The 60,480-nt window shown below is 39.6% G+C and overlaps 1 protein-coding gene across 1 annotated transcript; it reads left to right on the top strand.

Annotated features, from left to right (window-relative positions):
• Positions 1-2,255: 2,255 nt before the first annotated feature.
• LOC119852970 (triadin-like) lies at positions 2,256-57,600 on the top strand. The gene is made up of 17 exons (XM_043511475.1): positions 2,256-2,334; positions 3,166-3,204; positions 6,921-6,980; positions 9,942-9,968; positions 11,961-11,987; positions 12,290-12,337; positions 20,891-20,935; positions 21,948-21,965; positions 24,730-24,777; positions 26,380-26,400; positions 32,078-32,104; positions 33,165-33,203; positions 33,434-33,475; positions 34,521-34,568; positions 40,172-40,201; positions 53,809-53,847; positions 55,105-57,600. The coding sequence occupies exons 1-17, from the start codon at positions 2,256-2,258 to the stop codon at positions 55,248-55,250; spliced, it is 783 nt and encodes a 260-aa protein (XP_043367410.1). The 3' UTR covers positions 55,251-57,600.
• The last annotated feature ends 2,880 nt before the right edge of the window (positions 57,601-60,480 follow it).

The following is a 60,480-nucleotide window of genomic DNA, read 5'->3' as shown; positions in this document are numbered from 1 at the left end:
ATAAGACAGAAAATATCATATTGTCTCTATATAAATCCATGGTATGCCCACATCTTGAATACTGTGTGCAGATGTGGTTCCCCATCTCAAAAAAGATATATTGACCTTGGAAAAGGTTCAGAAACGGGCAACAAAAATGATTAGGGGTAAGGAATGGCTGCCATATGAGGAGAAATTAATACAATTGGGATTTTTCATCTTGGAAAAGAGACGACTAAGGAGGGATATGATTGAGGTCTATAAAATCATGACTGGTGTGGAGAAAGTAAATAAGGAAGTCCTTACTCCTTCTCATAACACAAGAATTAGGGGTCACCAAATGAAATTAATAGGCAGAAGGTTTAAAACAAACAAAGGGAAATATTTTTTCACACAACACACAGTCAACCTCTGGAATTCCTTGCCAGAGGATTTTGTGAAGGCCAAGACTATAACAGTATTCAAAAAAGATCTAAATAAATTCATGGAGGATAGGTTCATCAATGGCTATTAGTCAGGATGAACAGGGATGGTGTCCCTAGCCTCTTTTTACCAGAAGCAGGGAATGGGCAACAGGGAATGGATCACTTGATGATTTCCTGTTCTGTTCATTCCCTCTGTCATTAGCCACTGTTGGAAGATAGGATACTGGGCTAGATGGATCTTTGATCTGACCTAGTATGGCTGTTCTTAAGTTTTTATGTTCTCATCACCAGTGGCCGTCATTCTGGCACCTCCCAAGGACTCCATCTCCTACTGCTCCTAGGCTGGGATGCCATTTTTATAATACGTTACACTGATGCCACCATGTTTGATGCCTATTCAGTAGGGGACTTGCCCCTTTTCTTTATTTGTATTCCTCACCTTATTAATGTTGAAGTGTCTTTCTTCTATAGGTTAGTATCTCAATGATCTCAACTTACTATCATATGCATTGATTCGTTACCATGGCCCTCTTGTGGTTAGGTAGCTGATGTACCTGTTATATACGTCAACTCATTGCCATGACATTCTTGTGGTTGGATCACATACCTGTCATCAGAACTTCCTCTTAAACACTCTATTTTTGGCTCCCCAATACTTGTTTCCATTTGCCGTTTATCTGTCAAAGTTTGTCTGTTCAAAAGTCATAGGCCTCAAGCCTTACTCTAACTTGCTGAAATAATGTCTTACAGGATACAGGTTTGTAGGTTCCTTGCATTATTGCTGAATATAATGCAAAGTAGAAAATGTAATAAAGGCCAGTTAGACCACTGGGCTACAAAATGGAATACCTAAATCGACTACTGAGACATGTATTACACATACTTGTGAGAGAAAACATGTATTCTTTTAATCATCAAATTAAACTTTCTGGGATTCCTCTCTTAAAATATAGGCAGCATATTACTTCTTTAAATACAAAAAATAAACAACAGGCATTAAATTAGCCACCAGATGAAACTCATATGGTTACTTGAACTGAAGGTTAAGGTAGTCATTCTAGCTAAGTCAGAGAAAAAGCATAGTAATTCTGTCTGTACTATAAGAGGACATTTTCTGGGAAATCTAGGCCATTGGCAAGGAAATTCCAGTTACCGGAACAGGATTGTTTTTGCTTTTGTACAAATCTACTCATGCCAAAATAGTTATTTCATTTAATAGGTGGCTTTTCTTATGTACTCAGAAAGTGCAAAAATCAATGCTTTTCCATGCTGAAAGATCAAAACATAGCTGTTTTCAAGAGATATTGTTCTTGGGAAGCAGTCTAGGCCCTCACACCACACTGACTCAGGCAGTTACCTAGGAATTCACAGAGCTGGGTGAGCCAGCTACCTGGGTTCTGCACCCTGTAGCCTGGTTGGCCACATGATCTTGACCCTCATTGACTGGTGACCATATATAAACTTCCTGCTTCCTTTCTAGTCTTGTTTGAGTAATAAGCCATTGCCTTCTAGTTGCTACTCAGACCCAGTCTCCCTGATCCTGCCAGCTACCTCACTGTATGTTTCCCTTGGATTGGATCTTCTGGTTATTGGACTGCTTGCACGAACTCTGACCACTGATTTGGACTGTCCTTTGACCTGCCTAATCCCTGGGCATTACAGTCTAAAAGTTTCTGAGAAAAGCTTTTCACCAGGAAGTGCCAGTTCATTGAAACTGAAACTTTTCTTGCAAAAGGGTTAGTTTCTACCAAATTTTCAGAGTGACCTGAGAAACACAGATTCAAGCTGTCAGAATCCCAGATGGTCAGCTGACTCAGGAAGAGATGCAGGCTGGACCAGCGGCTGGTCAGCATGGAAACAGGCATGGGCTCGAGCAGCAGCAAGAGCAGTCTGTTGGAACTACTGGCAATAGGGGAGAGTTCCCAGCCAGGTAGTGACTGTGAGTAGAGTGGAGAAACTGCTTCCCTTAGAAGCCTAGATACCTGCTGTGGATCACCTGGGTGGGGCCTTGCCTGCAGATTGGCTGACCCCTGGCAGAATGGTGTGTGGCTTATCACAAGACTTGCAGGTAATTGCCTGTGATGACTCCTCACACTCTGGTTTAGGAATGACTGATCAGGCTTAAGCAGGCGAAAGCTCAAAGGTAACTCCGGTTTAGGCAGGTTCTAAGGTAACTCATCTCGTTCTGCTCTGTGTGATTCTCCCAGGAGAGTGGCTATTCTGTGGGAAGGTTTCTCCCTGGATTTTTTTGTTGACAGGTTTCAATTTCATCCCAGTGCGGAACTGGAAAACTTTCATAATAGCAAAAACAATTTTGCAGGACAGAAAAACCATTTCCTGCCTAGTTCTAGTTGTATATATGTAGAATTTGCAATGAATATGGGAAAATTACTGAATACTCTATAGCCCTCAGTAGCAAGTTCTAATTAATTTTTGTGTACTTTACTCTATCTGTAATATGGGTACAAATAAATACCCATTTTACCGAATTGTGAGAGACTTAATGAATTAATAACTGTCAAGCACCTTTGATATCCTCAGATAAGTCAATTGTTATGTACATAAAATTATTACAATAGAGTATGTATTACTATTAATTATCTTACTCAAAGAACTGCAGGACTGTCAGTTATAACAGACTTTTTTAGCTGAGAGATGTATAAAAACTGAGTAACAAGGATAGGACACAAATTGAAATGAAGGAATTTTTTTTTGTAATTTTAACTTCTAAAAATCTTTTTTTTCTTAATATTTTTCTCAGAACCTGAAGTCAAAAAAGAAGAAAAGCCAGCAAAACCAGGTAATAGTTTATAGACTTCAATGGGTGATACATACAGAATATCTGCTCTCACCAGATCCTAAATTAGGGACCAAAGCCAAAATTTTCATCCTCTGTGGCTAAAGTTAGGTTCCTAAATCCATATTTAAGCATCTAGGGTGAATGTTCAAACCTGCCTTTGGGATTGAGGAGTACAGGACCCACTTTCAATGGGCCTTATGTTTTTAAGTTACTTAGGAGCTTTTGAAATTTTCACCCAAAATGACTTAGCCCAAACCTTGCCACTGGTTACGTTTTTGTAACCCCACTCAAATGAAAATTGAGGGCATATTTTTAAATTAAAGAAAACATATATTTATTTAGTAACACCAGTTTAAAATAGTTTACATCTATTTTACATGTATATCATTTTAGTTACTATATTATTATAATATGTTAAGCACTTTTTGCTCTTATTAAAATACAACAATAATTTAGTCAGTCCTAGTTACAGACACAGTTAAGCTTGTGTTTTAAGGATGATGCAATAGCTGTGATTGCTAAAATAAGAGGCCACCAATTATATAGAACTATATGTTTTACTGTTTGCTAGGTGTAATATATGTGCACTGGCACAATGTCAGCATTTTCATCATTATTCTGCTTAACTGTCAATCAGCACAACATATTGAAAGATTTTGATGTGCTTACAACACGTAGTTAATTAGCCAAACAAATTCCCCCACTGGGGAAACTATTACCATATTCCAACATGCAGAAAATACTGCAAGTAAATGGTTTGAGGAGGACTGAATATTGAAATACCATTCCAAAATTAATAAGTCTTGGATTTGACACTTTAAAAAATTCCCTACTTTAACTGTGTGATCATAATTTTCTGAAATGTGCTTTTTGAAAGCTTGTAACTAATGCTGAAAAAATTAGTCAGTGGAGTTACTGACCAGTCATTATCCCTGTATCTTACCTCACAATTAATTTGGCTAGCACTATGGAAAAAAATCCCAGGAGCATTGTCAAAAGTTAATTAAATGTCAGTGTTTCAAATAATATCATATGCACATATTTTTCCCCTGAAGTCCATCAGTATGTTCTTACTTTCCATAAATGTATGCATTCTCCACATTTTAAAAGCCTCTGTTCCACATTAATTATATTGCCTATTGAAGCATATGCACAAACGTGGGGTTTTTTATACTTAATTGAAATTAGTCAGTAATAGAGAAGGGTCAGAACAGTGAAGTTCAGAACCAGATCTAAACTTTTTCCACGGGGCTTGGGTGTCAGATTTTGATTTGGTGCATTATATAGATAACTGTCAGCTGTGAAATATGCCTTGAAATATATATTTCATTTTGGGGGTTTGGTCTGAGCTCATCTCTAAACAATAACAAAGCTTTCACAGATGCATGGGCACCCTGTAGAAGAATGATGCCTTTGACCCCAATGATTTACCATGATTTCCCTAAAAACTGTTTTTAATATACTTTAGGCATGTTCTATATGGGTTGTATGTTTCCTGTTATATAACATCAGGAAAATTGCATCTAAAGGTCAGACTTTAATAATTGTATTGAAAGAGTGTTCTTCAGGCATTTCAACACATGTGCCTAAGTACCGAATACAATGCACAAAAAAATCAGCCTTTAGCTGTAATTTCATTCTCTCCAGTTCCCTCTATGGAAGATTTGTCCTCCTGGGAGTTTGAGACTTACAGTACTTTAAAGCCATTAACTTTTAATACCTTTGTATGAAATTACTCTGTTTCAACAAGATCTGCATTTCCCAGTGCACTTCTGTTGTTCATCTGACAAACTTGAGTGTAGGAAATGAGGGAAGATTTGGACCATTATTTCTGTTCTCCACAGGCATGCAGCTCAGATTCAAGCTGAAGCATAAAACATCTCTAAGAAGCCTATACCTCTTCTCTACCCCTATTGTTACACTCATACCAAGAAGTAGCAGAAAGTTTTTGTTTTCCTTCCTTCCTGTGTTACATAGTGCTCCTGAGCTAAAACTTGAGAATACAGCTTAACCCTCACCAAAAAACTAAGGTTTGCAGTGTATATATAAGGCAATCCAAATGGAGATGGCACAGAAACAGAAATTATATGTAGTCAGATATATCAGAATTGGCTTTGCTGCTCCCCTACTCTATCTGTAGGATAGAAAAAACTATGGCTTTCATTTGAGCACTCTGTTTTTTGTTGGAGAGCTACAGTATAAGGATTGGTTTACTGTAGTTTAATGCCCTGTAGAACCTAATAGCATTGGCCAGTGATTAATTATAATGGTAAAGCAGAGCTTCTTTAAGGAGATTTGCTTTCATCACGTCACCACGTCATCGTGGTTAATCAGAAGAACAGTGGTGAAATTCTCCTCCATGAAGCTTTCTAGCTGTGCACAGGCCTACCAGAATAAACAGGAAGTAAGAGGAGGGATGGCCTCATGGTTACAAGGCTAGCCAGGGACTTGGGTGACCTATGCTAATTTCCTGCTTCACCACTGACTCTGCGTGACTTTAGGCATGTTCCTGCATTCCCCATTTTAATACAAGATAAATATTTTCTTCACTCACAGGGATGCTGTGAAGATAATTACCTTGAAAACTGTGAAGTGTTGAGATACTGTATTGATGGGAACCATATTAGTACCTAAGATAGATAGGAGTTGTAAGGAAGGTTGAAAGGCTATTTTATGTTAAGGAGAGCCGATTTAGTAGGTAATCTTGCTTTTTTAAATTCCGTCCACAGGTTTTCTTTTGTCTAGAATACCAACCACCAATCTCTTTCCCTCTTACCTGTATCCCTTCAGTTGAGTTACTATTGTCCAAGGGCTATTGGAGCAATCTTAACTTGTACAGTGAAGAGCAGGGCAAGGAAGGCACAACTTCTTCTCTTTCTAATCAACCCGCTGCTTTTGATCTACTTTGTGGGTTATAATTTCTGCAGAATCAGTGTTCCTGCTGCTTAACTGGCATCTACTTTCCTAAGGCCTGCCAGGGCTCAGAAGAGAACAATTTATTTTGATAGATCAGGTCCATTAATGTTGAAAACAGAGGGAAAATGGCACATTGTGCTGCCCCCCTTGAATCAGGAGGCAATAACTTTACAAAAGTGGGTAAACTGGTCTAGGATAAGGTGATAAATCCTGATGAGTTCCATTCTAAAGCTTTTTTTCAAATCTGTTTAGTCTGAGATATATTGAAACTGTCCAAATATAATTAATCTAATTTTCCTGCCAGTTTGTTGATAACACATGTATTTCACAATCTGAAGCACCTTGTACCAACAAGGATAAACTGTTTCATTGAACCTTGAATTAAAACTGTACTGAAGATTAAGTAGAATCATATGATACATGTACTCATACCGCTCCCTGAAGTATGTTCCTTGGAAATTTTAAAAGGAACAAATCACATTCATATGGGAGAGAAGCTTTAATACCCTAATTCAAGAAAGCACTTAAGTAGGTTCTTAAATTCCTTTCAAGGCACTTAGACTTGATCACATGATTAACTTTAGGCATGTGCTCATGTGCTTTTGTGGAGAGGGATGGATTTGAGCAAATGCTTAAATGTTTTTCTAATAGGGAAATCAGAGAGAGAAAGGCATTAAAAACTCTACATCTTTTTACTTTTCTCACTTTGTTTTGGGATTCTGCATAGTCTCAAACATCACATTTTATTTGGAGAGGGATTTTTTTTGTGTTGCATCTTGAAATTTTTTATTCATTTACAGTGATTTTAGAAGTCAAAAAGGTGAAAGATGCTAAAGTAGTCCTTCATCCTGATGCTGAAAGTATGTCTTCATTTCTTGTTTTAAAGTTTCGGTCACATTTTAAAGAGAAAAGGAGTACTTGTGGTACCTTAGAGACTAACAAATTTATTAGAGCATAAGCTTTCGTGAGCTACAGCTCACTTCATCAGATGCATCCGATGAAGTGAGCTTTAGCTCACGAAAGCTTATGCTCTAATAAATTTGTTAGTCTCTAAGGTGCCACAAGTACTCCTTTTCTTTTTGCGAATACAGACTAACACGGCTGCTACTCTGAAACCTGTCATTTTAAAGAGAAAATCTATTTAAACACTTGAGGATGCTTCTGACATTCTTACTCATGCTGTATAGTACTTTACTCTCTAAGTAGCCTCACTGAAGTCAACAGGACTTCTTGTGTAGTAAGTGCTATATAACATGTGTAAGGGGCTCAGAATTTAGTCCTTTTTTGCATTGAGGTATGAAGTGCAAATTCTAGGGAACAAGTTCTGCCTTTGGATGTCACAAAGAGACTTCCGTTGATCTTAGTTTCCCTTTTGGCCCTTTACTTGTAATGTAGTTACAGATAAATGTCAGGGTAGTGTGAGTTTAGGGTCCAATCCAAATCCCAGTAAAGTCAGCAGGAGTCTTTGTTCGGTAACTTCTTTGTTTATAACGTGCATTTAACTGTGCAGTCAAAGAATAAATTTCTCTAGCTATAAAACATCAGTATTATTTTGTTATCACTTAGTACAATAAATGGTTTTAGAATTACATCCATTTCACTTACCTAATGAATTCTTTTTTATAGTGCATGTTCACATTCTCACTCGGTCACACACAAACACAAAAATATGTTCGCTATCTGAATAGTAAACATGTCAAGTTTTCCATCTAGATGACAATAATCAGTAAGCATGTTCTGCTTTCAGCCTTACCAATTTATGGTTCAATAAACTGAAGGATTTTTCTTCTCAATCCTTATCTGAAGCTAATTTACAGGAATATGCCGTATATAATTAATACCCTCCTGGCATGCAGAAGAGCAGGCAAGATTCAAACATAATTTGAATTCAATGTAAAAATAGTAACAGGTGAAACTACAAGTCTGGTACCAAGATTAATTTTGTGGTCTGCAGAAGCATACTGACTTTTTGTTTGGACTGATTTAACTTCATTCTGCAAAGGTCAGATGGCCTGAACAACACAGTTGGAGGGTTGTGGCCTAGACTCTGAGACTCAGAGCCCTGCCTTTCCCTAAGGGGTGACTAGAGAGATATAATCTGCCGCAATCCAAAATCAGGAGGAAAAGTCAAAATATAAATGTTTTTATGGAATGGAAAATTCTGAAAATTTTCAATTCAGAGATGTCAAAATGCTTCATTTCAGTTTGGTTTGACATTAATCAGTGACCACCTGAGCTGCTGAAGTGCATCATGAGCATAGTACAGTTGCTTCATTGCCCCCAGGCCTCGCTGTAGGTCAGGTTGCACAGTTGGACTACATCTCCCATGATGCACCTTGGCCATTAGACTCCTATGATGCACAATGTCAGTTTAGCCGGAGGAAAAACTACAGTGCATCATGGGAGGTATAGTCTGGCCAAAGAGAATGGCCTATAAAGGAGAATATTGGTGTGAGGCATCTGAATTACAACTTCCTTGAGACACCATGGCAGCTTTGGCAGAGACAGGCTAATGTCCAGCTGACCCATGTCATTTTGATTAGGTTTGACAAACCAAATTGTTTTGAGTCAGGTAAACTTGACCCAAAACTGAATATTTTGTTTTGATTTTTCCCAACAGAAAATTGAAAAATCAGCAAAATCAGAATTTTCTTGTGTAAAATATCAATTTTGCAGAAACTGCATTTTCTGTCAAATAACATTCAGATGGAAAATTCCTGACCAATCTAATTATTATTTGGTGTATTTGATTAGAGAAAGGCATGATCCAAAGGTTAAAGCATAAGTCTGGGAATCAGGAATTTAAAAATTCAACTTCCATTCTGACACTGGCTCCCTCTGGTTTTGCATAAGTGTCATTGCCTTTTTCCATCAGTCAAATGTGGAAAAGGACACAGTTACCTACCTCACTCAGGAGACACAAGTTCTATTCGTGATCATGACATGCAAGTCCTATATGAATTAAGGCAAGTCACTTAACCTCTCTGTGTCTCAGTTTTTCCACATAGAATCATAGAAGATTAGGGTTGGAAGAGACCTCAGGAGGTCATCTAGTCCAACCCGCTGCTCAAAGCAGGACCAACACCAACTAAATCATCCCAGCCAGGGCTTTGTCAAGCCAGGCCTTAAAAACCTCTAATGATGGAGATTCCACAACCTCCCTAGGTAACCAATTCTAGGGCTTCACCACCCTCCTAAGAAATAGTTTTTCCTAATATCCAACCAAGACCTCCCTCACTGCAATTGAAACCATTGCTGCTTGTTCTGTCATCTTTCACCACTGAGCACAGCCTAGCTCCATCATGTAAAATGGAATAATATTTTCTTCACAGGACTGTTAAGGCTGAATTCTTAATGTCTGAAGATAATTTGAGAAACTTGGATAGACTATGGGGAGTGCTATAATAAACCATTATTATTGAGATTATAGACATGGTCAAATAATGTCCATCAAATTATTTGATGAATTTCAAGAGTTCTTAAATCAGTATTTGTGTTTTATTTGCCTAGCTGTAACAATTTATTATTATTTGTTAATTATAGTACTTCGTGTTATAAATGCTATCTTGTTATGGTTGCACCAGTCATTATTTCAGCTCCATAAATTAATATTCTAAACTGACACTTGCTCTGAATTTAATTTGCTCAGTTAAAATTCATAGCTGAAAAGGAATTTTGTTTTTTGTTAGTTTAGGGTTTTTTGCATCATACAGTCTGAATTCCACCTTCAGAGTTCAAATGTGTCATCTATAATCTTGTAATACAGCAAAATTTATTGAAAGGTTATTTTGTACTGAAAATGGATTTTTTTGTATTTTTAGGCAAAAAAGTCGAGGCCAAACTACCAAGTATGTTGCTAATGTACATAACAGAATAAGACAGGGGTTCTCAAACAGGGGGTTGGGACCCCTGAAGGGGTTGCAAGGTTATTACATGGCTGGGTCATGAGCTGTCAGGCTCCACCTCAAACCCAGCTTTGCCTCCAGCATTTATCATGGTGTTAAATATATTAAAAAGTGTTTTTAATGTATGGGGGGCGTCACACTCAGAGTCTTGCTGTGTGAAAGGGGTCACCAGTACAAAAGTCTGAGAACCACTGGAATAATAGATGTGCAGCAAGCATCTTCAAAGATTGTTGTAAAAAGACTGTAGCTTAACACTGCGGGGGCCAAATGTTTTGGTATGTGAATTCCACAGCCATGACAAATGAGGCCGTAGGAGTACTGATATCTTCTGTCACCATGTTAAGTTCCTTCACATTGCTGATTCCGTGCTTGCCACCACTTAGAGTGCTTATCCTACGTTCCCTCTTAGCACAAAATGCTCCATTATTTCTGTTGTGATCTAAGTATTGGCTCCTGTTGCTGTCTCTTTTAATCCAGGGTAACAACAGCAGGCACAAGTGGGGAATGGGTAATTGTAGCATAGCTGCTCTGTGAAGGAAGACACATTTTTGCTTCACTGTGAAATAAGCCCAGCAATCTTGGATTTCTTTTAGTATTTCACTCTGAGAGTGAAAAAGAACTGCAGAGAATTATTCACACTGAAAAAAAGTATTTCTTCCCCCATGTGGAAAAACTATGCTGAATGTTGCCTGGTATCCTGCCAATCATAAGGGGCCAAGTCCTCAGTTGATGTAAATTGAAGTCGCTCCATTTACACCAGCTAAGATCACATGTTACATTTGACTCCTGGTTAGGACTTGCTCTGCAGCTTGCTTTGCTGGCCTACTTAAGAGGAGCACTGTTTTCCCCCTGCCTACTTGTTGCTGGGCATTGCAGCATATAGCCTAACTAGCGGGGAAGCTAAAACCTTACATCGTAGACTATGTCCCCATTAGGATGTGATGTGTGGACCAATGTATTCACCAGCAACCTTTCCAAGTGCTCTCTTGAACCATATGCAGAAATCTGATAACCTTATGACTTTGTTCTCCAATGAACTGGAGCAATACAGCACTTAGGGAAACATTTTGGCAGTTTAGTGATGTGGAGTGAACCCAAGGAGGCAGAATGAAGCCACTGCTACACCCCTTTGTGGAATGAAATTTACTCCCCCACCCCACCCCTCAATAGCTAGTCAGCAGTGTAATTGGCATAGAGCTGGGTGAATAATGGATTTTTGGATTCTTTGGCAATTCCGGAAAAAAAAGAAGTTTTTGAGTTGAATCAAAAACAAGTGATTTTGAAATGTATGGCAAATCAAAGAGTTGAAATTTTTTTGTTTAGATTTTGACCACTTTAAAATGTTTTTGGCTGGTTTTTTTTTTAACCAAATGAAAGGACATTTCAAAATGAAAAGTCATTTCAAAATTTTAAAAACTCTGAAATTATCCATTTTGAAAATCCTGAGTCAAAATATTTTGATTTTTTTCAGAATTTTGTTTTTGTTTTTGTTCAACTGAAACAATCAGGCAAAATTGATGTGAATTCATGAAATGTTTTGGTTTTGACAAATCTGCATTTCCTCTTCCCTTTCCCCCAAAGAAAGGTTTGTGCGAAAATTTTTGCCCAGTTCTAAATTGCCACCAATTTAGAATTGTTCATGAGCTGCTAGAGTGGATATAATTAGTTCTAAGGGAATTTTACAGGAGCCTAATTTAGACTGTCTGACACATCACTTCATATTTGGCCTAAAATGAGTTGTCAGGAGCTATTCGGTTATGACAGTGCTCTCCTTTTCTGATTTTGCAAATGTACATGGTATTTGTACGCAGTATGCTGGCTATTTTATACATTATCAAAGCTCTGTGTTATTGATCCAAATAAAACAAACTCACTAAAACTTACGCTGTAGTGACATACATATTAAAAATATACTTTTCTTTTTCTTTTTTCTAGTGACAGTAGTGAAACCTCATGAACACAGTAAGTATTATATTGATGGAGAAAGTTACATTTGAATGAGGAAGGCATCTTCACATGATCCTTGTCAGAGAAGGGTTATAAGTGTAGGAAATGAGTGAGATGGAAGCCTAAGGAGTTCTTCTAGATTTATACTGGTGTAACTGAGGTCAGAATCTAGCATGGCAATTATGGCACCAATAGTTACACATTTTCATCTGATTTTGGACTGGTATGTTCATGGAAGGAGCATTTCAGTTTTAAATTGAAATACCATAATCTAAGGTAACATGTAATCTCTATCCTATGGTTCTTCTTATTTGCAGAGGATGAATCTATTAAACAAGAAAAAGCTGTTTCCCATGCCAAACCAGGTAGTCTTTTGTGTTCAGTTTCAAGGTTCATGTAAGGGCCCTGTTCTAATAGGTTTTATGTGCTATACAGAATTGGGGGGGGGGAGGGTTTCTGCTGGTTCAGGGAAGGGGTTTGTTTTGCTTCAGAGGAGCGGAAAATTTATTTCCCACGGGGCCAGACTGTGAATATCTTTTTAATGATGGTGAGCTGTTGTTCACACAAGTAGTCCCATTGGCTTCAGTGGAACAATTTATGGGACTCTCCTCACCAGTGGGAGTAAAGGGTTTATAACCTGGCCCTCAATGAGCCAAGGTAAATATTTGGAATTCCCCCATCTAAGCTTTTCCCTAACACAATCATTTGTTACCTAAAATGAGAGAGCAAAAGAGAGAGCACCAGCATACAGTCTATGAATCACTTACCGACAAGGAGTTCAGCGCTTAGTAGGCCTTGTGTTGATCCTGTGCACTGGGGTGGTTTGTGAATTTCACCCATTGTGAGGACTATCGTGGGCCAGATTGGGAATCCCTTTCCTCTCACTGGGCTGCAATTACTGGCATTAATATTCCCATTGAGACAGCAAGGGGATTCACAGTCTGACCCAATAGGAGAAACCCTTGGTAAGATGATTGTTTGATAGAAAACTCAGCTATTTGGGGCTCAGTTTAAGCTGCTGCTGAATAACCTTACTGTATGCAATAGGCACTGAAACAGCAGATATTTGAGTGTCATTGATCTTGTTTGACAGCACTGCTGTTATCATGGGGACTAGCTTTGCATAAAAACAAACTCTTCTTGAATCTGCTCACTAATATACTTCTTACAAACATGCGTTCCTTCAGCATCAGGCAGACAGGTCTTTCTTTCTCACCTATTTGTCTAAACAAACATTTTGGTTGTGGTTTTGACAGTTTCACTGGGAATCCTCATTCTTTGTATGTTACTTTCCCCATCTCCCTTGTATAACAGTGAAGTGTGCTAGTAGATGTAGAATATCATAGATATGCGTAGGATCTCCCTGCAAGATTCTACTGCATAGAGCAACTGGTGATATTTAGAGATCTTCTATTGCTGTCTTCTTGAGGGGAGGGGCCAGCAGGCAATGTTCCTCATCTCAGTCTTTGAACATCCAGAATCTGTTTTTTACCTCATTTTCCATTATTTGTTTACTGATACTGGAGACTATGGGCCACATTTAGTGAAGCTGGTTGAAGGAGGTATAAAATACCTTTTTCTCATCAGTCTGGTCCTGAATCCTATGGGAGGATTTATCCCAAGAGAGGGTATGCAATGGTACCACCATCCTCTCATGGATGGGCAGCTTTAAGATTTTCTCTTTGACTTAACCAGCCACCCACTTGGTAAGTAGTTCTGACCCCTGCAGGCCTCCTAACAGTGAGGTGTTTGCTGCCACATTCCACTGTTGCAACCTTCCCCTTTGACAGAATTTTCACCTTTATGGGCCTCCATCGGGGTCTATATGGTTGGACTCCAGCATAGATCCTGAGCTGAGTCAAACCTACGAAGACAGGAGCAGCTCATGGGATAGTTGAATTAGCATGTCAGCATAAGTGGCCTCTGCTGAGGCAGTCTCCTGCCCTTGGCAATGAAAACCATCCAGTTCCAGTCCACCGCACACTGATGGAGGGTGGGAGGCTTTTTCTTGGCTGCTCAGTTGCATGTAACACATCCAGTCAGCACGAATACTTATCCTGTGAGCTCAGTGAATCAGCACTGACTTAATGGTTAGCCATATCTCCTCCAGATGTCAGTATATAGTTCAATTTCTGAACGCGATGGTTCTTAAATATCACACAGCCAATACAACCATCTAGTTGCAAAGTTTTGTTGGGGTGGTCAGAAGCTTGCACAACTACAAACTAGACTAGAGCCCCTGGAATTTAAACCCTTAATGAGAAAAATGGATTGTTGAATTTGTTTTTGTATAAGAGATCTTTTCTCGGGTGATGCATGGTTGCTTTGGAGAAGTATGGCAGTTTGTTTGTTGGTGACGGGAAGTACTTATTTGAAAACATCAGTTATTCTTCTTCCTGCTGTGTGCCACTCAGGCCCAATGACAACAATTCCATGCCCCAGGGTCATCCCTAGGGGGCTGCAGGGCCCAAGGCAGAAGTGATGAATCTGTCACTTCCAGGACCGACCACGCTGGCCAATTGTGCCAGCCCATGAGGCCCGGAGCTGTCTCCACCCCACACACACACCTAGGAGCCCTGTGGCCTGCCCGGGCTATTTAAAAGGGGCTGGGGCTCCTGCTGGCGGCGGCCAGGGGCCCCCGGACCCCTTTAAATAGCCCAGGGCCTGGGCAATTACTCCCATTGCCCCCCCATCAGCAGACCTGGTGCCAGTGAGTGCTCTTGCAGACTGAATGATAAGAAACCCCTCAAGGGGAGTGGCCTTTTTTTTCACTTTGATTTACAGCAGCTTCATAATGTAATTCTTATCATTCATGCCACCAAATTCCGAGGTATTACAAGACTGAGAAATCAACAGATATACAAAAACATGTTGACCCAAAAAGGGAAAATTTAAATTCAGATATAGTTGTGACCAGCCAAAGCAAGAGAACCAAATTCATCCCTGGCGTAATGCTGTTGAAATCAGGGGAAACATACAGGAATCAATTTGTAACTTTGTTTTCGCATTTAAAAAATGGGGGAAAAATTAATTTCAAAATGAAAAATCAAAATGTTTCATTCCAAAAATGTTAAAACGGGGCACTTTGGAATTCAGAACTATTTCCCCAAAATGGAATTTTTACTAACTCAGCATGACTTCGTGAAGTGTTTTGATTTCAATGGTATTAGATAGACAGAAAATGGTTCCATCAGAGTTTTTCCAACCATCTCTACTTAAAAGTTTGGGGATGTATTGGGCTCACGGAAGCACCCAGATATTCAAAGACTTCCCTAAACCAATCCCTCTATCTTCCTACCTGGTTTCACTCAATGCTTAGAGATGCAGGTAAAAAGGTTAGCCAGCCACCTTTTGAAGATATGACTGGATGTGAGAAGGAGGGCTGCATCCATAATAGGGAGGTCTGCCACCAGGAGTATGAGCAGATCCATAAGCTGAGGAAGACTAGATTAAGGGCATCTGGTAGGTGGGTGACTATAGGAGAGGGGTCCTCACTCTTAACAAATCATGTTCAAACCTACATAAATATTTGTCTGTTGTCTCTTTGTTTGCTTGTTTATCTATGTCGGTTGTCTCTTGTCTTATACTTAGAGTGTAAACTATTTGGAGCAAGGACTGTTCTTTTGTTCTGTTTGTACAGTGCCTAGCACAATGGGGTCCTTGTGAATGACTGGGTCTCCTAGGCACTACAGTAATACAAATAATAATCGTTTGATTTCTGGGTACTCAATTGTTTTTACGAGAATAGTTTAAGGTTTTATTTCACTTGACTGTCTTAATTCAGTGACTGTCTAAATGAACACTTAATTCAGCTGAACTATTTGATGTCAATATGTCATACAGGGTTCAGACATGGTGTTCTGCTCTACTGTATCAGGAGAGAAAGCTGGAAATTTGTGTATTTGTGCCCTTTGCCTTAAATTGACTTCATTGCACATCTTGCAAAAGCACTTGAATACATAGCACTGTCACAGCCATAGTCTTACTATAATCGAATGCTGCGCTAACCTCAGAATATCTCAATGTACAAATGTATTAAAAGAGCTGTATTCTTTATCCCTGTATTCTTACTTTAAGAGGCAGTATATAGTGAAAGATTCATGGAGAAAATGTTCTCGTGAGACTTCCATCATAACTAGGGAAAGCAAAAATTATTCAGTTTAACATTCACATAAGCATTGAGACTTTGGTGCTTATCCAAAGCAAATGGAAACTCCAAACCTTCTGAGGTTCACCCATCACTAATCCATTTGGATGGTATAGTCCAACTTTAAAGTCATCTAGACCTTTCCCTACTGTAATGGTATATGAAACTGTTAATATACAAACCCTAGATGAATGGAAATGCATTGGAGTTAAAATGTTCACATTTTAAAATTTAGCTGAGATGTTAAAAAGAGCTGCTTTATCTAAAATAGCTGCTGCTTCACTGTGCCCAAATGGTCCTGTCAGTTTCAAAGGTAGCTGTGAGATGGAGCTGAGTCAGTTTCAGTGCACAGCACTCATATTCACCTGACAATCACATTGCAAAGGAAGAAAATATAGTTCAGTAATAAAAACTAAATTGCATCTAAATTGCATAGAAATTACCAACTACTTTGTTTCAGAGTAGCAGCCGTGTTAGTCTGTATTCGCAAAAAGAAAAGGAGTACTTGTGGCACCTTAGAGACTAACAAATTTATTAGAGCATAAGCTTTCGTGAGCTACAGCTCACTTCATCGGATGCATTTGGTGGAAAAAACAGAGGAGAGATTTATATACACACACACAGAGAACATGAAACAATGGGTTTATCATACACACTGGAAAGAGAGTGATCACTTAAGATAAGCCATCACCAGCAGCAGGGGGGGAAAGGAGGAAAACCTTTCATGGTGACAAGCAAGGTAGGCTAATTCCAGCAGTTAACAAGAATATCAGAGGAACAGTGGGGGGTGGGGTGGGAGGGAGAAATACCATGGGGATGAAGTGAGCTGTAGCTCACGAAAGCTTATGCTCTAATAAATTTGTTAGTCTCTAAGGTGCCACAAGTACTCCTTTTCTTCATGGGGAAATAGTTTTACTTTGTGTAATGACTCATCCATTCCCAGTCTCTATTCAAGCCTAAGTTAATTGTATCCAGTTTGCAAATTAATTCCAATTCAGCAGTCTCTCGTTGGAGTCTGTTTTTGAAGCTTTTTTGTTGAAGTATAGCCACTCTTAGGTCTGTGATTGAGTGACCAGAGAGATTGAAGTGTTCTCCAACTGGTTTTTGAATGTTATAATTCTTGACGTCTGATTTGTGTCCATTCATTCTTTTACGTAGGGACTGTCCAGTTTGGCCAATGTACATGGCAGAGGGGCATTGCTGGCACATGATGGCATATATCACATTGGTAGATGCGCAGGTGAAGGAGCCTCTGATAGTGTGGCTGATGTGATTAGGCCCTATGATGGTATCCCCTGAATAGATATGTGGACAGAGTTGGCAACGGGCTTTGTTGCAAGGATAGGTTCCTGGGTTAGTGGTTCTGTTGTGTGGTGTGTAGTTGCTGGTGAGTATTTGCTTCAGATTGGGGGGCTGTCTGTAAGCAAGGACTGGTCTGTCTCCCAAGATCTGTGAGAGTGATGGGTCGTCCTTCAGGATAGGTTGTAGATCCTTGAGGATGCGTTGGAGAGGTTTTAATTGGGGGCTGAAGGTGATGGCTAGTGGCGTTCTGTTGTTTTCTTTGTTGGGCCTGTCCTGTAGTAGGTGACTTCTGGGTACTCTTCTGGCTCTGTCAATCTGTTTCTTCACTTCAGTAGGTGGGTATTGTAGTTGTAGGAATGCATGATAGAGGTCTTGTAGGTGTTTGTCTCTGTCTGAGGGGTTGGAGCAAATGCGGTTATATCGTAGCGCTTGGCTGTAGACAATGGATCGAGTGGTATGATCTGGATGAAAGCTAGAGGCGTGTAGGTAGGAATAGCAGTCAGTAGGTTTCCGATATAGGGTGGTGTTTATGTGACCATCGCTTATTAGCACCGTAGTGTCCAGGAAGTGGATCTCTTGTGTGGACTGGTCCAGGCTGAGGTTGATGGTGGGATGGAAATTGTTGAAATCATGGTGGAATTCCTCAAGAGCTTCTTTTCCATGGGTCCAGATGACGAAGATGTCATCAATGTAGCGCAACTAGAGTAGGGGCATTAGGGGACGAGAGCTGAGGAAGCGTTGTTCTAAATCAGCCATAAAAATCTTGGCATACTGTGGGGCCATGCGGGTACCCATTGCAGTGCCGCTGATTTGAAGGTATACATGTGAAATAGTTATGGGTGAGGACAAAGTCACAAAGTTCAGCCACCAGGTTAGCCGTGACAGTATCGGGGATACTGTTCCTGATGGCTTGTAGTCCATCTTTGTGTGGAATGTTGGTGTAGAGGGCTTCTACATCCATAGTGGCTAGGATGGTGTTTTTAGGAAGATCACCAATGGACTGTAGTTTCCTCAGGAAGTCAGTGGTGTCTCGAAGATAGCTGGGAGTGCTGGTAACGAAGGGCCTGAGGAGGGAGTCTACATAGCCAGACAATCCTGCTGTCAGGGTGCCAATGCCTGAGATGATGGGGCGTCCAGGATTTCCAGGTTTATGGATCTTGGGTAGCAGATAGAATACCCCAGGTCGGGGCTCCAGGGGTCAGTCTGTGCGGATTTGTTCTTGTGCTTTTTCAGGGAGTTTCTTGAGCAATACTGTCACGGCTAACCTGGTGGCTGAACTTTGTGACTTTGTCCTGACCCATAACTATTTCACATTTGGTGACAATGTATACCTTCAAATCAGCGGCACTGCGATGGGTACCCGCATGGCCCCACAGTATGCCAAGATTTTTATGGCTGACTTAGAACAACGCTTCCTCAGCTCTCGTCCCCTAATGCCCCTACTCTACTTGCGCTACATTGATGACATCTTCGTCATCTGGACCCATGGAAAAGAAGCTCTTGAGGAATTCCACCATGATTTCAACAATTTCCATCCCACCATCAACCTCAGCCTGGACCAGTCCACACAAGAGATCCACTTCCTGGACACTACGGTGCTAATAAGCGATGGTCACATAAACACCACCCTATATCAGAAACCTACTGACTGCTATTCCTACCTACACGCCTCTAGCTTTCATCCAGATCATACCACTCGATCCATTGTCTACAGCCAAGCGCTACTATATAACCGCATTTGCTCCAACCCCTCAGACAGAGACAAACACCTACAAGATCTCTATCATGCATTCCTACAACTTCACTACCCACCTGCTGAAGTGAAGAAACAGATTGACAGAGCCAGAAGAGTACCCAGAAGTCACCTACTACAGGACAGGCCCAACAAAGAAAACAACAGAACGCCACTAGCCATCACCTTCAGCCCCCAACTAAAACCTCTCCAACGCATCCTCAAGGATCTACAACCTATCCTGAAGGACGACCCATCACTCTCACAGATCTTGGGAGACAGACCAGTCCTTGCTTACAGACAGCCCCCCAATCTGAAGCAAATACTCACCAGCAACTACACACCACAAAACAGAACCACTAACCCAGGAACCTGTCCTTGCAACAAAGCCCGTTGCCAACTCTGTCCACATATCTATTCAGGGGATACCATCATAGGGCCTAATCACATCAGCCACACTATCAGAGGCTCCTTCCCCTGCGCATCTACCAATGTGATATATGCCATCATGTGCCAGCAATGCCCCTCTGCCATGTACATTGGCCAAACTGGACAGTCTCTACGTAAAAGAATGAATGGACACAAATCAGACGTCAAGAATTATAACATTCAAAAACCAGTTGGAGAACACTTCAATCTCTCTGGTCACTCAATCACAGACCTAAGAGTGGCTATACTTCAACAAAAAAGCTTCAAAAACAGACTCCAACGAGAGACTGCTGAATTGGAATTAATTTGCAAACTGGATACAATTTGCAAACTGGATACAATTTCCCCATGGTATTTCTCCCTCCCACCCCACCCCCCACTGTTCCTCTGATATTCTTGTTAACTGCTGGAATTAGCCTACCTTGCTTGTCACCATGAAAGGTTTTCCTCCTTTCCCCCCCCCTGCTGCTGGTGATGGCTTATCTTAAGTGATCACTCTCCTTCCAGTGTGTATGATAAACCCATTGTTTCATGTTCTCTGTGTGTGTGTATATAAATCTCTCCTCTGTTTTTTCCACCAAATGCATCCGATGAAGTGAGCTGTAGCTCACGAAACTTATGCTCTAATAAATTTGTTAGTCTCTAAGGTGCCACAGGTACTCCTTTTCTTTTTGCAACTACTTTGTGACAGCTGAAAAGTTTCACCATTCACTTCTGTATCTTCTTTGTTTTCAGTATACAATAAAGGTATTTTTCATAGCTAGATTTTATTCCATCAGTGTTAATTCCCTTTGAAATAAGCCAGTTATTTTATTGTATACATTTAGGGGCAAATCTCACTCACTTCTTTGTGGCCTTTAAGGGCTATCCAAAAAGAAATTGATGCAACGAAGAGGATTTGGCAAGCCAATGCTAGGGATGAATATGCCCAGAGCACTGAGAATTTAGTTCTTTGGAAGCAAATGCTCAGCACAGATTTGGGAGTGGGGTTCCCAAAATTGCTATCACTGGCTAAGTGGAAAAACAATTTCATTTTGAGTGCTAATTGGAAGACACTATCAAGAGTGTTATTGTTTTCCCATTGCTAAAGCTTGGGGCCTAATAATTTGTCCTGCCATGAAATATCTCACCAGGCAGTCAGAATACATATTTTACAGTTCTACAATAAAAGTGATGCAAAAAGAATGTGTTTATTTTGTCACGGTGGCTTATGTAAAATATGCTGAATTTATAAATATATTGCTATTTATATCCCTGTGCTAACATAACATGAATATCTATCTTTTATACTTTTTTTTCTTAATACAGAGGAAAAAATCAAACAAGAAAAGACAGTTCCCACTGAAAAATCTGGTAAGGGAGGTTTCCTCCTTTCTAGATTTATGCTTTTTTCAATCCTGTTCAGAATTCACACTTATGTACTAAATTTACATTGCAGTTATTAGTCAGAATAATTTTGAAATCTGTAACTGGTGGCATTTAGATCCAGACAGTCCCCATGAGCATACTTCTTTAGGAAGATGCTATGTACCTCAGAGTTGATCAAGTATATCAGTAATTTAGATTATAAGCTCTTTAGGGTCCTTGTCCATGATTGGGGCTTCTAGGTGGTACAGCAAAACAAATAATAGTAATAATAATAAATTATCAAACATAAAGTCTTTTGTGGATATTTTTATTGCATAATTCCTGTGTGTTATTTTGAATGTGCTTCTTATTTGGTGCATGACCTATCTTGCAAATTAGATACCCATTGATATGGTGCATATTTGAAAAGAGTTCCTTTCTTTAAATAATAATTGTTAATTATATTGTTTGTCTTTATGTTGCACTGTTTAGGAATTTGCACAACAATGGTATTTTAACACAAAGTGATGATACATAGGTCTGCACATCTAGTAAAAATATTGTTTTGATATTCAGTATACAAATATACTACTGCAGATTTCCACAGTAAAGTCCAAAACAGTTTAACTTTTATATCAATGTATTAATAGCTTTGGGGAAAATACAAAATACAGTATTGCGGTATTTTTATATGGAATATTCGGACCCTCATATCATATCTACACGTACTGTTAAATGAGAGAACTTAGGGAAGGAATACCATAGCATCCGTGTATCTTCAGCCTTTTCTACAACTAAATTCAACCTTTTTTTAAAAAATACCTTTGTAAATCTGGCCCATAGTAATGTTAGTAGTGCATCCTTTCATGTGAAGGGAATGAAAGGGTTCAGCTAAGAATGAGTGAGGAGGGAATATACAAAAGGGAGGGAGCAAAGTTAGTAGGCAAAATGTTTACAAAGTATTTCTTCGTTCTTTATCCCTAAATATGACATTTTTACCTTCTTTTATCCTCTGTAGTCAAGTCAAAACCAGCAAGTATGTAGTATATACCTTCATAAGGATAAATCCTTTAATATAGTTGGATGTGTGACTATTTTACTTCTAACAAATAAAAACTTCGTATTGGTAATTTATTAGTTTTTTGCTTAAAGCTACATTCTCTCTATCCCAGCAATCCTAATCTCTGCTATTGCTTTGATTTAACATACTTGTTTATCATTCCTAATTGACAACCCATTCAGTTTTCCATAACCATCTGAGTTAGCACAGTATTCATCATGTTCCCTCCCATACCACATTTTACAAAACAGAAATTAATAAAGGAGTAGCAGACTTTTAAAAAGTCATTGTTAACCATCACTTGGGGCTGAATGACCACTGCTGTTCAAGTAAACAACAATGGGAAAAAACACATTATACGAAATTCAACTCACCATCAAATGGGATTGGGAGGGTATAACTGAGCATGGAATGTGTCCCAGTAACTGTAAGATGAATTTTTAAAAAAATGCCTGAACACTTTAACCAGTGTCTGAACAAATGGGGCTTAAAGTATGGTAAGTTTGTTGACTTTCTGTGCCCTTCTTTTCTTCAACAAGTACAGGTGGACTGCAAAGCTGAAGTGAAAATTTGAGTTGAGCACAAAAGTACTCCCAACCCAAAAGGCCCTGTGCATGTGGAAGGAGGGGTCATTCAGCACAAATTAAGTTTTAGCTCATTGTTTATATTCATCATCTCCTGTGTGAAGTTCCTGGCACTTCCTGGTTTCCTGCATCATTTTGTGGAATCACAGTTAATCATGGAATTCCTGGTAATCTTAAAAGGGATGGGACAGAGGCATTTAGCACTGATTTCTGGGATTAGTTAATTTATTTTTAGCTTTGCAGTTCACCTTTAAGTATACTTACTTTTTTCTGACAACGTCAGGGGCATCAGAGAAGGAAACAATGGCCAACATAGCACTCACCTGATCCTTCTGCTCTAAAAATTGCTCTGGCCCCTTGTTGCGTGCAGTTGGCCTTGCTACTACCATGCTATGAGAGTTTAGGGTTGCTGCAGTTTTCATTTAAGCAGGTGTGTTTATTTCCTATGAATTATGCAGTGCTAGTCTTCTGTTCTTAAATGAGTGTTTCCTCTTCAGTCTTCTCTTGCCTTCAAAATGCCATGCAACTGACAAATTGATAGAAATTGTCGTGAAAGTGAACAAAAAAATAGAAACATGAATTGCTGCTGAAGCAGCTTTTTCTCCTTTATTCTCCATAGTGACATATAGTCTATTCATATGCTCTGGGAGTAGGGTTGCCAGCTGTCTAATCACACAAACCCAAACACCCTTGCCTCATCCCTACTCTGCCCCTTCTCAGAAGCCCCGCCCCACTCACTCATCCCCCCTCCCTCCATTGCTTGCTCTCCCCCACCCTCACTCACTTTCACTGGGTGGGGGCAGGGGGTTGGGATTTGGGTGGGGGTGCAGACTCTGAGCTGGGGCCAAGGTGTTCAGAGTATGGGAGGGGGCTCTGGGCTGAGCCTGGAGCAGGGGGCTGGGGTGCAGGAGGGGGTGTGGGGTGCAAGCTCTGGGAGGGAGCTTGGGTGCTGGTGGGGACTCAGGGCTGGGGCGGGGAGGTTGGGGTGCGGGGGGGGGGTAGGCTCCCGGAGGGACTGTGGGTACAGGAGGGGGCTCCAGGCTGGGCAGGGGGTTGGGTGCAGGCTCTGGTCAAGTGGTGCTTACCTCTGGCTGCCCCTGTCTGCCTTAGCCCTTCACCACTCCCAGAAGTGGCCGGCCATGTCTCTGCGGCCCCTGTGGTGGGCTACGGGTCTCCACACTCTGCTGCGCGCCACTTCTGGAAGCAGCTGGCACATCCTTGCGGCCCCTGAGGGGGGCAGGGCCTGCCCTCACAGCTCCCAGTTCCTGGCCAATGGGAGCTGCAGAGGCACCACTCAGAGTGAGGGCAGCGTGTGAAGTCTTGCCTCCCCCAGGGGCCGCAGGGAAGTGCTGGCCACTTCCGGGAGCGGCATGGGGCCAGGGCATGGGGCCAGGTAGGGAGCCTGCCTTAGCCCTGCTAGACTTTTAGTGCCTAAAATCTCCTGGTTTTGCTTCAGTAGCCTCTGGGAGATAGAGCCTGATTCTGGGAGACCCTCTGCCAAACCAGGAGGGTTGTCAACCCTAACTGGGATGTATTCTGAACTTTTGGAGTTCAACTTAAGTATCTGACTTGCAAACATAAATGCTTGGTAAAAGGGTGGTAAATTTGCACAGTACTTTCCTTTTTTGAGAATTCAGAACTTTGAATAGAATAATTACAGAGCTGATACAAACCATTGTTTGGAAGGTGAGTTGCCATTGATCCCCAGTGATGTGTATTAGTCCTCAAAATACTTCAGTGATCCACCTATTTGTGATCTGTGCTACTGATTTGAGAGTAGACTATATCCATAAGTACTGAATTTATACTATTAAAAAATTACCCCCTTGTTGGTTTTGCGGCATATGCTTTGAATCTCCATTTTGCAGGGTTTTTCATCCCTTGATGTACGTGCATAACTCCTGGTAACATTAATAGAACTTATACATGTGCATCATGGGGAGACTTGATACCTAGATGCAATATTACTTATTACTGCTTTGCTGCAGGCTTTATAATGAATAGACTGCTAGAGGCTAGTCATTTGGCTTTCTTCCACAATAACAGCATGCACAATATAAGATAAATGTTTACTCTTGAAGAAAACATGCACGCAGCTCTTACTTTAAAAAACGGTATGACTGAATTAGCTTTTTCATGCTGCTGCTTTTGTATAGAGCACGAAGCTGTCAGACATGAAAAAGAAGTTCCACAAACAAAATCAGGTAGGCTTTACTGTATGGTCAGTTATCCCTACGTTTGAAACTGCTTAGATAAGTCACAATAGAACTGCAAATGACAAATGACAAAATGTACAAGTGCATGACACTGTTTAACTTTTTGAAGCATACTGTGGCTTTGAAGTGTGGCAAATAGCCATTACGTGTTACTAGAATTCTTCTATCCGTTTCTTCAGCTATATAAAGACAATTTCCTGCTTCCTTGACTCCACTCTTGTCAAGAGAGTTCATAAAATCATAGAATATCAGGGTTGGAAGGGACCTCAGGAGGTCATCTAGTCCAACCCCCTGCTCAAAGCAGAACCAATCCCCAACTAAATTATCCTAGACAGGGCTTTGCCAAGCCTGACCTTAAAAACCTCAAAGGAAGGAGATTCTGCCACCTCCCTAGGTAACGCATTCCAGTGCTTCACCACCCTCCTAATGAAAAAGTTTTTCCTAATATCCAACCTAAAACCTTCCCTACTGCAACTTGAGACCATTACTCCTTCTTCTGTCATCTGCTACCACTGAGAACAGTCTAGATCCATCCTCTTTGGAACCCCCTTTCAGGTAGTTGAAAGCAGCTATTGAATCCTCGCTCACTCTTCTCTTCTGCAGACTAAACAATCCCAGTTCTCTCAGTCTCTCCTCATAAATCATGTATTGCAGTCCCCTAATAATTTTTATTGCCCTCCGATGGATGCTTTCCAATTTTTCCACATCCTTCTTATAGTGTGGGGCCAAAAAATGGACACAGTATTCCAGATGAGGCCTCACCAATTTTGAATAGTGGGGAATGATCACGTCCCTCGATCTGCTGGCAATGCCCCTCCTTATACATCCCAAAATGCTGTTAGCCTTCTTGGCAACAAGGACACACTGTTAACTCACATCCAGCTTCTCGTCCACTGTAACCTGTAGGTCCTTTTCTGCAGAACTGCTGCCTAGCCATTCGGTTATGTCAGCAGAATTTGACCCCCAGCAGAGTCTGAAAAATGTTTGTTTTGAATACTCTCACCTACAAAATAATTTTGGTATTATTCTGCTATTCATTTGGATTTCATTGAACTCCTGCATGGTTCAAATTCTCAGGACCAGGTACAGTTCTGTTTTCTTCAAGGATCGTTATCTCCCTATACTAGCATTTTATATAGTAGCTTGTTCAATCCATCATATTGGACTATCCATTTTCATTTTGTTAAATGACTTTTGGATATTATCATTAGTATGAAGTATCTCTGTGCAATGTATTTACTGCAGCAGTATGAAGCAGTACAGTGCAATTTCACTATAAGTGATGATCACCCCTGTAAAAGAGAGAATCTGCTCTGGACTGCAGAGTGAAAGAAGCTGTGTAGATGTAAGGCGGCTGTTAATAATTATATTTCATTCTTACAGCGTACATTTTATCTGTCTTTCTCAAAGCGATTATCATTATTGTTATAGTTGTAATGTTGTTAGTTACAATAGTAACTTCACTAAAAACAATGTTTAATTATATATGAGAATTAATAAATAAAGCAAGCCTGGGCCGGGAAAATATTATGCCAGCCTTCTCCATACATCTCCATTCTGAATATTATTCTTCCCTCTTTTACTTCTCAGCTAGATCAAAAGTAACTGCAAGTATGTGCCAGAGACATTTGCTACTGAATATAAACCTGCCTTTAGATGCATGATGCCTTGGATTGGATTTGATTTTTGCAACTTTATCATGCTAGAGAATGTTATTTTCTTTTCTAAAAGTGATGCATTGTGGATTTTATTCATTCTGCCTAAAAAGCGAGTGAGCCAAAGCTACAGGTGATCTAATATTGTGCAGCTGCAACAGTCAGATCAGCTAGTTTGTGATTATTTTTTTATATAAGTAAAGTAAATTATCCTAGTAGCATAATTTAGATTAGTGTGGTTTTAGGTGGATGTGGTCAGATCAATTTTTGATAAATTATAGATCAATTTGAATAATTAAATAATGTTTAGCATAACAGAATTAGAAGAAAATGTTATATAATTTATTTGTACTGTTTGGAAATAGTTTTTATAGTGAATTAACCAGGCATGTTTGCTAACCTTTTCAATAGCTTGTATTTTTTACATCTAACAGAATAAAATACCCAATTCAAATGAAGAAAAGAATGAAAGGTCATGATGTTTAAGTGAGTTAGAAGAGAAATTAGACAACACAGACAGAACGAGTCTTCCTTGCACTCCAGAAATTCCCCTTGTTGAGGACTATGGGAGTCTTGGTTGTGTAAAGAAGGACTGAATTAGTATCAATTGCATTGTGAAATTAGATGTTATGTACTGCACATTGTGTTAAAACAACTATAATACTTTTAATAAAGATCAGTGTTTATGCTTATGAAATGTGAAAATGTATTAACTAATAGCATTAATACATTCTAAAAGCATTGTAAAATGCATAGATGTAGTTCATAGAAGGTCTGATTCAAAGCCCATTTAAATCAATTGAAAGCGAAAGCCCATTGAGGTCAAAGGGAGGATCTGGCCCATACTATATGTGGAGGTTAATCCTTCAAACTAAAATAATCTATTGACATTATTATATGATATCTCTTCAAATCTGAAAGTCATTTCAGATCACATGGACTAATGTCCATTATTTTCTAATGTAGGCAATACAGATATATATTCTTTACAGAAAGCTGCACTGACAAAATAATTTAGCAATACATTAAAGAAATATTCAGATAAAGTAATATTTGAACTTAATTAAAACAGACTGAGGACAGAGAACATGAAAAAATAGTTACCACCTTAGGAGTGATTCTGAAACAAGTTTTCATTAAAAAAAACACATTAATACAACTTTGTTCATGTCTTTCTAAGAGAAAAAGCTTGTGTTACAAATTGTGAATTATAATAATATAGTTTTATTGGAGGGACATGTCTGTCAGCAGAAGAGAAGGAAAACCTGTAAAAAGATGAGTGCTTGGGTACTGAGAAAATAACTAAAGTACATATCTTCGCAGATAAAGTATCAGAAAGGTCTTTGAGGCAGGATCTGTCTTTGTTCTGTGTTTGTACAGTGACTAGCACAATGGGGCACTGGCCTCTTGGTGCTACTGTGATACAAATATGTATGAATGAAAATTATAAAGCAAAATCCTGAGAGGTATTGACCACCTTCAACTCCCACTGAAGTCAGCAGGTGGCAGCAGCCCTTCAGCACTAGGGCTGGTAGAAAATTTACCTTTGAAACTGTTTTGTAACAAAAATTGTGTCAACAAAACAGAACTCTTGGGGGAAAGGATCTGCTTTCTGTGGAAAAATTACAACTTTTAATTTTAAAAAATCACCCAAAGTCTAGACGTTTTAGCAGAAAACAGACAAATTTCAATTCAGAAATGCAAGCCTTTAATTTTAGTTTGAGTAGCAGCCGTGTTAGTCTGTATTCGCAAAAAGAAAAGGAGTACTTGTGGCACCTTAGAGACTAACAAATTTATTAGAGCATAAGCTTTCGTGAGCTACAGCTCACTTCATCGGATGCATTTGGTGGAAAAAACAGAGGAGAGATTTATATACACACACACAGAGAACATGAAACAATGGGTTTATCATACACACTGTAAGGAGAGTGATCACTTAAAATAAGCCATCACCAACAGCAGGGGGGGGAAGGAGGAAAACCTTTCATGGTGACAAGCAGGTAGGCTAATTCCAGCAGTTAACAAGAATATCAGAGGAACAGTGGGGGGTGGGGTGGGAGGGAGAAATACCATGGGGAAATAGTTTTACTTTGTGTAATGACTCATCCATTCCCAGTCTCTATTCAAGCCTAAGTTAATTGTATCCAGTTTGCAAATTAATTCCAATTCAGCAGTCTCTCGTTGGAGTCTGTTTTTGAAGCTTTTTTGTTGAAGTATAGCCACTCTTAGGTCTGTGATCGAGTGACCAGAGAGATTGAAGTGTTCTCCAACTGGTTTTTGAATGTTATAATTCTTGACGTCTGATTTGTGTCCATTCATTCTTTTACGTAGAGACTGTCCAGTTTGGCCAATGTACATGGCAGAGGGGCATTGCTGGCACATGATGGCATATATCACATTGGTAGATGCGCAGGTGAACGAGCCTCTGATAGTGTGGCTGATGTGATTAGGCCCTATGATGGTATCCCCTGAATAGATATGTGGACAGAGTTGGCAACGGGCTTTGTTGCAAGGATAGGTTCCTGGGTTAGTGGTTCTGTTGTGTGGTGTGTGGTTGCTGGTGAGTATTTGCTTCAGATTGGTGGAACTGAATCAGAATGTTTCATTTTTGCTCAGTTTGACATGAGACCACATCCTTCTGAGCTACTATGGTGCCCGGGGGGACTTGTAGTTTGGGTATCTGATGACTCTTTTCTCTTCTGTGGGTGGGCTCTCCAGCCAGAATACAACTCCCATGATGCAATGTGGCCATGGAATTTTCATGATGCACCATGGCAGCTCAGCAAGAGGGAAGACTGTGTTGCATCGTGGGAGATGTTACTAAAGCATATGCTGTTCTGACACATGCCATTGACAAACAATAGCCAAGATGAAAAGGAGGACTTGTGGCAGCTTAGAGACTAAACAAAGTGATTTGAGCATAAGCTTTCGTGAGCTACAGCTCACTTCATCGGATGCATGTCAACGTGTGTCAATGTGACTTTTGTGGGAAAAATCCTTGAATCTGCATTTTGCTGCTTGGAATGATCGTATTGATCTAGATAAATAGTTTCTAATTTAAAAATATCAGCAAACAGATATCCAACTGTGTACCTAAATATCTTTATCTATAATTTATACCCTGATACAGTAATCCCTGTGTAGCTCTAGTTAAAAGACTTTCTGGATCAGCTTTATAGAGCATCCTCATTTACATGAATATCTCTTGGTTTTAACTGATCTTTTCACTCAAGGAGGAGTATATATTCTGGATAGTGGCTGCCCAATCCTAGTACTAACTTGCTTCACTGCAAATATTTCTAATTAATTTATATGTACATTATAGCACTGTAAAGCCATGGTTACTGAGTAATCTATGGTCTTCAGGGCTTGTGTGTAGCACAACTATGTGCTAACTGTGTACGGGTATTTTGAGTCAAATTTATCTCCAGTTTGTACCCTATGCTGTCCCATTAGAATCAATGGATCGAGCATAAATCAGTGGAGAATTTGGCCCATTATGTGAAAGGCAGGCCATAACATAAATAAAAAACTAAGTCTGATGTACTCCAAAATTATCTCTGTAAATTTTAATAGTAATCACCAAAATTAATTAGTATTTGATCATTAAAATAATTAGTAAACCATCCTCTTTTCATCATCTCCAGTTTAGTGTGAAACGCTGTCTGTGATGGCAATTGGTCATTTATCAAATCAGAGGCTTTAATTAAATTTAAAACACAGTTCCTGCATACTGATTACTTTAAAGGCTATCAAATTATGACTGGTTACCTAGAACAGAGGACAAAGCTGGTGGTATTTTTTCTTAAATAAGAAGTAATTGTTTAATTATATGAAATGCTAACATACAGTGGGAGAAACATTTAGTGTGGAATTTTCAAAAGATCTCAACATTGGCCCTTCACTGCTCCTGTAGAATTCAGTAGTAAAATTCCCAACCTTGGGGTACAATTTCTGTCAATGTTTTAACACTAGTTTTAATCCCCAGCTTTCTGTCTTGGTGCAGATGAGGGGGAAGAAGACAAAGGTGACTCTAAGTGGTCTTTACGCCTCCCCCTCTTCTTCACTTTCCCCACCATCTCCCCAACCTGGAGTCAGACAGTTTCCTGTTCAAAGGCCAAAGGAGAGATGTAGTTTGGCTTCAGAAAATGGACAAAGGACAGTAATTGGGGCATGAGGTCCCCAAACTATAACTCCCATGTGGCACCATGCAGCATTTTCAAATGTATTATAGTAATAATTATTATTGGATGTTCAGTTTTTAAACAAAGTCCAAATTTTCTAAAGAAAATGAACATCTTTTGTAAAAAGTTTTAGTTGAAGATGCAACTTTCCATCCAAAAAAAAAACAGTTTTGATGGAAAACTTTTGGCCAATCCTGTTTATGATACAGAGAGCCACCAGATGAAACACATCATTTTCAGCTGAAGCAAAAGGTGATAGTTCACCCAAAGTGGAACCTTAAGAAAAGTTTATATATATCCCTGCAACCTGAATGCATCCAATTCTGTACTGTTCTAGTTAAAAGGGATTACGTTTCTGTCTGGCATGCAGGGTTTCTGTCTTTTCTTATCTTGTCTTAAAATCCATAGGATAAAATGAACATTAATAAAACAGAGGGGAAAAGAGACAGTTTCATTTTCCAGTCACTAGGTCTCAAACCATGTAAATTCAGTACTGGGTTTACAGTGGTGCCATGGCGTCGGGTCCACACTCAGAAGGCGCCCCAGGGCCTGGACTGTGGCCTCTTCCCCACCCCACCACTCTCTCCTCTCTTCCCCCTCCCTCTGCTCGCTCCTCTCTGCCCTCCCCCATCCCCATGTGAGCAACGGGAGGGGCCTCAGGGGGAAGAGGCTGAGTGGGAGTGGGGTCTTGGGGTGAAGCGTGGATGGGGCCTCAGGGGGAAGAGGCTGAGCAGGGGCAGGGTCTCAGGGTGGAGCAGGGGGTGAGGGGCTCACAACAGATTAATCTGGCCCTATGTAAATTGGTGCAGATCCTTCAATGGAGCTATGTCAAAATTACACCAGCTACGGAGCTGGCCTATTGTATCTGTGGTGTATTTTTTTTTGCAGCAGTGCCTAGGGACCACAAATGATTGTGCAATGTGCACATAGCAAGAGACAGTTCCTGCTTCAAATAGCTTACAGTCTAAAAAGACAAGGCAGATGGTTTGGGGGAACAAAAGGTACAGAGAGGTGAAGGCACTTGCCCTAGGTCAGACAGTAGGTCAGTGTCAGAGCCCTTAATTAGAGTACATGGCTGGTAGGACAGCAGAGGTGAAAACTTAAACTTAAACACGCTTTACAGAAAAAAAGATGCTAGGTAGCTATAACCTTGAGTGCTTATCTGAAAAGAATCCCATTTAAATACTTACTGGTCAGAAAAGTTTTCATTGGCACAGTAGCTGCATGTTGGCTTATAGCACTTCAAAGGGTAGGATTCACGGTTTTCACTGTTTAATTTCTGCGTACGTGTCCATTGCACGGATTTATTTATTTCCAAATTAATATCCTGTGGGGATAGTTGCAGTTGAAAGTTAAGATCTATCAAAACTGTCAACTTCTAAAAATAAAATAACATCAAGCCTGAATTTCTTCATTTTTATTTATTTATTTCTGATTGTTTTTCTGAAGAACCAGCATCTGAAATGACAGTAGCAGGTAAATTTTACACTTCTCTGAAATGTTGTTGTAGCCTTGTTCATCCCAGGATATTACAGACAAGGGAGGTGAGGTAATATCTTTTATTGGACCAACTTCTGTTGGTGGGAGAGACAAGCTTTCGAGCTACACAGAACTCCTCTTCAGGTCTGGGAAAGGTACTAAGAGTGTCACATCCAAATACGAGATTGAACATATAGTTTGGCGTAAGTAGTTAGCACAAATTCTAAGGGACCCTTCAAGGTGAAGTGGCCCATTAACTCCTCTGTAGTCATAGGGCAATAAGGGGGTTAGTGTGTTACAGATTATTGTAATAAGCCATAAATCCAGTGCCTTCATTAAGGCCATGTTTTTTAGCATCTAGCAAAGTAAACCAGTGAAACACAACCTCACTAAACATGATTAACCAAAACCTTGTCTGGTGTAATCTGGCATAGCTCCACTGAAATCATTAGTGCTACGCCAGTTTACAGCTGTTGAGAATCTGGCCTGATGAACTGATTCTTTTCTATTCACTGTATTTATTTTTAAGTGTGTGGGTTTGGGTGAGCTAGACAGAAGTGATTATCATTAAGCCAGCTTGTGTTAATCAGATAGCACATGTACCAAGAGACACTGAATCCTTATTACAGCTGGCTGGATCATATGGAGTGAAAATGAACAGTTCTAAGGCAATACTGCCAGATCTCTGCTGTACTCAACAGGGAATGTTGGAATGGCGCAGATGCCTGCAGTTATCCACTGTAGTTAATTTCAGTGGGCTTAGCTGAGCATAGTCTTAACTGACTTGCTGTATTCTGGGGGGTTGGAAAAGGAATGCTGAAAAAGGGCAAATACATCATATATCATGCTAAGATGAGTATGTTTGTTTCGTGTAAAGCTTAATAAAAATAACATAGTGCTCTAGACCTACAGTCCGTTGAAATGGGCAAGATTTATCCCTGCTGTAAATTTAGGAACATTAATAGTTACACCAGGGATCAATTTGCTCTAGGTGTCCAAAATAGAATCCCCAATAAAGGCTTCTTAGTTAATGATATTTCATTGCAAATCTTTCTAGCCAAGAAAAAAACAGAAAAGGCTGCAAAGGAAAGAGAAGGTAAAAGCCAACTATTAGAAAAGTGTGTGTGTGTGTGTGTTTTATATAAGATCACCATAGTAGTAATCTCATTGTCCTTGTTGTGAATGTTATAACTTTTATTATTGTTGTTTGAAACAGTCTCTGAAAAGTTTGCCCCAGTTTCAACTGAAGACTGATCTTGATAATCTGATTGTTACAAAGTTAAATTGTCCCTTCCCTAAACTGTTATATTTCTTTCTCCTTTGTAGAAAAAATAGAGAAGAAACATCCCAAAGAGGGAAAAGCCAAAGGTAATAAAGGGAGGAGAAGCTCCGCAAGCAGTAATTTAAAATGAGAACATCAGGTTTTATGGGGATTAGAATGGAGAGCTTTATTAGTCTTTCTAATGTGTGAAGGGGAAAACCCTGGAGTTGCACGTGAAGGCGAAGTAATTCAGCATATCGGGCCTTCTGTGTATGAGGTGGAGGGATGAAATCATCACCTCAAACCTGGAGGTAGGCTGCAATGTGACCCTCCACAGCTAGTACATTAGCCTGTCTGCAGGATTCACAGCCACTGTATTTACATAGGAATGTATTGGTCCCTTCCCGGGTGCCATAATGCTGCATGCTGGGACAGCATATTTGGAACTAGCGTAGGTTCCATCTCCTCAGTGTGTGGGATATTTTGAATTGCTGACCTGTATATTTTGTGATGACTGCATTTGCAATTCGAGATAATTATCATTTATGTAAAACATTTCCTGATCACATACATGCTGGCTAAGCTGTTTGGGCTCCACAGTTTCAACCAAACACTGGTTTGTTCAACCAAACACTATAGTCATGTGTAGCTGAAATGATGGTTATGTAATGCCAAGTAAAATAATTAGTAGCATTGGACAGACAAACTAAGGTACTGAAAGGCATAAAACCACATATATGGAGACCAATTTATGGCTATTCGTGCTAGTTAAACAGAGATCATTTTTCATAGAAGTGCAGATCTGGTAAGCCCACCTAGAGCCAGATCTTCACACACTGATCCACAAAAATCAGAGAGAGATCTGTCCACACAAAATGAAGGGGCATACTTTTTTGAGGATTCAAATGGTCCTGAAGTTTGAAGATAGCTATTAGTAATATTTTAATAAAGCAGGTTTCTTAAACTAACATCCAGAGGCACAGTTTTCCTTGTTCTGAAATTTCCCTTTTTAAAAAGTTTGTTTGCAAAATCCACTTTGATCTGTTCTGTTTCTATAAACTGTAAAGTGTTAACCAGTTCAAAACCTATCAATTGTTTGTTTTTACCTAAATGCTAAAACTTCATTACTTAGTATCTAATGTGTTTCTTTAGCAATGCCAACAGTAAAAGAAATTCTAAGACAGCACAACCTGACAACAGGTAATCAATATTTCCTCAGTCTTATATTTTTAAAGAGAGCCCAACCCTGCAAGCTCTTTATGTGCACAACTCTCATTAAAGTTAATGGGAGCTTCACAAGGGGAGAGCTGACAGAATCAGGACCATATTTATGTATTTGTAGACTGCTGTATTTGAACTGTATCTCTGTCCATAACCCAAACATATTATCAGTCAGTTACCTTTTAGACCAAGTGGTCTGTTATGAAGTTGGAGATGCGTGATTTAGAACAAACATACGATCCTCCTGGGAAATCTGTTCAAGTGAATGAGCAAAAATCTGTCCAATTCACCTGGTTTCTCAAGATGGGGATCTATCCCTGTAAAGCAAACAACGTAAAGAAGGGTGGGATATTTCAGTACGAAGTCCACCTACAATTTCTTGTCATGTAAGCTCTTTGGGATAGGGATAGCTTTTTATTCTTAGTTTGTTCAGCACCTAGTACGGTGGGGTCCTGGACCATGGCTGGGGTTCACAAATGCTATGATAATACAAATCATCAATTGGTTCTACTTGTGGCCAGATCCTTGACTACTGTAAATCAGTGCACGTGAGTTTAGTGGAGTTACACTGATTCATGTCAGTTGAGGATATAAGCCTTTAATCTCACTAGAGAGTAATAGCTGTCTGAAGTAGAGACTATGGAGTCAAATCCACTTTGAGTTGTACTTTGTGGACTTCAAAGAGGTTGCCCCACTTTAACTGCTAACAACATTTGGCCCAAGTTATTTAAAACACCCTGTGGTGTCTATAATTGAGCTCAAATATTTTTAATTATAACAAAATATGCAAGACAAGTGAACACAAAATTAACAATAAGGAAAAGCAAAACAAACTAAAAGCAAGCACAGGGAATGTTGGTCCACTTCCAAGTGACTACTCAGAAGCTTAAAATTAAGCACATGTATAAATGCTTTGCTGCATCAGGACTGATCGGCTTTCACATAAGAATATATCTGTTCTTCTTTCATTGGGAATGGTGAGTCCTGGGCTCAACAAACAGATTGTAACTCCTGCTAATTCTGTAGTTGAATAAGAGATGCAGAAATTCAGGAGATAAAATCTGTGTTGCAAAACAGGCCTCATTATTTTATGCTCACTTTTGGAGCTCAACACGTAAATATAGGTAGTGCTCATAGTGCTGCCAGTTATTAACATGGTCTGACACTTCCCATTATAAGACCCTATTTTCAGTTGCTTAAAACTTTGCCAAACTTTAACCATTTGGGTTAAAAGTTTTAATGTCCCATGCCTGATTCAGGCTATATTTTTGTGAAAAACTTCAGCCAAAATGGTTCAGCCATTTCTGAGAATGTGGCTACGGAAATACCCTGGTTTGCCCATGTTGAATCCTTTGAAAAGCACTTGTATCCCCAGGTTTCAAGCAGGGACTTGAAATTTAGCAGGGAGTGAGAGTTTCATGTCAGGGATGTCTTTTGCCATCTATGTGAACATCCACCCAAATTTGGCCAAGTTATAAGCCTTTAGGGGAAAATGCAGTTCACACAGCTCAACAGAAACTTCTTGAATGTTAGAAACTAAATTCCCTGAAGATTCTGTCCACACTGGGCATTCTTTATCTTGGAGCTGAGCAGGACTTCCTTGCAATTGCAGCTCTGGGCTCTGCTGTGGGCTGTGCTGGATCCAGAAACTGAGACTAAGAATTGGGATGGGGGAGACTGGGACTCTCTTGGCAAGGAAACTGGGATTGGGAGCTGGGCAAGAGGGCCTGGGAGCCAGTTGGTGGGAGAGAGGGAATACTGAGATTTGATGAAGAACTGGGATTAACTAGGCAAAGACTAGGAGAAGGAGCCAAGAAAGAGGGGTGGAGAGTCCAGAGGAGTATAAATAGGACTCCCTGTGCAAGGACTGGGACTCGGCTGAGAAGTCTGAGGAGCAGAGACTGGGACCAGACAGGTGAAGGAGAATGTCAGTGGGAAGAGGATCCATTGTTGGAATGGAACCGAGATTCCTGAGTATCCCCATTCTTGTGCTGCCAGCAAATATTTGTGAAAGCCATGGGCAAAGTACGAGTCTCCTCCCCATCTAGTGCTGAACCAACAGAGGATGACACCCTATTACTGCTATCACTTACTCTGTTAGCTCAAATGGCAGAGGTGTGTTTAGTGGATCTAAAGGTTCCAGCACTGACAATGACTCCTGTGGGTGTCAGGTGGTAGAATTTTTCTTCAGTTTGCCCCGGAAATAAGGGGCTCAGGGCTGGGTCAGAGGGTTGGGGTGGGGAGGGCTGCGGGTTCTGGGGTGGGGCTGGGGATAAGGGATTTGGGGTGCAGGCTGCCCTGGGGAGAAAGGCTTCCCTCTCACCCCACCCAGCTCTCTCTTCCCTCAGCAGCAACTGGGCTGGGAGGGAGAGGCTCCTCTCCCCGCCACCGCAGCTCCATGGCTGGGCTAAGTTGAGGCCAGGAAGGGGCACCTCTCCCCACCATGGCAAGTCTGTGGCTGGGGGAGAGGCATCTCTCCTCACCGCAGCCCTGGGTGCCTGCGTGGCGCTTAATAGGTTGCTGCACAACCACGCCATTTAGAGAGATCTTAGGCTAGAATTAAAATTGACTTTGCAATATTAATTCAACTCACTTGTACATATGCATTATGATACGTGATTACATACTCATTACATATACATTAATTACATGATTACATACTCATTTTTTGACAGGACCTCTGCCTCCTGGACTATGCTCTGGGAGTGAATCAGGGTTGTATAGTCAAGGAGACTGTTTCCTCTCAGAACCGCATTTGTTGCAGATGTTGGAAGGCGTGTAGTGAATAAGGAAGGGGACTGCAGAAAGAGAAAGGACAGTCTCATGATTAAAGCAGTTGAATGCTGTCCTGGAGAACTGGCTTCTGTCACTGCTACAGAGTTCCTATGTGATGCTGGGCAAGTCACTTAAACTAAACTTTTCCCAGGTTGACAGTAGTTGTGTGTTCCTCATTCTCTGGGTGCCTAAGACCTAGGGGTCTGATTTGCAAAAGTGCTGACTGCTCACAGATGAAGTCAATGGGAGTTGTGTTTTGAACATATGAGGTGCTATATAATGCTAAGTACTCTGAAAACTCAGATTGGGCAGGGAAAAATTGGAGGAGATTTGACTTTAATCTCTCTTTACTTCAGCTCCCCATCATTTCACAGAGATGTATGAAATCCGATGAAGTGAGCTGTAGCTCACGAAAGCTTATGCTCAAATAAATTTGTTAGTCTCTAAGGTGCCACAAGTACTCCTTTTCTTTTTATTAATATTTGTGAAAGACTTAAATACTATCATCATGAGCACTATAGAAAAACTCATGATAAATTAATATTTCTACCTTCAGAACAGGGGTTGAAAACCATGTAGTAAACAGGGGCATCAGTCCCATACCAAACAAGGAAGAGAGAGAGAAAATATTGATTAATTGAGCACCATCCCTTCTGTGCACTGAATGAGGTAGGGGTCCTGTAGAAAAAACAGTATGTGAGCATGTAATTAAAGACTGCACCATAATGCAGGCACACAAGGGGGACGAATGAAGGTTGGACAAGCTACCTTACTTCTGGCACTTTCTGACTTTGGTTTTTCAAATTTCTTATTCTTTTAACATAGTTATATGTAATAACATCAATGATTTTTTTTATTTCTTATGTCTTGTAAAACCAAACCACATGCTTCAACAGGAAAAGATCATTATTATTATTATAAGATCAGGAAACATTCCAAATTCAAGATAAAAAACATGTCAATGTATTAAAAAGCCCCTAGACTTGGAGCCCTGGCCCACAGCCCTCACTTGCACAAAAATTTCATTGACTATGGATAATGCAAAAATTTGTTTCCCATGATTAGTTCTTCTAGTAACCACTTTGTTTACATTATGTGATAGATCAGTTTAGTCACATGATATTATTGCTCTCTGATTCGATAATCCTAGCCCTTAAAGAGGTCTCAGGATGGCTGTGCAAATATATTTCCATAAATACAAACAGATAATCACAAAAGTATTTTACGTTGTCTCTTTCCACTGTTTTTGTGAACAAAAATGTTTGTTGGTGTATTTGCAGACAACAAATAAAGGTTTTATAAATAACATCAAAGTGAATTATAGTCAAACATTTGTCAATTTTATATTTCAGTATTAGCTGAACTCTAAGAATTTAAAATCTGAGACCAAATCTAAGATCATATAATAAGTTTGAGCTTCAGTTCTGCTTCCTATGTATTTCCAGTTAAGGCTGATACATTAAGCCCAGTGTATTAAATACTAATACTTTGTACTGGAATAATCGAAGCTGAAAACTATTTAAGCATTCTGGGATAATGTAAAAAGTTAAATAAGAAATCTTCTGTTGGCCTCTAAAGCTTAAATAGAGCAGTTTCATATTCTTAGAGTTGGATTTGAATCTTTCATCTGTTTCTTGATATTATAATGCAATCAGATAAAGAGCAATAAGCAATTTTAAAATCTGTATATATCTTGAATTTTAGAACATTCATATATACAAGGATTTAAGCAGAACCCTGCTAAGCAAAAGCAATATTGATACTTGCAGTAGACAATAACTTATATTCCTTAGTAAACCTGCACACCAATTATTTAAAAAAAAATTATATCACTAGATATGGGCCTGTCTAAATGTCAAAGATGATCTTCCATAAAGTTCAGGAATATTTGGCTCTGTAGTTTTTGCTCAGTCTATACAGAAATAGGCACAAGCAGGGAAGTTCAGACACACACCTAGAGTCAAATACTACCCAAAACTCAGGACTGTCCAGGTCCCAGTTTGTCACTGGGACTATTTCATTTATTTTATAAGACTGTCCTGTAGGTGTTAACATTTACAATTGTTTGAAAAGCTAAACAACTGTATAAGTCATTGTTATATTATAATTATTTTACTCTAATTATTTACAAATAATGCAACAATACAGTGAGGGAGAAATGGAGGGTGAGATTACAATAGTGAGACCATGAACTCTGATAATAGCTACATATAACATACATTTTTGTTAAGTTGGTGCAATGTTCAGACTAATGGGCAGAGTGATTCTTTTCTAGGTAAAACAAATATATTTAGCAATAGAAAGGTAGCTTCACAAGCAGCCTTCATTTCAGGAGTAGAATAACAATTCTACTTGTATACAAGTCTTGTATCTGTGTTTTTTACAATTTTGCGAGTTCTTAAAGGTCCTCATGTCAAAAGAATTTATGCTTGCTGCCCAGTCAAAGTCGAATCTCAGAGAAAACTTAAATTATCACTAAGCATGATAGAAAAATCCTTTATACAAACAAATTATACTACCATCTCTATTGAAGAAAGCATTTTTCAAATAGATGTATCCTTTGCTCCTACCGTGGTATATTGCAGTAATTTCTCAGATGTTTTCCTGTATAAAAAGGATTGATCCAATCACATTATCACCAGAAGATATTCAAGGGCACATAGTAATCACCACTTATAATGAATTCATCTTCTGGGATTGCTGAGGTTTTTCGAGTCTGTATTAACATGTAGAGATTGACAGTTACTATTAAGTTATTTTATTGTCTTGCATTTAGTGTCTACAAGTCATATATTTTTCCCTTGCAGAGAAGATTTCTAAAGCTGCAAAAACAGCAAGTAAGTTCTATTTAGTGTTATAGCCATTTGAGAGACCATCTTTGTTGTTCAGGTGACATATACTTATCAATGCTGGAGCATATGAGATTTTTCAAAAGTTATTTATTCTGACACACTGACAAGGAATGTGTCTTTTTTTTCCCTCCCCGAAACCTTTAGAGGATTGGGGGGCGGGTGTTACGTACTGAAACCTTTATTAAATTTAAGATTGAACTTTTCTGCAACAGACAAGAGGCAACTGCCACAAAAGAAAACTTAAACTAGCTAAGAGAGGGACAAACACCAGTATAAATAGCTCTCAACTGTGAAAGCTCACCTACTGAAAATCCAGTGTTACATCTTGCACTCTCTTTCTTACCTATTGTATGTCAGACTGTTTGTATATTGCAAATTTGTGATGGATTTAGTATCCTGGCAGTAGCTTCTTCTCACAGCTCCACCCCCTTTTTTATTTAAAAAAAATCAGTTGTTGAGATCAAACTTCTGAATTTGGTAACTTGACTGCGACTTGATTATAGTTCATTGAAGCTTAACAAAAAATATTGAGGAGAAAAAACATAACCTTCTCAAAAAAGGAAATGAGGATAACTAAAAGGAACACTACTAGTAACAGTTGAGACTCAGAGAAATAATAAACTCAAAAAAACGTATATTAAAGATTCCCCAGTTTCTTTTTTCACCAAAATTCATCATTAAATCACTAACATTATTTTTCACTTCTTGGATCTTGAGAGTTCACACCATTTCCTAAAAAATAATGGAATGAGCTCATACTCTGAGGTACGTCATGGTTTTATACTTAAGATCTGTACTGCCCATATGACATATCTGACTGAATCTTTGACTGACTGTTTTAATATTTAGTACTTCATCTGACCTGTGAATACCAGTAACTTTGTGTTAGTAATTCCATTTTTCTGAGGTTATCCTCTATGAAACCATCTTGAGAAACTAACAATCTCTGTGAGATATGTATGTAGATAAAATGAAAGATTTAGGGCCAGATTCAAAGCCCATTGAAGCCACTAGAAAGTCTCCCACTTCAGTGAGTTTTGGATTAGACTCAAAATGAACACACGTACGAAAGATTAAAAACAAAAGGTCAATGCCTGGTTTAATTATAAGGAAATCAATAGCCTGTCTCTGTAGTACCATCATAGTCTATTATAAGATACACACTTAATATCTCAATACATGGGACTTGTTCTATCCTTTTGAAACATGTAAATCCCTGTGAAGACTGCAAGTTTAGTACAAATACAGCGGACACTATGTAGACCTTGTGAACAGGCTGGATCCCTGCTGGATCCTTTACAAGTGCACACATATACTGAGTTCTTGTCCAAACTAACCCCCTTTCTGGGGGTTGGCTTTATTGGTAACTAGAGCTGTGCAAATAACTGCCAGTGAACAACAACAACAACAAAAATCAGTTCCAAAAAGCCAGGGGGACTCACTGTAGAATAGCCAAGTGTCTTGTGGTTAGGGCACTCATCTGGGGCAGCCTGACTTAAAGTCCCCAGTCTGCCAGCACAACTCAGTAGTGACCACTTAGAATTTTAACATAGGGTTTTAGCATAGCCTAGGGTGAGTCAACAGAAGACTTACTGTACTCCTCTACAGGATCTCAGAGTCTGCTATTCTGTACTAGCTCTTACACCTTACTTGTTCAATCTTCCAGTCATGAAAGTACATATTAGTTACTTCCTTTAATTATTAGTTTATTCATATTATTTTGCAATACTTACATAGTACCACTGTTGTGAATGTGCTTTACAAAGCACATGGTTAGATCTTGCTCCACAGTGTTTAATTAAAGATAAATCATAAGGAGGGGAGCAGGCAGTAGGGTTACCATATTTGAACATTCAACAAAGAGGACACTCCACAGAAGGGGGGGATTTGCTCACGCTCCCCCACCCCCAACCCCGCCCCAACTCCACCCCTTCCCTACCCCCATTCTAACCCCTTCCCCAAAGTCCCCACCCCAACTCCACCCCCTCCATGCCCCATTGGACCCCTTCCCCAAATCCCCGCCCCAACCCCGCCTCCTGAGCGCACCACGTTCCCCTCCTCCCTCCCATCCATGCGAAACAGCTGTTCCGCGGCGCAAGCACTGGGAACTAGGGGGGAAAGCAGGCACTCTCTCGAGTGATCAACATTCACTTTTTTTCTCGAATGATCAACATTCACTCTCTTTCTTTAATGATCAACTCTTCTTTGGGGAAAAATAATAATGGCAAAATCCCAGGCATTTTTAGATATCTAAAAATTCCTCCTGGATGGTGATTTAAGAACCAAAAAGCCAGACACGTTTGGTAAAATACAGACGTATGATAACCCTAGCAGGCAGTTGATGTTTATCACCAATGGAAGCCTGTGTTAAAGGCATACGGCCTGATAATCCGTAGTCCTGAATCTTGTGTAGTCATTTACGCCACTGCAAAATGAATGTGAAATGGGTAGAAAATGATAGTGGATGAGAGTGAATGCGATGGAAAATCAGGCCCATGGATAGAGATCTGAAGGAGGAGAAAGAGAGGTCATTTGGAAGGCGAGGGTTTTCCAAGCATATGGCACAGCATGAGAAAAAATAAAGTTGAGAAGGGGACAAAGGTTGTTTTCAATGACTTATTCATACTAGTGATGTTACTAAGCATTACTTATAATGTTATGTATAAAAATGAATGTCTCCACATTTACTATAACTCTAGGGATAAACTGATCAGTTTTTTAACCAAACATTGTATGCAAGTCACAGATTTAATGCTGCACAGAGAATCTGAATAGAATTATTTAACATGCAGCTTTAGATCCAGTAATGAGATTCTGATTTGCCTAACTTTGCAGAAAGAATTTAAATAGTTGTGTTATTTATGCCTATTGGACAGTGAATTAATTTCCCCCCTCTATAACTAGGTCAAAAACATTTCTCAGAAACAAAACTGATTGGCTATATGTATTTAATAAATATGCAGAATTTGTGGCAGATCAGAAGATAAAAATCAAAGTAACTATTTAAAAATATCTCTAGAGTTGAATGATTCTGCTGCAAAAGCAAACAACAATAACAAGTGTCTTCATGTTCTTTATTACACAGTTGGTTCTTACCCCTTTGTTTGGCTGATTAATCTTCTTAAATCAAATTGGTAAATAGAAGGAAAGAAAAGTATATATGTATGTATCCATTGTGATGTTGCTATGATGCACCTTCTGGAAGAGACACTGTATAAAATGTTGTTCTCCTCCAAAAGGTTTCTAGACACATAAACTAATGCCAGAGATTACTTATCTTCACTTCAGGTGAATGTCCATGAGAATAATCCCTCTGCCACCCCTGAAATATAACTCTTCCAGTGTTTTATTCCATCTCTTCTAATAACATAACTTGTTTGGAGGCCAGAATGACAATCCAAAAAATTTCTTATCATAGATCTTGTGTCTCTAAATATTCATAAGAAATTACATAGACCTAGTGAAGCAAGACTGATCTTATGTTTCCAAAGTTCCCATTAGTGGAAGTTGAACCTATTGGAGCCATTTCAGTTACACCATGCAACCCAATGGGAACAGCTCTGCTCCGGTAATGACCACAAACACCATTGGAGGTAGTGTAGAATATTTTAAATGATTTAAATTAGACTTTACAGTACTTATCCCAGTATTCCTATTGTTGGAATTCTACAGTGAGAACCCAGGGTGGGGAGGGCATTTTAATTCAGTCTCACCTTTCCTTATAAGAAGGACTGAGGGTCCTTTTTGAAAGTACCAGGTCTTATCCCTGGCATAATTCCAGCACTGTTTCTTAAATTTACCTATACCTTCAAAGAGAAACGGTGTTATTGTGGGAGGAGTAATTCACCTGCATTAGAAAGTTAAAAGTGTAAGGTTTTGTTTTACATTGGTCAACAATATATCTGGTATTAACTTCCATTTAGTTGATATCTATTACTATCACCTTGATGGGATATTTACTGTTTGATTTTCATGTTGCAAAAAATAAATATTTAATCGTTCAGTATCTAACAGCTTTTCAGAAAATACGATGTTAATATAAAACATTAGCTGATCATGCTGGCCATAGGAATCAGTGTGCACAGACCTGTCACATCAATATGTCTAAAGTACATGATCAGAGCACAGCTTGTTCTATCAAATCACTATAGCTCTTCTTGTGGGGAATGAATACTAACGAAATCAACAGCACTGCAAGACTGCTGCAGTTAATGGAAAAACTCCCACTGACTCCCAAGGGATTTGGTTTGGGGCCTAAATTTACTTCTGTTCTGTGGGGAAATAATTCTGTGAATGATTTATCTAGTTTATTCTTCCGTTTCACAAATGAAACACGTCTGATGGCCATGTGTTGTCACTCTTGAAGAAGCTTTTTGCAAGTTTGATCAATCATACTGTACCACTCAGTTTCAGACTGTATTCTCTGATCATTGTATGCTTTGTTGAATGGTGTCTGTTTTCATCAGTTAGGTGTTGCATTATTATGTCTTGCATGGTTTATTATCTAACAGGAAGAAGTGTTTAATTAGTTTGGAGGGAGTGTTGCACTTTTGGTTCATTCACACACACACATGGTAGCTGTGTGGCTGATTATAAGAGATTGTAGGATGGAATACAGTGCATTTCTCTACACATGCAAACTGTACATCCTCTGAGTTAAACCTTCACATGAAATGGTTCCAGAATGAGTTAGCAAGCTGTAGAATTTTTTAGTCCACAGCATGACATTTTAGATACCACATGTCATGTTCAACATTATGGCTACTAATCAGTTAGGGATTCCCCTCTCTGTGGGGACATAAGATCTGCAGATGTAAAAAATGTATTTGCTCTCAGTTCAATGGCTTTCTACAGTTCATAATACAGTATTAATTATAAATAACTATTATATATTTTTAAATTACAATAGTTATAAATACATTATGAAAGCATTCTCAAACCAACCCTTCAGTTTTGCTCCCTCTATCAACTAGACGCACCTGTGGTAGAATTTAGATTTTAATTACCAAATTTGTGGATGTGATTGGTAGACAGACATCTTGGGCCAGATCCTAGCCTTCTTTTTATCTGGACATGGTGAACTCTGTGGGAAGCAGGGGGAAAGGGGACTGTAAGCCTCCATTAAGACTCCCTGATCTTCATGCCACAAGGTACCAGGCTGATCTTCATGCCACAAGATACCAGAGCATGAGGGCTGCTCTAAATTACAGCAGCTACTAAGGGCCCCATGAGGCCAAAACTGCATCTGTGGATTGATGCAACATAGGGAAATCCTGTCCATGTCCCCTCTCCTGTGGCCACACTACCTATGCCAACAGCAATAGGGGGTGATGAAGAAGCTTTTTCCTACTGGGACCATACCAGGGTCATCTCACCATGATTGGCTAAAGCAACTTTACAACTAGAATCTTCCAGTCAGTACATCGGAAAATTTCTACATCTCACTGGTGGATGTGGCTCTTAATCTTATTGGTTGAGCTGGATTTGCATATCACTTTCTTTGATGTCCACTTAGCACTTGCTGCAGTGCAGCTTTAGTAAAGAGTAATTAGTTGATTTTTTTTGCAGTCTCCAGCCATTGGTTTTTTGTTAGAATTAATATCCCATTGAACATCTACTTCGCTTTTTAAACAAAGCAGCTGTTTGCAAAGAACATTGCTTTTGTCCTAATTAAACTGACAGCCCCTTTTGAAGCACTTATTTCTTGTAATCTCAAGTACAGTATTACTGGGAGTTACATGTATATGAGTGTGTGTGTGTGTGCGCTGGTAAATCTGCCTTCAGGTTTTGCGGATTGATCTGCTTTACACCATGTTTTGTAGATTAAAAAAGGGTAGTCCCCTTTAAATTCCTGGCCAAGGTGTACTTTATTGATAACTAAACTGCTAGTATTTTGTTATCCCATCCTTACTCAAACTCCAAAACTTATTTCTTCAGCTCAGTCTAGAAACTCTGCTAGATAAGCTAGGACTGCAAACCTTTTAAATGTTTAAGAATGCTAAAACTTGTGTCTTTTTCTACTAGAACTTGATATTTGAGAGAACTTCATTGAAATGGTTGTCTCCACCATGATGGTTTTTTTTTAAAAAATGGTCATATTACTTCCTTCATTCAGTGGTGACTTTGAAGAGTGTTTGTTTCCAGCCTCAAGATTTATATCGTTATAAGCCTCAACATTTATACAGCAACCATTAAGGGTTTTTTTACATATGCTAATCAAACCCTGTTGCATAAACCTCACATATGTAAAGATTCCAAATGTGCTCTGTTTTGAGACTTTCCTTCCTTTTCTTATATAACTTGAAGGACACTGCTGTACTTTTGCCATGTATTCCATTGGACCCTTTTCTAGCCTACAATTTTGTTTTATTTTCTGTGTTGATGTAGCCGCACAGATCCCAGGATATTAGACGGACAAGGTGGGTGAGGTAATGTATTTTATTGGACCAACTTCTGTGGGTGAAAGAGTTTTCAGGTGTCTCTTCTTTCACTTCTTCAGGTGTCTGTATAAGTTAAAACTCCTTCACCCACAGAAGTGGTCCAATAAAAGATATTACCTCACCCACTTTGTCTCACTTTTTTATTTATCATTTTTTTTATTTTGGGTGTGGATTTTCTCTGTATGGTGCTCTCCAGAGAGTTGCCCGGTCTTCATAGGTGTACATTGCTAAGTCGAAAAAGAACACAGGATGTGAAAGCTAAAATACAATCTGTATGCTGCTATGTTACATGTGGTCCAACAGAATCATGCAACAGAGAGCTAGCTCAGAATTGTGGGACTTGGTAACTGACTCTTGGAGTCATAGACATAATAACACTGCACCTGATAGTGAGGTTCTGTGAAGATTTGAAAGAGCTTCAGTGAATGGTAATTTTATGTGTCCCTCCCCACTGCTCAACTCTGACCTCCTATATTGATGAATAAGGCTTGTAGTTGTCCTCTTGGTTCCATTCCATTTTTCCTCCATTGATACCTTCAAATTATCATGTCATTGTGACCTTCCCTTGAGTAGAGGGTCTTGGGAGTCTAGTTCTCTCTACAGACCATTATTGTTGTCTTGGAATTGACCAGAGTGGGTATCAAACACTGAAACAAATTGCTTCCTTGCTTTCACTGCTTCTGCGGTGCGTCAGCCCATGCTGTTTGGAGGAGAGAGAGAGTCACTGAACACGAATATATGATTCAAGCTCTCATACTCCATGTGATGTGATTGAATAGTGGCAATCCTTAGGCCAGCCCAAATACCAATTTTATATAAGTTTTTAATTAAATAAATTAAATTATCTTTAGAGTACATCTACTAAGTGGGATATGTGAACTATAGTACAGTGTTTGCCAAGATGATGGAGAGAGAGCATCTAGAGAAAGTTACTGCTGTAATTGTCATACAATATGTTACAAGGCATCAGTTTATTTTCAGGATGTGCATTCACGTACAGCATGCATTTCTTTTATTGTGTAGCCAAGACAGAAAATTAGATGTGGAAGAAATATACTCATGAGGGATAGTTTTTCCGCTGCTGTCTCTGATACAACATTACAGTGCTGAAAAATGTCATTTTAGAGTGGATGGGTGAACTGATTTGGAAAGCTTCTGACCTTTCCTGCTGATGTGTATGATGTTCCCCCATCCCCATTAAAGCATGTTGGTTGTTTCCTGGAGGGCAGACTGAGCTTGTTTTTAGGGTATCACTGAGCAATGAGAACTAAGGGGCGAATGCTCTAAGAAGAACACTCTTGTTATTGAAGAAAATGGTGAACTCGTATGTCAAATATTATTTAAAAAATTCCATTTTGTTTTAAATTGAGAAGCCAGTGTCTAAATATCCACCATATGCTGATTTGAAGGGAATAACATTTCTGCTACTGCACGAGCCCTTAACATTTAGCTTTTGGTATTCAAGATCAAATTTAATTGACAGTTATAAAGCCATCCTTTATGTTTAATAGGTACGTGCACGCACTTTGGCAGATATATGAGAAAGCAGGTGGTGAAGTTCATGCTGTTCAAAGAGGATTCCTGACTCCTTTAGGTATCCACCTCCTACAGTGCTTTCTGTGATCAGCCTGTATTTTCGTTCAGGAGTTAGAGAGAGCCCAAATAGGCAAAGTAGGAAAATAGAGGCAAATCTCCCCCAGCCCTCCCACATTGGGTAGCCAAATCAGTACTTTAGAAGAATCATTAATTTTAACATACCATAATTATTTTTTCTACATGTTTCAGTTTTGATTGTTTAATCAAAATACAGTATTTGCATTCATAATAAATGGAAAGTGATCTGTAAGAAACCAGTGAAATTATCCCTTCTTCCCTCATATTCCTAATTGATTACTAATTAGTTGCTTCTAATGCTATGATTTCTATAATGCTATGAATTTTTGTGCTTTGTTGAATTGTTTAATATTATTAGGGAAACAACTTAATGGAATAATTTGGTTCAAATGTCAAGGCTCTAGTAACAAAAATTACTAATGATTGTTTCCCTCATACAGTCTCTAATTTTTTCTACATGTTTCAGTTTTGATTGTTTAATCAAAATACAGTATTTGCATTCATAATAAATGGAAAGTGATCTGTAAGAAACCAGTGAAATTATCCCTTCTTCCCTCATATTCCTAATTGATTACTAATTAGTTGCTTCTAATGCTATGATTTCTATAATGCTATGAATTTTTGTGCTTTGTTGAATTGTTTAATATTATTAGGGAAACAACTTAATGGAATAATTTGGTTCAAATGTCAAGGCTCTAGTAACAAAAATTACTAATGATTGTTTCCCTCATACAGTCTCTAATTTTTTTATTCTGACAAGCCTACCACCATTTTCTCTGAACAAAACTACTTCTCTTTAATAGAATATATCTCCTACGTGACCTGCTTCTCACTTTCATGCAGTGCTCTTATTCACAAAGAAATGGGACTGGAATCATAGAAAAGTAGGGCTAGAAAGGATCTTGAGAGTTCTACTCTTTTTATCAAAGAAACAAACATTTCTTCAGTTTAGGTTTAGGGAAGTTTGTCTTTTCTTCCTGTATCAACCGAACACCGAATAGACAATGAAGAAAAAATCAGATTGTTTTATTCCACTGTAATTACACAGCGCTTGTCCTGTTGTCCTTACACAGACAAAGCTCTCATTCCTTACCTGAGTAAGGACTTCAGTGGTAGAGCTGTAGAATTAAAGTTCATGGAATCGTCGGACTGGAAGGGACCTCAAGAAGTCATCTAGTCCAGTTCTCTGCTCTCATGGCAGGACTAAGTATTATCTAGGCATCTTTTATTTTGCAGATTTTTTATGTCCCAGAAGGCTCAAAGTACAGAGTTAAATCTGTGTTATTTAAAATTACAGTGGATTAGCATGATGGCCCAGATCCTTAATGGTATTTAGGCCCCTAATTCCTATTGGTCCAATGGGAGTTAGGATCCTAGATATTTTTGAGGATCCAGGACTGAGACCTTATATCTAGTATGCAGTGTAGTTGTCACTGTGTCAATTCCAGGACATTAGAGAGACAGGTGGGTGAAGTAATATCATTTATATATAACTTGTGTTGGTGAGAGAGACAAGCTTTTGATCTTACACAGAGCTCTTCTTCTGAAGGTAGCAGTGCACATGCCTGGAGGTGGAAACAAAGGTGCCTAGGGAATCTAGTAAACATAAATTCCCCACGGGTAAAGTTTGTAGATGACCCAAAAATTGGGGGAGTGGTAAATAATGAAGAGGGGAGGTTCTCTGATACAGAGCAATCTAGATCTCTTGGTAAATAGAGCAATCTGATTCTGGGATTTATGTGCCTAAAGTGGCAGTTAGACCTAAGTCTCTCTGTGAACCTAGCCCCAAGTATTCATTTAATTTGTTACTGTGTTGATTGTTTTTGTTTTCTTAATGGTAGGTTTAGTTTTAGTTTATTTCTGAAGACTACCAATAAAAAAATCAAAAGCTTACATGGAGGGTCAGGAATAGAATATCACATAGATAGATTCATAGATACTAAGGTCAGAAGGAACCATTCTGATCATCTAGTCCAACCTCCTGCACAATGCAGGCCACAGAATCTCACCCACCCACTCCTATGAAAAACCTCACCTATGTCTGAGCTATTGAAGTCCTCAAATCATCGTTTAAAGACTTCAAGGAGCAGAGAATCCTCCCTCAAGTGACCCATGCCCCATGCTACAGAGGAAGGCGAAAAACCTCCAGGGCCTCTTCCAATCTGCCTTGGAGGAAAATTCCTTCCCGACCCCAAATATGGCGATCAGCTAAACCCTGAGCATATGGGCAAGATTCACCAGTCAGATACTACAGAAAATTCTTTCCTGGGTAACTCAGATACCACCCATCTAATATCCCATCTCAGGGGATTAGGCCTATTTACCCTGAATATTTAAAGATCAATTAATTACCAAAATCACGTTATCCCATCATACCATCTCCTCCATAAACTTATCAAGTAGAATCTTAACGTCAGATAGATCTTTTGCCCCCACTGCTTCCCTTGGAAGGCTATTCCAAAATTTCACTCCTTTGATGGTTAGAAACCTTTGTCTAATTTCAAGTCTAAACTTCCTGGTGGCCAGTTTATACCCATTTGTTCTTGTGTCCACATTGGTACTGAGCTTAAATAATTCCTATCCCTCTCCAGTATTTATCCCTCTGATATATTTATAGAGAGCAATCATATCTCCCCTCAACCTTCTTTTAGTTAGGCTAAACAAGCCAAGCTCCTTGAGTCGCCTTTCATAAGACAAGTTTTCCATTCCTCGGATCATCCTAGTAGCCCTTCTCTGTACCTGTTCCAGTTTGAATTCATCCTTTTTAAACATGGGAGACCAGAACTGCACACACACAGTATTCCAGGTCAGGTCTCACTAGTGCCTTGTATAACGGTACTAAAACCTCCTTATTCCTACTGGAAATACTTCTCCTGATGCATCCCAAGACCGCATTAACTTTTTTCACGGCAATATCCCATTGGCGGCTCATAGTCATCCTCTGATCAACCAATACTCCAAAGTCCTTCTCCTCCTCCATTACTTCTAATTGATGTGTCCCCAGCTTATAACTAAAATGTGGATGGAGCATCCAGGCTCATATACTGGAGTATTACTACTAACATTGTGTCAAGTATCAGGGGGTAGCTGTGTTAATCTGTATCCACAAAAATAACAAGGAGTCCTTTTTGTCTTTTACTACTAACATAGAAACGGGAAATGGATGTGCTGCTCCTGTGAGCAGAGCACACCAGGATATTAGGACTTAGTAGCAATATTATGGATACAGCAGCACCTGGCACAAATGTAGAATGTTGCCATGATCTCATTTCTAGTATAATAGATAATATATATTCTGTAGCATATATTATTGTGTGTAGAAAAAAAGAGAAACACTAAAACAATACACGTAACAAAAAGGATCATTCTGAAAACCACTTCCCCCGCTCCTGTTTTTTAGGAGTAGTGTTCCTACTATAAGGCCTAGATCCTTAAAGGTATTTAGGAGCCTAGCTCCAGCTGAATTCAGTGAGGGTTAAGCATCTAAATACCTTTGAGAATCTGAGCCTTAATGCTTATCTTTGCTTATACTTGCTTTGCTTGCCTAACAAATGTGAAAGATGGCGATGTTTACAAAGACAGAGAACGCAATTTTTCATTGATTGAAAAGTAAGAAAATGTGCCATTTTCTCAGAAATGGAAAAAGGAAAAGAAAACAAAGTCGCTACAGATACTTTACCAGCAAGGGGGTAGGAAGAGAGATAGCAGTCATTTGCAAAATGACTACTTTAGAGCTGCTGCTGATTGGCTTGGTCAAATTTAAAGGGCCAGCCCCAGAAAGGCAAGTTGGAGGGGAAAAAAGTTCCACTGGAAATATCCTCATATTGCAGTATATTAATTCAGTTGTATAGCTTCCTGGTTTATTAAACCTTGTACACTGATAAAAATACCTACTAAGTCTCCTTTAAGCTGTGAATCAGCTTACTGTATTCACACTGGAATGTATGTACTTTCTTCTAGGGGCCAAATCTGCTTAATTTACTCCTGCTTTGACTTTACCCTTTGAGCAAGAGGCAGTGTGCTGCAGAAGGGAAAGCCCCACAAAGCATTGTGCCAGCCACTCAGAAGCACAATTCCTCCAGAGAACGTCTCATATTAGTGGGGGGAGGGTCGTCTGCAGTAGCACTTCACAGGGGGCAACATGCTCCTCCTACTATTATAGCCAGCCGCTTCTGCTGTCTGTCTGGTATGTGGGGAAAGAAAGGGAGCCCTGGCTCCAACCATTTTCTTATGGAGGGAGTGTCAGGCACAAAAACTTCTGCTCTCCCTTCCACCGGCAGAGGCACAATCTGGGTATGTTTTTTTACAGTGACAAAAGAAGGATCTTAACCTACCTATCTTCTGCACAGCTGGGGAGGAGGGCATGTAGCCATACCTGACTTAGAGGAACAAGAACTGGTCCTTTATATGCAAGGAGTTCCTTGATTAGCCTAAAATTTGTTGAAGCTTTTTAAACACAATAAATAACAGATCACCTGACCTCTGGTCAAAATATACAACATTCTGAGGTTGAATACAGCATAAACTAAACAAATAAGCTAACTAAACAGAAGAAACCAACTTAACAAGGAACTCAGGAATAACAGAATCTAGCCCATTGTCATGCTGTCTGATACATTTGATTCAGAATGATCCTAAATATGTGACAGATCTTCCAAGCACTTTGAGATTTTTACCATTCTTTTTTTCAGCTGCTACTTTTCATGTTTAGTACCAAGGCATATCCTATCTAACCACTTCCTAAAGGCCAGATTATCTAAATTCTTCTAGGGGTCTCCCCCTGTCCCCCAATAATTTAGTGGCTACTAACTATAGCTTTTAAATCAGACTTTTAAGTGAAATGACATATAAATCAGAAGAGCTGATGATAGTAGAATGATCAGTTTTAGTATAACTTTACCAGAAAATTCTGTTGTATTATTTTCTCTGCTCCTACAAGAGCTTTGTGTAAAATTACTCTTATCATAGACCAGGGGGGCCAACCATATTGATCCTCTGGGCCACATAGGACAATATTCAGAAGTTCAAGAGCCAGGGCACTCCTGGTGGGGTTTGGGGTTTCTGCCCCATGAGAGGCACCTGGTGGAGCTCAGAGCTTCAGTCCCACTCCTGTTGAAGCCCTGAGCTGAAGCCCTGAGACCCCCTTTCCTGCTGGCAGAAGCCCCTACCCCACCACCCTGCTGCAAGGCAGAGGTCCTGAGCTACCCCCCCCCAAGTGTGGTAGGTGGAGAATGGAGGCGGGAGCATGGGGGAGGGGGGCAAGCTGCACTTTAACTGTTTAACTGTAAAAGAGCCACACACAGCTCGCAAGCCACAATTTGGCTACCTCTATGGTAGACCATACTTGCACCTGGAAACATGCACAAAGTAGGAGAGTTTAAATTCCAGTATTTATAGCATGTTGGGTACTTTGTCACTTTAAATATCTTTAAATATAATAGTTATTGGAACTAGCAAGTGCATGACACCCTTGTTGCCTGATTGGTAAAACAAAAAGAACCAGCTATTGACTTACTTTCTTATTTTTATATCCATTAGAAGAATATGCAGAAATAATTTCCTTTAAAAAAGACAAAGGTGAGTTTGCAATTGGTGACTTCCTTGGTGTACATTATTTTTCCTTATAACAATCGGTGTCAACTGGATATTTTGTTGGATAGGCGATCTAGTCATTTTCAGAAGCATCAAATGTATCTAGCACAGTTATCAAGTGTGGTATTGAGCTGGATAAAGAACTAACCTTCCTGCGCATCAGGCAAAAAGACCAGAGAGGGAAAAGTCACTAGAGTGAATACACTTGCATTTGTGACAAACTGTGCTGTGCTCCTCCATTTGATGGGATTTGGCAGTCAATAAACTGACTTTGCATTAGAGTTTCTGTTAGGGGAAGCCCTGCAGTCTGTTTCATGTTAAACAGTTATTCTGAGGAGATAAACTTTCTTATATTGAATGAACAGGAAAGAATAAGATATAGGCATCAGAAAATCAATTGTATGAGAACTAATTTCTATCTAGTGCCAGCATTTCTCCTTTCATTTTCCCAAACATGTAATTGACTAACAGTCATTCCATGAAAAACTTTAATTCCAGAGTGCAATCAACATTCAAATGCAGTTACAAAATTCAACATTCCTGACAAATTTGGTATTTTATCTTTTGACTTTGAGTGGAAAGACCATATTCTTCTGATTCTTTAGAAGAGCTGAGAAGGTAATGGAAAAAAAGTATGACTATAAAAGGCTGAGTCTCAAGTGGCACAAAGGTAGCAAAAATTCCCTACATATTAAAACCTTGGGAAAGAAATACTTCCACATATGATGCCAAAGTTCTGAAGGAATGATAGGGTTGGTCATTTGGAACAATTATTTGCGTATCTCTGACCCTGAACATTTGATAGAACTCTTCAGAGCATTCAGAATGGGTCACTGAATTAGAGAGTCATGAAATGGATGCTTGGGTTGAAGGGCCTTTAAATACATACAGTGAAGCCATTCCAGGAAACAAATATTCGGACATCTAGACAGAATATATCTAAGGGAAATAATAAATTTATGTGGGAATGTTGAATATAATATGGACCACTCTCAGTTATGCTATAAAGGTCTCAAAGCGCTCAGAACATATTGACTTTAGCTAAAAGTCCCATTCAGCTTTTCCTCTTGATGATTTAGAGTCTAATTTCTTACCATGTTACTCCAATGTTATGCTACTGTAACACAGTTGAAGTTAATGGAGTTACACGAGCATTAAACTGTAGTAACACAGTGATGAATCAGGTTTACCATCTGGAAACTGTACATATTAACAAATTGTTTGTCTTCTGTGTTTCCCTAGCTCCAGTCCGCTTCTTCCAATGTGTCTTCCTCGATGGATACAATGGATATGGATTACAATTCCCCATTACTCCAGCTCCCAGCCATGAAAAGAGTCCTGGTCATCCAAAGACTTCAGGGCGGAAGTCAAAGACACCAGGACAGTAGAGAGACATGTGACCTATGTATTTTTGAGACTTCGCACTTTATCCCTTCTACTGAGGTCCACAGTAACTACAGTGGTACTTGTTACTGTAGAAATGTGATCCAGCATATCTCAGGCACCTGGAAACATTTTTTACTGTTGTCTGGTGCTGAGGGAAAAGAAGTGGTGGATGAACACTATTCATCCAAACAATACTAATATTGTTCTTGAGGGAAGGCTGTGGTGTTGAAATAGTGTTTGTCAGATTGTGCAGTTTGTTTGTGCATGTGCATTTTCCTGCCTCTTCTGCTCTTCTTATTTTCCCCCTACCTGTTCTGAATTCAAGTACATCTATTTTCCATGTAGTAATTTTTAAAGAGCAAAAAATATAAATGCAAGGCTTATTTCAGTAAGATTTTTGCAAGATTACCTGGAATCCTAAATCATATCCTGTCAATGTTCAATCAGATCTCTGACATGGAAAAAGCCTCAGTAAATCTGAAATATGTGCTCCATGACTGGTGCTATTTTTATGCATAGTTGACCAGTTTAGAATGAAGCTCACATCTTACCTTTAAGCTGCTCAGTATACCATAGTAAGGTTCACGATCCAAACTGTTAATGATCAGTATTTACATTTAAGTTGAAGGCAAGCAATAAAAACTTGCTATATTTTTCCCTTATGTGTACGTAAAATCATAACACCTCACTTTCCTTCTCATTTTGAGATCTGGGGAAGTGAGCCAAGGTGGTGCTGTCAAAGGAGAGGTGAAGCAAGGAGGTAAACTGTAAAGATCTCATGAGTGGGAAGGAAATTCTTTTACTTCCTCTGTCTCTTCTTGGACAGTTATTATCAATTCAGCACAGACTGCAGATAGATCATGCTGGCCAATCATTTGTTAGAAAAAGTTAGACAGGAAGCTATATTATCAGACACTACTTGTGAAACAAAATCAAATTTTCAAGTAAAAATGCCAACATAATATAATCTTGGAGTAATCAACAAAAACAGGGCACGTGCAAGAAATCTTGATGGTTAATTTTACTAGATGAGCTGGAAGGCCTTATAAGTTAATTGCTAGGCCTCCATCAAAGTGCACTGTATTGTCAATTACTTTTAGGATGCGTGCTGCAAGTAAACATGCCAGTCCTCAACCATCTTGTTTATTTCTTCAGATAGTGTGGAATATCTGTTAAAGAAAAGGGATGCACTGGTACTTGACCTATGTGAAGTTGTCTGATTGTAAATTAGTGTTGTGATTGTCTGTACATGTCTAGCAATGTAAATAATAATGCATTTTTGCAAGCTGCTATTTTTCTTCCTTATTATATTTATGAATTTAATCTGTGAAACATGCAGCTGTGATCCCAGTTTCATAGTTACCATCTGAAATACCATGAATTTTAACATGGTAACTCATGAAATAAATCTGCTCACACCTGTAAACCATATATAGCTCTTTTTTTTTTCAGTATAGTGCAAGATAACGTCACCATAAAACCGATGCTTATCTCGATAGGAAGATTGACTTACATGGGTTTCAGATAACTATATCCCAGAAGGACTCAGGCAATTTATAATGGGATGTGGAGTTTTTTTACCTCTAGGTCACTGAGTCAGATTGGTAATGGCTGAAAGTTGTTGCTTTCTGATTGATGTTCAGTGGCCTATGTGAAATGAATTCTTGGTCTTAGCACACTCTGTGTTATGCAGGTACCTGCCTCTCAAAATCTACCATCCCACTAGATGTCCTTGACAGCCATTTAGAAACTCAACTCCCATCTTGTGTCTAGGGGTTGTTCTTCCCAATCAGGAAGGGGACACATTGGGGATGTGGGTGTAGAGTGCTCTGACTCTGCAGTAACCAGAGCTGTAAGCCTGGAACCTTTCACTATGAACAGCCAACTCCCATGATTTTTTTCAGCAGGCCTTTTTTCCCCCCAGGGGTCCACATCCCCTCAATGTATCTTTTGTGTCTCACCACAAATTGTGTGTATTTCAGTGTGTTGTTACACAGGTTGCTGTCCTATGATTTTCCTACTAAGGCTGTCTTAATGAAGGGATTATAACTTTCAGAAGGTCAGCTCATTTAATTCATAGCTTTATCCAATTCAAATGATCAGCATGATATTTTAATTTTTTATATAGTCACAAGCTGTTGGTTTTTTTAGCTTTTTCTGGCACTTAATTTCCCTTTCTGTTCATGATGACTTGGCTGTTTCTCCCATTGTGATTTCATTTGGGAAAGTACAAGAATGTTTTTTAAGAGCCTGTTCCTCTAGCACAGTGGTTCCCAAACTTGTTCTGCCGCTTGTTCAGGGAAAGCCCCTGGCGGGCCGGGCCGGTTTGTTTACCTGCCGCATCTGCAGGTTCGACCGATCGTGGCTCCCAGTGGCAGCGGTTCACTGCTCCAGGCCAATGGGAGCTGCTGGAAGTGGCGGCCAGTATGTCCCTCGGCCCACACCACTTCCAGCAGCTCCCATTGGCCTGGAGCAGCGAACAGTGGCCACTAGAAGCCGCAATCGGCCGAACCTGCGGATGCGGCAGGTAAACAATCCGGCCCAGCCCGCCAGGAGCTTTCCCTGCACAAGCAGCGGAACAAGTTTGGGAACCACTGTTCTAGCATTTCAATTAAATATCAGATTGGCTCTGAAGAAGTAAAACATTTGATCTTTGCTTCAATGGACAAGTGATGTAAATCTGACCAAAGACAATCACTTCCTAATCTTGGCCACTGACATGAAAACTACTGGACGCTCCTCAGTAAAAATGGCAGTCATTTTCCTTGGGCCTTCATAAACTGAGTTTATCTGAAACCTTAACAATGCATTACTTGAATTGCATGGCTTTACTTAAATCAGATTGAAATGTTATTAAAATGTATGCTTATTCTCATCAGTTTTGGAAAATAAAACATATCTGCCTCTGACTATGGGATTTTTTTTTTATGAATCCAAGAATGGGGAAAAAGGATTTGTAAAGGTAACTTGGTTCACCCATGTTGTGGGTGCACACAAGCCTTCTTAATTCAGGAAAGAGTATCTTTCTGCATGGGGGATATGCTTGATGGGCAGTTTCCTTTTAGAATCATAGAAGATTAGGGTTGGAAGAGACCTCAGGAGGTCATCTAGTCCAACCCCCTGCTCAAAGCAGGACTAACACCAACTAAATCAGCCTCACAAGGCATAGCAAGATGAATCCTTTCTACCATACGTCATTCCTGGATTCCGCTTTAGTTTGTAGAAGGCTTAATGACAGGTCTACATAAGAATTGTACAAATAAATGAAAATTATTATTAAAATGTTCATATAAAACATATTAAACCACACACAAATGTTCTTTCCAGTGACTAGTCAGTAGTCTCCACAATGGGCAGTATGGCTTCTTACCAGCAGACAGAAAGAGACAAGGATAACAAAACTTCATAACATCTGCCCTTATGAAGGGAACTGTATCAATGCAGCAATCCAGTTGACTAGGTAGAAGCTTCCACTGAGGAGGATTTTGTCTATTATTTTCTATCTTGTCAATATTGTTATTGACCAAATATAATATATATATTTTCTGTTACTTTCTTTTTTGTCAGTAAGATTAGACCTTTATTTTGAGAGGTCTCAGTCCCCAGAGCATCTGCTGAGGTTAGTTGGAGCTTTTGGTGCACAGCATTTCTGAAACCAGTCCATGAGGAATCTCTGTGAGAGCTCCATACAGAGTGGGCTACTGTTCTGTGTCTCCTGCTCCTCAGACGTGGTTATCATCCTCAACAAGCAGGCCACAAAAATTAGTCAACTTTCAAACTCCTTCCAGCACACAGATTGGAGACTTGGTTTAGAGAACTTTTAAAACAGGCACCTCTGCAGAAGAACAGATTAGATACAGGCGGTGTTATGGTTATACACCCGTCCTCTCCAGGGTCTGTGAGTCTTTGTCTCCATCCAGCAGACTGAGTCCCTACTGACAGCTCAAAACTAGATAATCACCAATACTTAAAGCTTGTTGTCTGCTCTTCAGGAGTTGGTATATCTGAATGTTCAGTTCAGTACTGAGCAGGCAAGTCTGTCTTATTGTCAGAGCCATATGTCCTGGAGCTTGACAGCTCAGCTTGTGCCACTGGCCATAATTACAGGCTAGCTATACTCCAAGTGGTGGTCTCTGTGCATCCTGTACTATTGGTGATCCCATACACTCACTTGCAGAGGTACCCTTATCCCAACTAGGGCTGCACTCAGCCTTTCTGTCTCCTCCACCAGACTGGAAACTAGAAGTTGCAAAATGATGGGATTACCTTTGGCACCCCTTTCTCAGGCAAGAGATTTTGCTTTTAGGAGAGGGGGAATGCTATGGACCATCATGCTTTCCTGCTGAGCAGGATTCTCCCACTGCCACTGACCTCTTGTCTCATTAGGACCTGGAATGAACAATTGCTTTGGTAAGGCCATACAAGTTCCCCTGGTGTTAGTTTACCCTATTGCTAATGAAGTATTTTTGTCCACACATATCACCATGTAGGCTGGCCTTTTAGTCTGAGAAACTCAACTTGGTCAGATGGTGGCACAAAAAAATGTTATCCCCAAGCAGAGAGTATGATGCTAATCAATTACCTAGACACCAGAGCTAGGAATGCCTTCTTACTCTTTAGTTGTGAACTGAAGGGCAGGGTGGCGAGAACTGATATTAACAGTGTGACCACAGTAATTTGTATCTATAACCAAGGGAATACAATGGGCGGGGGCATAGTCACTGAAGCTCCCTGTATAGTCTTCTAGGCCAAAAGCACTCTGGTCACCCCATCAGTAGTGTATGAGCACTGAACTATAGAGCACAGTGGCTGAATTCAGATCAGCTCCACCAAAACAATGAAGATGCAACATTTAGAGTTCATCCTAATATTTCAGAAGTGCGGGATGCCACAAATGATCACTACAGTGTACAATAATAAAAATGGTTTTCATAAAACCATTTATTCAAGGATCTCAAAGCACTGTATAAATATCACTATCCCTAATTTACATATAGAAGATTCCAGCCTTCTGCTAGGTCTAAGAGCATCTAGCAGCAGAAGCTGCTCTACTTTCACCTATGGTGGTTAAACCTGACACCTGCCTTCCGTGACCTTCTGCCTGAAGAGCAAAGTTCTCAAGGTAATAGTACTGTCCAAATCCATGGTCAATTTGGTAGCCCTGGGATCATGGAACTCCAAAACTCATCTCTTTTCTCTCAACAAGCAGTTCTCCATGAGTACCCTGGTCAT

This window comes from Dermochelys coriacea, chromosome 3, assembly GCF_009764565.3.
Source record: "Dermochelys coriacea isolate rDerCor1 chromosome 3, rDerCor1.pri.v4, whole genome shotgun sequence".
NCBI classification, from domain to species: domain Eukaryota; kingdom Metazoa; phylum Chordata; order Testudines; family Dermochelyidae; genus Dermochelys; species Dermochelys coriacea.
This window is presented reverse-complemented; position numbering and strand designations above follow the sequence as displayed.

Coding starts and splice junctions, on each gene's coding strand:
- LOC119852970 (XM_043511475.1), top strand. CDS start 2,256: ATGGAAACAGGCATGGGCTCGAGCAGCAGCAAGAGCAGTCTGTTGGAA. Junction 33,204..33,433: donor GGCTGCAAAGGAAAGAGAAG/GTAAAAGCCAAC, acceptor TCTCCTTTGTAG/AAAAAATAGAGAAGAAACAT. Junction 40,202..53,808: donor TAAAGCTGCAAAAACAGCAA/GTAAGTTCTATT, acceptor TATATCCATTAG/AAGAATATGCAGAAATAATT.